This window comes from Bombina bombina, chromosome 11, assembly GCF_027579735.1.
Source record: "Bombina bombina isolate aBomBom1 chromosome 11, aBomBom1.pri, whole genome shotgun sequence".
NCBI classification, from domain to species: Eukaryota; Metazoa; Chordata; class Amphibia; order Anura; family Bombinatoridae; genus Bombina; species Bombina bombina.
The window spans coordinates 46,985,068-47,056,532 of record NC_069509.1 but is presented as its reverse complement, the minus strand read 5'-3'; the positions used below and the strand labels follow the sequence as shown (position 1 = coordinate 47,056,532).

Below are 71,465 nucleotides of genomic sequence, written 5' to 3'. Positions count from 1 at the left end.
ATCCCCATTCAGCAGGGGCACAGCCAGCCAGTGCATGACACTGAGTACATGACACTACATTAAAGGGACAGACTACTCAATCATTTTTAATGTTTAAAAGGATAGATAATCCCTTAATTACCCATTCACCAGTTTTTTAGAACCAACACAGTTTTATTAATATACTTTTTACCTCTGTGATTACCTTATATCTAAGCCTTTGCAGATGGCCCCTTATTTCAGTTCTTTTGACAGACTTGCATTTTAGCCAATCAGTGCCCTCTCATAAATAACTCCACAGACGTGAGCACAATGTTATCTATATGGCACACATGAACTAATGTCCTCAAGCTGTAAAAAACTGTCAAATGCATAGATATATGAGGCGGCCTTCAAGGGCTTAGAAACTAGCATACGAACCTACCTAGGTTTAGCTTTAAACTAAGACTACCAACAGAACAACAAACAAACAAAATGTGATAATAAAAGTGAATTGGAAAGTTGTTTAAAATTGCATGCCCTATCTGCATTGTGAACGTTTAATTTTGACTAGACTGTCCCTTTAACAGTCTTGCCCCACAATGCTGCAGGATGGTGCAAGACTGCTAAACAGGTCCCCAAAAAGCCAGGGGCCCAGTCACAGTTGCAACCCCTTTGTTACGCTTCACAAAGTGATGAATGTGTTAAGCAGAAGTAAATAAAACAATATGTAACTTTACACCTAATGCTGGAAGGAATATTTAGCATTGCCTTATTTATCTCTGCCTGGTACAGAGTCAGACATCTATTTGCCGGGTGGGTAGCAGTGATCAATCATACACCCCTCCTCCTTAGACACTTGGGGTCCTTCACATTACACATATAGGGGTCTTTTTTATTATTGTGTGAGCGGACATGATCCGATATTGTCCACTGCACATCGATAAATGCCGACAGCATACGCTCTTTGCATTTAGCATTGCACCAGCAGTTCTTGTGAACTGATGGTGCAATACCGCCCCCTGCAGATTCACGGACAATCTTCCGCTAGCAGGGGATGTCAATCAACCCAATCGTATTTGATCGGGTTGATTTCTGTCCACGGCCTCAGAGCAGGCGGACAGGTTATGGAACAGTGTTTTTTTAGACCGCTGATTCATAACTTCTGTTTCCGGCGAGCCTGAAGGCTTGCAGGAAACAAGGGGCATCAAGCTACAAACGTAGCTTGATAAATATGCCCCATAGAGCGCTCCACTCATCAGCAGCAGTGAGGGAGCCAGAAAGACCAAATGAAATGTAAAATACAGATTCCGTCTTGGCATACTCAGGTATGCTGGCACAGTTGTGGGTTTGGTGAGATACAGCGATATTCTCCCCCTCTGAAAAGACACAGCTTGTACTCTTTACCCCAGAGGGAACAAACACTTGTATATTTCCATTTGAAGTGGAGGTACGGCTGATATATTTAAAGATGAAACAGATGGAGGGATTTTAAATGAAAAAGCTAAATCAGAAAAATAGCCACTTTAATTCTTGCTGTAGTTAAATAATAGCACTGTTCTCACTCTGAAACAAATGAGAAACTAGTGGAGTGATAGTAATATATTTATCGACCCAGAAAGGATTTAAATGGGAGCTGTGCGCTTGTCACCTTTGCAGAAAATGCTTTATATTCCTAAATACACAAACAGATGCATCAACCAAAGAAATTTTTTTGTTGGTAATGCAACAAAAAAGCAAAATCTCTATCGCAAGTTATTTATTGTATTACCAAGATAACTTCAACTAGAACAAGAACAGTCTGTCTTGTCTGGATATCTACCTGTCAGACTAAGCAAAGAGCTAAGCAAATAGTTATACAGCAGTAGTGATCTTGCGAACCTAAAATTTTGCGTTCGCGAACGGCGGATGTGAACTTCCACAACTGTTAGCGAACGGGCGAACCGGGCGAACCGCCATAGACTTCAATAGGCAGGCGAATTTTAAAACCCACAGGGACTCTTTCTGGCCACAATAGTGATGGAAAAGTTGTTTCAAGGGTACTAACACCTGGACTGTGGCATGCCGGAGGGGGATCCATGGCAAAACTCCCATGGAAAATTACATAGTTGATGTTTGGAACAACGTGCTTTAAAACATCAGGTATGATGTTGTATCGATCAGGTAGTGTAAGGGTTACGCCCGCTTCACAGTCACAGACCAAACCCCCCATTTAAAGGGACAGTCTACACCAGAATTTTTATTGTTTTAAAAGATAGATAATCCCTTTATTACCCATTTACTAGTTTTGCATAACTAACACATTTATAATAATATACTTTTAACCTCTGTGATTATGTTGTATCTAAGCCTCTGCAAACTGCCCCTTTTTTAAATTCTTTTGACAGACTTGCAGTCTAGCCAATCAGTGCCTGCTCCCAGATAACTTCTCGTGCACGAGCACAGTGTTATCTATATGAAATACGTGAACTAACACCCTCTAGTGGTGAAAAACTGTTAAAATGCAATCTGAAAGAGGTGGGCTTCAAGGTCTAAGAAATTAGCATATGAACCTCCTAGGTTAAGCTTTCAACTAAGAATACCAAGAGAACAAAGCAAAATTGGTGATAAAAGTAAATTGGAAAATTATTTAAAATGACATGCTCTATCTGAATCATGAAAGTTTATTTTGGCCTAGACTGTCCCTTTAACGCACCGCAAACAACTGCAAACAGTCCATTTGCACAACCGCAAACTCCCCATTTGCACAAGGTTGGATACCAAGCTAGCCATGTCCCGTTCCTTGTCCTCACTGATGTCATTGAAGGTCTCTTCCTCCACCCAGCCACGTACAACACCAAGGGTCACCGAAAGGTGACAACAAGCCCCCTGGGACGCCTGCTGTGTTTGGTCTTCCACCTCCTCAAAGCCACCTTCCTCCTCTGACTCCTCTTCTTCAGACTCCTCTCTCTACGTTGCCTCTCTCTGCGTTATTATAAGGTGTGTTAAGTAGTACTATTCCTATCAGTTTAATCCCTGTCACGTCCCCTATCAGGGGACGTGTATATGGCATCGATTTTAGGAACCGGGATATGGAAAAAGATGCTTGGTCGGTCCTCCTACTTCAAATTTGGGGCACTGCGTGTGCAATCTAATATGCCACCATATAGGAGTGGTGTGTTAAGTAATACTATTCTTATCAGTTTAATCCCTGTTACGTCCCCTATCAGGGGATGTGTATATGGCATCGATTTTAGGAACCAGGAGATGGAAAAGATGCTTGGTTGGTCTTCCTACTTCAAATTTGGGGCACTGCGCGTGCAATCTAATGTGCCACCAGATAGGAGTCGTGTGTTAAGTAGTACTATTCTTATCAGTTTAATCCCTGTTACGTCCCCTATCAGGGGACGTGTATATGGCATCGATTTTAGGAACCGGGAGATGGAAAAAGATGCTTGGTCTGTCCTCCTACTTCAAATTTGGGGCACTGCGTGTGCAATCTAATATGCCACCAGATAGGAGTGGTGTGTTAAGTAGTTCTATTATCAGTTTAATCCCTGTTACGTCCCCTATCAGGGGATGTGCATATGGCATCGATTTTAGGTACCGGGAGATGGAAAAAGATGCTTGGTCGGACCTCCTACTTCAAATTTGGGGCACTGAGCGTGCAATCTAATGTGCCATCAGATAGGAGTGGTGTGTTAAGTAGTACTATTCCTATCAGTTTAATCCCTGTTATGTGCCTTTTTTTTTGGTTTGGTTTTTGAAGCCACAGTGCAGCACCAGAGGCCAGAAAAATTAGGCATGTACACATGCCTGAAAAATCTGGTATTGTTGCAGCCGCTGCTGTAGCAGCGGCCAGAAAAATTGATGTTTGTTTCCCAGGCAGAAAGTGCCCTAAAACATTGCGGCTTGAACCCTAGTTGGTGGCGTATAAGTCACGCAAGTCATCCGGCATTCAGAGATAAAATACAGCAGCATGTGGACCATTTTAATCCCAAGGCAGCTCATCTCATCAGGCCTTTTTTAGTTGAATGTATTGCCCACTGTCAGTCCCTTCGGGATCCATCCCTCATTCATCTTAATAAAGGTGAGGTAATCTAGACTTTTTTGACCTAGGCGACTTCTCTTCTCAGTGACAATACCTCCTGCTGCACTGAAGGTCCTTTCTGACAGGACACTTGAAGTGGGGCAGGCCAGTAGTTCTATCACAAATTGGGATAGCTCAGGCCACAGGTCAAGCCTGCACACCCAGTAGTCAAGGGGTTCATCGCTCCTCAGAGTGTCAATATCTGCAGGTAAGACGAGGTAGTCTGCTACCTGTCGGTCGAGTCGTTCTCTGAGGGTGGACCCCGAAGGGCTGTGGCAATTAGTAGGACTTAAAAAGCTCTGCATGTCCTCCATCAACAACACGTCTGTACAGCATCCTGTCCTTGCCGGCGTGGTCGTGGAAGGAGGAGGATTACTTTCACCTCTTCCCCTGTTAGATTCAAGTTGTGCTGTGACATCACCCTTATACGCTGTGTAAAGTATACTTTTTAATTTATTTTGGAACTGCTGCATCCTTTCCGACTTGCGGGAATTCGGTAACATTTCAGTCACTTTATGCTTATACCGGGGGTCTAGTAGCGTGGACACCCAGTACAGGTCGTTCTCCTTCAGCCTTTTTATACGAGGGTCCCTCAACAGGCACGACAGCATGAAAGACCCCATTTGCACAAGGTTGGATGCCGAGCTACTCATGTCCCGTTCCTCGTCCTCAGTGATCTCACTGAAGGTATCTTCTTCCCCCCAGCCACGTACAACACCACGGGTACCAGATAGGTGACAACGAGCACCCTGGGATGCCTGTTGTGGTTGGTCTTCCTCCTCCTCCTCAAAGCCACATTCCTCCTCTGACTCCTCTTCCTCACAATCCTCTTCCAGCATTGCCGCAGGTCCAGCAAGCGATGCTGATAAGGCTGTTTCTGGTGGTGATGGTGACCACAACTCTTCCTCTTCACGCTCATCTACGGCCTGATCCAGCACTCTTTGCAGGGCACGCTCCAGGAAGAAAACAAATGGTATGATGTCGCTGATGGTGCCTTCGGTGCGACTGACTAGGTTTGTCACCTCCTCAAAAGGACGCATGAGCCTACAGGCATTGCGCATGAGCGTCCAGTAACGTGGCAAAAAAATTCCCAGCTCCGCAGAGGCTATCCTAGCACCCCGGTCATACAAATAGTCGTTAACGGCTTTTTCTTGTTGGATCAGGCGGTCGAACATTAGGAGTGTTGAATTCCAATGTGTTGGGCTGTCGCAAATCAAGCGCCTCACTGGTATGTTGTTTTGACGCTGGATATCTGAAAGTGCGCCATGGCCGTGTAGGAACGCCTGAAATGGCCACACACCTTCCTGGCCTGCTTCAGGATGTCCTGTAAGCCTGGGTACTTATGCACAAAGAGTTGTACGATCAGATTACACACATGTGCCATGCACGGTACATGTGTCAACTTGCCCAATTTCAATGCTGCCAGCAAATTTCTTACGTTGTCACTAACCACTTTGCCGATCTCCAGTTGGTGCGGAGTCAGCCACTGATCCACCTGTGCGTTCAGGGTGGACAGGAGTGCTGGTCCGGTGTGACTCTCTGCTTTCAGGCAAGTCAACCCCAAGACGTTGTGACACTGCCGTTTCCGGGATGTGGAATAGTACCTGGGGAGCTGGGGGGGTGCCGTTGATGTGGAGCAAGATGCAGCAGCAGAAGAGGACTCAGCCGAGGAGGTTATGGAAGAGGATGGAGTAGGAGGAGTAGAGGAGGTGGCAGCAGGCCTGCCTGCAAGTCGTGGCAGTGTCACCAACTCCTCTGCAGAGCCACGCATTCCATGCTTATCAGCCATCAGCAGGTTTACCCAATGCGCAGTGTAGGTGATATACCTGCCCTGACCATGCTTTGCAGACCAGGTATCAGTGGTCAGATGGACCCTTGCCCCAACACTGTGTGCCAGGCATGCCATTACTTCCTTTTGCACAATTGAGTACAGGTTGGGGATTGCCTTTTGTGCAAAGAAATTTCGGCCGGGTACCTTCCACTGCGGTGTCCCAATAGCTACAAATTTTTGGAACGCCTCAGACTCCACCAGCTTGTATGGTAAAAGCTGGCGGGCTAAGAGCTCAGACAAGCCAGCTGTCAGATGCTGGGCAAGGGGGTGACTTTGTGACATTGGCTTCTAATGCTCAAACATGTCCTTGACAGACACCTGACTGTGGGCAGATGAGCAGCAACTGCTAAAGGCGAGACACGGAGTGGCGAATGGTTGAGAGGGGCAAGGAGGACAGCAGTGGTTGACGTGGCTGAAGATGCTGCACCAAGAGGAGGATGGCGGCTTTGAGTTTGTGTGCTGCTTGTACTCATGTGTTGATCCCATAGGCGTTTGTGATGTGCCTTCGCAAAGCAGTTGTACCTAGGTGGGTGTTGGACTTCCCACGATTCAGTTTCTTTTGGCACAGGTTGCAAATGGCATCACTGTTGTCAGAGGCATACACACAAAAAAAATGCCACACTGCTGAGCTCTGCGATGACGGCATTCTGGTGGTGGCAACAGCATGCCTTGATTGGCGTGCTGTCTGGCTGACCCCGGGTGCCGATGCATGCTGTCTGACTGTGCCACTAGCTCCTTGCGACCACCTCCCCCTCCTTCCAAGTCGTCTCCTCCTCCTCCTCTCTGTCTCCCCATCTGAACTTTCCCTGTTTCTTCTTCTCTTCTAGCGAGCACCCACGTGACATCCACGGACGCATCGTCATCATCAACCGCTTCACTTGTATCTGACAAGTCAACAAAGGAAGCAGCAACGGGTACAACATCATCATCATCCACCGTACGCCCATGTGTGTAATGCTGCCTGACTGAGACATATCCCTGTTATCTACATCCTCTGGCAATAATGGTTGCGCCTCACTATCACTCATTTCTTCCAACTGATGTGTAAATAACTCCTCTGACAGATCAAGTGAAGCGGATGTGGTGCTAGTGTTGGTGGTGGCTGCAGGCGGGCGAGTGGTAACTTGAGAGGTGGCTGAAGCTAAGCTGGAGGAGGATGGTGCATCAAGGTTCCGAGTGGAAGCTGTAGAAGATTGGGAATCCTGTGCTAGCCAGTCAACTATGTCCTCAGAGTCAGAAATGTTCGAGTTCGGGGTACGTGGCCTCTGAACACTGGGCATTATTCTAGGGCCAAAGGGAATCACAGCACCACGAACACGACGGCCCCTGCGGGGTGGCCTGCTTCTGCCTGTCATTTTTTTTCGATTAGTGGTACTATGCATGCAAGCTACTGTGACAACAGATATGAGTGGCACTGTGTACTGGCAGAAGTTGGCAGAGTAGACGCTGTAGGCCTGACACACACGCTTGCAGACAACTAACTGCTATTCAATCTATTACAGTCAAAATTGTATTTTTTTTTTTAAATGTACACTACTGTTACACCAGATATGAGTTGCACTGGTGTGACACTGTGCCCTGGGAGGCACTGAAACGCACACGTGTGAAGGAAACTGACTGCTATTATTTAACACAGTCAAAAAAGTGTTGTTTTTATTAAATCTACACTACTGTTACACCACATATGAGTTGCACTGGGGTGACACTGTGCCCTGGCAGGCAGGCACTTAAACGCACACGTGTGAAGGAAACTGACTGCTATTATTTAACACAGTCAAAAAAGTGTCGTTTTTTTTTTAAATCTACACTACTGTTACACCAGATATGAGTTGCACTGGGGTGAAACTGTGCCCTGGCAGGCAGGCACTTAAACGCACACGTGTGAAGGAAACTGACTGCTATTATTTAACACAGTCAAAAAAGTGTTGTTGTTTTTAAATCTACACTAGTGTTACACCAGATATGAGTGGTGGCACTGGGCAAGTGGGCACAGTATACGCTGTGAGCCTGACACACACACTGGCAGGCAGGCAACTGCAATTAGATTACACAGGAAAAGAAAAAAAAAGCAGACTGATGTTCTAGCCCTAAAAATGGCTTTTTGGGGTGCTGTCCTTACAGCAGAGATCAGATGAGTCCTTCAGGACTGTAGTGGACACTGAATACACTAGCCTAGCTATCGATTTCCCTACTAAATCAGCAGCAGCTACACTATCCCTCCTAACAATGCAGCTTCCGAATGAATCTAAAATGGATGATGTCCAGGAGTTAGGAGGGTCTGGGAGGGAGGGTCTGCTGCTGATTGGCTAGAATGTGCCTGCTGACTGTGAGGTACAGGGTCAAAGTATTACTCAATGATGACGAATAGGGGGCGGATCGAACATTGCATATGTTCGCCCGCCGTGGCGAACGCGAACATGCTATGTTCGCCGGGAACTATTTGCCGGCGAACAATTCGGGACATCACTATACAGGAGACAATAAATGGGGAAAAACAGGGCACATTTTAAAGTCATCTTAAAGTCTTACCTTAGAATGGTAAAAGAGTTATTTTAAAATTACTATTGTTTCTGGTCGCTTTGAAATGGCTGCCAAGCTCCACCCACTGATGACATCACGATCTGGGCTGCAGTAAAGGCTCTCTACTTACAAAAGACTCACTAGTTGGATTCGACAGACTGTCAATGCTATTCCGTATAGTGCATAGATGCAGCCCAGATGTTGATGTCATCAGTGGGTGGAGCTTGGCAGCCATTTCAAAGTGGACAGAAACTATTTAAAAATAACTTTTTTTACCATTCCTGCTGCATGATATAAAGGGGTGCATGAATATATTTGCAGCCTACTCTAAGCTAAGACTTTAAGATGAGTAAGGTGTAGACTCTCCGTTTAAGTTTATTTTTAGTACCAGATTATTCTGGGTTAATCAGAGGGTGAGTGCAAGTTATTCTAGGGGGGGGGGGAGTCTTGGACAGAGATTGATTTTTAGTCACAATTTGGTTTCACTATTATTTTCACATCTCACTCCTCCTTGTTACTTTTTGCTCCCTATTTTATTTTCCTTTTATTTTCTACATACTCACTTTATCCCTCCCTTAGTCCATGTGTTTCCTTGGGCATCCACAAAGAAAATTGCCCCAAACAAAATGACTTCTGTGGCAACTTGTGTCATAGGAGAGACAGGAGAAGAGTTCCTCATGAGCATAAAAACGCTAGAATATGAAGAGCAACATTCCGTAGGGGAGGGGCATGTCTGTCCATGTGTGATTCCATATTTCTATCTCTTTGTGTTTCCTTTTCTCTCTCTTCTATCTCTCTTCTCTCTCTGTCGTCCTTCCAATCCTCATCCTTAATTAATTAATAATTAACTGAATAATTTTAAAAACACAAATTTTAGCTTGAGGGCTGTTTATTTAGCTCTGTATCTGAAGGAAAGACCCCTATGTAAAAATGTAATGCTCAAGAAAAGTCTCCGAAGATTTTTCGTATTTTCTCTCCATGCTGGAGAGTTTTTGATCATCAGTTCCTAAGTCTTTATTATAATGAATAGATCCTATTTTCCAAAATTGCACTGCAGCACCTGCGTTTGAGAAAGAGAGCCCTTACATATTCAAATTGTATGGTTTACTAGCAGATAAACAATTAGTAAAAAATGTCCCCAATAACAGTGTCAGAGGGAGTGCAGAAGGTAAGTTGCTGGGGGTGACACCCCAATAGAATTAAAAACATACTGTAAATCCTTGTGCTTTGTGGATCAATTGCTGTCTTGTAGGGTATTAAACATCTTACAATTATAATAATAAATGTTTACTAATGGGCAGTAAACAACTTTACAATATACTTTAATTATAATTTTGCCCCATTTCTTGTAATTTAACTGTAAGTGCACACGGCAGACTTCACAAGCCTAACCATATATGTACCTAATTGGCCTCAGGATAGGAAGTTCACAGTGGCAAACCTTGTCTATTCCAGTCTGGACTGGCTCCTCTAAATAAGGCAACTGGAAGAGTTTGACATTGAAAAACAACTGCAGCAAACAAAGTTTTTTTTTTAATGTTTTCACTTGACTAATGTTATTCTATAGTAAGAAAGCATAAATGTCTTGTAATTACTAAGGGCTAGATTATAAGTGGCACGTTAACTGTTGCGCGCAATTTATTGCGGATGTTTGCTCATGTCAGAAGTAGTGCGTGTATTACAAGTATGAAAGTAAACATGTTTGCTCGAGCACAATTGATTTTAACATGTGACGACGAGTTAGCGCAAGCTCAGAGCTCTGGTTAACTGTTACGCTTGAATAAAAAGTTGCACAAAACACATCAAAATGACATTAAAAAGTACAGTTACACTCATAATAACACTGTCTAATAAACATTATTTTAAAAAAATTGCACAAAGAAGGCTCAAAGATATGAGATCTCTGGTGTTAAAAAAAGGCTGCAAAGAAACACTTAGAGATACATACATGCACATGTCTGAATATGAATATATATTTATGCATATATGTATTTATGTATTTATATGTATATATGTATTTATGTATTTATATGTGTATATATGTATTTATGTATTTATATGTATATATGTATTTATGTATTTATATGTATATATGTATTTATGTATTTATATGTATATATGTATTTATGTATTTATATGTATATATGTATTTATGTATTTATATGTATATATGTATTTATGTATTTATATGTATATATGTATTTATGTATTTATATGTATATATGTATTTATGTATTTATATGTGTATATGTATTTATGTATTTATATGTATATATGTATTTATGTATTTATATGTGTATATATGTATTTATGTATTTATATGTATATATGTATTTATGTATTTATATGTATATATGTATTTATGTATTTATATGTATATATGTATTTATGTATTTATATGTATATATGTATTTATGTATTTATATGTATATATGTATTTATGTATTTATATGTGTGTATATGCGGCCGCGTTATTGTAACTTCAGCTTTTTGGGAGCATTGAGTTTGCATGCAAGCGAAAACATTTTACATTCATCTTGTAATACACATGGTACCCAACTTGCGCAAAAAGCCGAAGTTGAGCACAGTTAATGAGAGCAGGAGCGATAAATAGCGTTCCACTTGTAATATAGCCCTTAATGTTTAGCATTAATGTTTAGCATCCCTTTAATTTTACTGTGCTGCTAAGTGTAATAAACTAAACAACCATAGTGGACAAGCAGAATCTACAGGTATCCTTGTCCCATATAATAATGAATGGGGAACCTTATATCATTGTTTAAGAATAAAATTAGTACCAATCCTAAAACCAGACATACCAATGAAGTAAGGTATTTAGTTGCATCGATTGCAGATTTATTTTGCCTACTGTTCCTGTCATTTAATTATGCATTTTTTTTTCCACAGCACCCAAAGAGGTTGTAGTTCAAGCTGCAGAATTATGAATATTCACCCTGTGACATGATACACAGTGATTGCACACACCCAATGGGTTTTCAAGAAGCATTTGAACAATGCAAATGTTATTTACAAAATTAGAGTTTTTTTAAAAGATTTATTTTCTATGCACATCTTTTGGCATACAGTGCCAAATTGCTGATATACTGTATATACTATGCATATATAAAAATATTGACGTTAATATCCCGTTAATGAGCAAATAATGTATCATTTATACTGTACAGCAGAAGGTATTAAAAAAATGTAAAACAAAAAATGAGAGGGATTCTGAATACAGTATGTATATAAAAAAGTGTGTTAATTATACCATACTGTCATTTTAGTCTCTTGGCCTCTGTGTTGGCCTAAGATATAATACTATGCAATATAACCCATATGGTCAGGCCAAGATGAGAAAAATGTGCCAAAAAGTGGCACAATGGTAAAGCATGTCAGTTTGTCCAATTGTAAGTCAAAGAAAATAATGTTCAGTGTTGTACAAGAGCCCCCCTCAGGTCTTTGACTGCTCACAGCAGGACTCCTGTGGTGAGAGAAGAGGCAATGTCCCCTCCTTGTCACTTGCAGGGTCCTCAACATGTCCCTGTAAACCGTTCATGCCAGGATGGCTGTTATTGCAGTTAGGAGGCCGATATCCCTCATTCCAGGTCCTCGTGGCTAACTGAGAAAGTTCATGTCCAGAATATAACGGAGAAGACTCAGGGTAGCACCTATCTTCTGACAGAGGTCCTGGATGTGCCCATAGGTCAGGAGGGAGACTCTTTTCCTCACGTCACTTTAAAAAGAGTCGGATTTTGTTGTCCCCCAGTAAAAGCCTTCAAAATAAATTGAGAATGTTACAAAATGTTTAAATTTACAAATTAGTCATTACTCTTTAGGTTTGTAAAAACTAACAGGTATTGGTGAAGAGTTCAACTCTTTTGGTGCTTGTAAAAATAAATTTCTTAAGAAAAGTCACACTTCCCATTAAACTTGTTACTTGTTCTTGTAGACCCAGAAAACTTTATAGTAACTAGGTCAATGACTCAAACAATAGCGGACTAAACATGAACTGCAAAATACGTGTGAGAAAACATATCATAACTGGAGGAAACGATATACAGTATCTCACAAAAGTGAGTACACCCCTCACATTTTTGTAAATATTTTATTATATCTTTTCATGTGACAACACTGAAGAAATGACACTTTGCTACAGTGTAAAGTAGTGAGTGTAAAGCCTGTATAACAGTGTAAATTTGCTGTCCCCTCAAAATAACTCAACACACAGCCATTAATGTCTAAAGTTATTTTGAGGGGACAGCAAATTTACACTGTTATACGGGCTGTACACTCACTACTTTATATTGTAGCAAAGTGTAATTTCTTCGGTGTTGTCACATGAAAATATATAATAAAATATTTACAAAAATTTGAGGGGTGTACTCACTTTTGTGAGATACTGTATCTGTATATACTGTTTTTGTCTGGTATTGGCATGTAAAACATTACAAAAATACAAAGCGTATCCCTAACTGATGGATAGAACATGGACAGACCATTACATCCCTAACTGATGGATAGAAAGTGGTAGACCATTACATCCCTAACTGATGGATAAAACATGGACAGACCATTACATCCCTAACTGATGGATAGAACATGGACAGACCATTACATCCCTAACTGATGGATAAAACATGGACAGACCATTACATCCCTAACTGATGGATAGAACATGGACAGACCATTACATCCCTAACTGATGGATAGAATGTGGACAGACCATTACATCCCTAACTGATGGATAAAACATGGACAGACCATTACATCCCTAACTGATGGATAGAACATGGACAGACCATTACATCCCTAACTGATGGATAGAACATGGACAGACAATTACATTCCTAACTGATGGATAAAACATGGACAGACCATTACATCCCTAACTGATGGATAGAACGTGAACAGACCATTACATCCCTAACTGATGGATAAAACATGGACAGACCATTACATCCCTAACTGATGGATAGAACATGGACAGACCATTACATCCCTAACTGATGGCTAAAACATGGACAGATCATTATATCCCTAACTGATGGATAGAACATTGACAGACCATTACATCCCTAACTGATGGATAAAACATTGACAGACCGGGGGGGCGGAGCCAACTGCCGAGCTAAGCAGACGTGTTAGTCATTAGCTCCTCACTACACTCTTCTTTAAACTTATTTTTTATATACTTTATGCGACTCAGCTTATCCCTAACTACCTAACGAGAAGGGGTTAAGGTGAGGACACACTCTACTTGGAGATTTCTCCCTCACAGTGCAGTTTTCCACTATACTAAAACCTGCAGCCAACAAGGAAGAGGAGGCGAGAAATAGGCCGAGACATCCAGCATCTGGTAATTGTTTGCCCTCTGGCCTCCCACTGTACTAACCGCTTACCGGAGGAGCGGCAATCCGCTCCGGGGTTGTCTATACGGCCAAAGACAAAACGCTGCTCTAAGTACGACAGACGGGCCTCCTTGGGATTGTTCCAGAGCGGAAGTGCCCGGCCTCTGTAAATAACGGTATCCAGACAACCCATACATATTACCGGCTGGCTTGCCGCATAGGGGACACAGAGGCTGCTTTGAAAGACGGCGGTGGCTCTGAGTACCCGCCGGTACTCTCCTGGTTGACATCGGTCCCTGAACTGCGCAAACACGGTTGTGGCGCGAACAGCCGCCATCTTTAGCAGGCCCACCTAGACAGACAAGGCAGCCGGACAGCTTGCATCAGAGGTATCCGATGAGTGGGTAAGCTTGCTCTAGCGCTATACTAGCCTTTTCCACTGGTCACATTTGCTCCCCGGACGACCTTAAAGGGGGACTAGGGGCTATCCCCTGGCACAGTGAACAACGGAAAAGTTGATTCCAGCAACATATTACACGGCTTGCTTATAGGCCCACCTGGTTGCTACACTTCACAGAGATCACAGTGTAATAGAGATCGCTGCACACCCTATGTCTGAGTAACAAGATACATCTGCAGCAACCCTGCCTTAGGGACAGCTGGGCTTGCCAAGCGAACAAGGCGTTCTGAGGCCTTGACCACTGAGAAAACTAGAGGTCTTATACTGAGCAGATGTGGCCTATGTGGTAATAGGCGATAAGAGGCCTCTTCCTCCTACCCCAGGCCTGAAACGACACTTGGCTGAAGTACAACTCATCTAGATCTACAACTCCCAGAACCGGGTAAGATCCTGTCAGTTTAACTAACTTTTTATTCAACACCTTCAGTCCCAGGATACTGAACAGTACATTGTTCACTTTTGAGCCCTGCATAAACTGACACTTAGACCCTCATAGACATAACCTCCTCACTCCCTTACCTAACTGGAAATTAAGAGGAGAACTTAACAATACCTCTGCAGCACAGTTTGTAAGATTAAGCCACAATAGGAGACCAACATTTCAGAATCACTTAAAATATCTGGGCCACATATACAGGATATACACCAACTGGAGTAGTAGCCCCAACTTACTGAGGCTGATCACTGACCCCATTCTACCTGGAACTCTCAACAAATCCTGCAGTGACAATACACAGTAAAACTAGGTGTCATCAACACCAGTGGAGTCTACTTAACTTGCTTTACCTCCCTAACCGGGGCCCAAGTGATTGAAACATACTCATACCCTAGACCCTGAGAACTGGGCACTACAATCACATTTTGCAGCGAAGTGTGCACACCGTATCCTTTGTTACTTAACACAACCTTATTTTCTTTTTGAGGAGTGAGACTTTACACACCCCATGCTACTGAGACATTCTCACATTAATCTTTTTCTTATCTATGCCAGCTGCTGCGACAGCTTCATTGTCCTCAGGTTCATAGCCTGAGGTGGAGTGTGATTTTATATTGCTGCCTTAATCATACATCTTTCTCCCACAGGTTTTTGGGTGTTTCACGATAAGTACTAGTGTAAATTTTCTCTTGCAGGAGGTGCTAACAGTGAGGCTAAGAAAAACTGGTCCCTCACAAAAGGCTCTCGTGACCTAACCTGACATATATATTTACCTAAACCTACCAAGTAGTTCCACCAACACTTACTTCCTGAGGCGCATACACATAGACATACATATAGACACGTCCCCCTAGCCACACACACACTGACACGTTGCTGCACCCACACTCACTACACATAGCCTGATCTTCCCACATAGTACCACCCCTACTGAAACACACCTTTTGAAACCCTATATCTTGAAGAACATCATCTATACCTGCACTCCTGACCCAACAACTTAAGGTCTTAATAGCAGGGTATCTTAAACACCCCTATTCAGTATTCTGCTGAGTCACACTGTCTGTTAATCCTCTCTGGCACCTCTCCCTTTCCGACCCAGCCAGTCTGGGTTGGTCACTTCCCTTTTCCTTTTTCCCTTCTACACAGTCGTATCCCATCACTCCCTGGGGTGCCAGTGACACATCTATTTACATTTGCATGTTGGGACCGAAAGGTTCAATCTCCACCCATTATGTGATGCTGTAACAAAATGTCATAAATATCGAAGGTGTTATTGACCCCTGCTCCGCAGTCTAGCAATACAGGTCAGAATTAGTAAACTTTACTATACGGTGCTTTATGCTTTTTAGATTGTTTTCAGAGTGCTTTATAATAGAAGGTTGGTGTTAATTTTTAATTTACAGGCATACCTAACAGTCTTAACAAAATGCCCCATGGGTCCAGACGACAGGGGAAACCCTCCACTAACACTCAGAAGACTGTTTATGATCATTTTACTCAATCAGGAAAGGAACCTAACCCTATCACCAATGAGGAGATGAGCGACCCTGAATCGATAGATGCTGAATCTCAATCTAGTGTGCGCTCAGAAGCGCCATCACATCACTACATTACTAAAGCTACCCTACAACATATGTTGGCCAGTCAAACACGCTCTATCACCCAGGAAATTCAACGGTCCTCTGCGGAACTGAAGAAGGAAATTTCAGAGATTGGAGAAAGGGTCGAAGCGCTAGAGCGGAAACAGGATGACCTAGCAGTAGACCAATCAAACCTGCTCAATTACTCTGAAACCCTAGCAGATCAGATGACTCAACTTGAGTTTAAAATGGCAGACATTGAAGACAGATCTCGCAGAAACAACATCCGGTTTAGGGGCATCCCAGAAACTATAGAGAATGCCCAACTCCAACCCTATCTAAAGGAGTTATTTACAGAACTCGTGGGCACCTCAGATGGACACACTGATACAATGGAAAGAGCCCATAGAGCCTTAAGATCACGACTTACTCCCGCCGACAAACCAAGGGATGTAATTGTCTGCTTTCACAGCTACATATATAAAGATAAACTTATACAAGCAGCCTTCAAAAGGCCGCCTATGCCTGAAAAATTCAAGGATGTTCAACTCCTGCCTGACCTTTCAACTCATACACTACAGTACCGTAAAACCTTTCAACAAATCACTCTGACACTCAGGAAGGCTAATATTAAGTACAGGTGGGGCCATCCTACAAATCTAGTAGTCACCAGAAATAACCAGAGCCACACAATCAACTCCATACCTCAAGGTATGGCTCTCCTGGCCACATGGGGATTACACCAGGAACAACCTCCACCGGTACAGCCGACCTACCCAAAACTGAGAGCTTCGGCTCCCGAATGGACTATCAAAGAGCAAAGAGCTAAGAAACCTAAAACTAACCCACCGTAAACACACGTCTGGTAACCTTTCATGGAACTTATCTAGACTTCATTTAATCCGGAAGTTTGACCTGTCTTCAACAGATCATAACTGAGATTGAGTTAAAGTTTAAAAAGTTTACTATTAGATAGTACAATTAAGTTATGTGTTTGATTGTTATTTTAAGGTTGTTGTCTTAATCTAAGTATTGCTCATATGTAATAGCAAGTTAATCTACAATGTTTACTGCGGAGCAGGGTCCACCTCAAAGACCCCTGTTTCTGTTCGCTTCTCGCCCCCCCCACAGGCAGCCCACACTAGGGCTCCACCATAGCGAACTATTTTCGCTAACTCTCCCTCACTTTATCTGTTGCCTATTCCCCTCCCCGTATCCTCCCCACCTACACTGACTCTTATTATTAAAAGACTTGAACTACTCCCCACACCTCCCTATGCCACCCCTCAAAATACTAACCCATAATGTAAGAGGCCTAAATTCCCCACATAAGCGCAGCCTTTTAGCTAGATCACTCAAGTTCCATAATCCTGACGTAGCATTCCTTCAGGAGACACATTGGTCATCAGACAACCCTCCCTACACAATATCTAAAGATTACACTGTCCTCGAACACACCTCTTTTTCAAAAAAAGCCAGAGGTACGGCAATTTTAATCCATAAAAGAATAGCCTATGAACCAATCCAAGTCCTAAAAGATCCCCAATCTAGATTTCTCATTCTAACATGTAAGCTAGACCACACTGATCATACCTTAGTCTCTATCTACCTACCTAACTCACATCAGCCAAGATACCTCAAGCGGATCCTACACACAGTCGACCGGATAAAAATAGGCAGAGTCTTACTAGCTGGGGACTTCAATATGACTTGGGACCCAATACTAGACAGAAAAAGAACTTCCTGGACAAAACACACTACCCCTCCTGCTCAACTCTCCCAAAAGTTCAGACAAATCATTACTCACTTCGGCTACTTCGATGTATGGCGTTCACTTCACGCTAGGGATAGAGACTACACTCACTTCTCATTTCCTCATAAAACATACTCCAGACTCGACTATGTTTTTTGCTCAGCAGAAACCCTTGACCAAGTCAAACACTCTACCATCTCCCTATGCCCATGGTCTGATCACGACCTAGTCACAGTAACCCTCCGCTCAGCGGAACGACATAATGTTAAGCCTTCATGGCGCCTCCCGCATGACATCTTACAGGATGCTGCATTTAAGGAAACCCTGAGAAAAGACATAGCCTTCTACTGCCAAACTAATGACAATAATCAGGTCAGAGATGACACACTATGGGGAGCGGCAAAGGCCACCTTTAGGGGTCTCATAATTAAAAAACAAGCTCATCTCAAAAAACTATCTGGCCTACCCCTTTCCAAATCTCATATTGAATTACGTCGTCTAGAACTCCTAAACAGAAATACTCCCTCAGATGAAAACACAGCTCAAATTATACAGATTAAAAATCATATTAACCAACTAGAGCTAAAACGCACTCAGGCTAATTTATTTAAACTGAAACAGATTACTTATCACAAGAGTAACAAAGCAGATACACTATTAGCAAATAAACTTAAAAATAGGACGAGCACCTCAAGAATACATCAGATTCAATTTGAGAACCAGACATACCGCAAACCCTTAGACATCGGTACTTGCTTTGAGAGATTTTACTCAAACCTATACAATCTAGAAAAAAATGCAAGCGACAAACTAACTCCTGCTGACAAGATTAGCTCTTTCCTTCGCAACTTAAATCTTCCCTCATTGTCGCCTGACGACCAAGAAACACTCTCATCCCCCTTCACCTCTAAGGAAATCAAATACGTAATAAAACATCTAAAACCTTTCAAAACTCCGGGCCCAGATGGCTACTCGGCTGCCTTTTACAAGACATACACAAACGAACTAACCCCACTACTCTTAAGATTTTTTAACTATGCTAGAGAACAGGGTAGGTTTAGTCAGGAATTCCTGGAAGCAACGGTGATTACTATTCCTAAGCCCCAAAAAGACCCATCTTTATGCTCCAATTACAGGCCAATCTCCCTAATTAATTTAGACGTTAAAATTTACGCTAAATTATTTGCTACACGCATATCCAAATTACTCCCGAAACTCATAAACCTAGACCAAGTAGGATTTATCCCCCATCGCGAAGGGCCAGACAATACTAGACGTCTCTTAAACATCTGCACTGAATCCACCAGACTAAATAGGCCATTCTCTGTAATCTCATTAGATGCAGAGAAGGCTTTCGACCGTGTTAGATGGTCCTACTTATGGGAAACCCTTAAAATCTTTGGTTTCCCAGATCAAATTATCAAAGCGATACAGGCCCTTTACTCCACTCCCACAGCAGTAGTTAGAGGCCTAGGCTTTGCCTCACCCCCCTTCCCAATATCTAATGGCACCAGACAAGGGTGTCCACTCTCACCCCTTCTTTTTGCCCTGGCAATCGAACCACTAGCAGAACAAATCAGACAAGATATAAAAATTGACGGCATCCGCCTACATGGCACTATCCACAAAATTGCACTCTTTGCAGACGTCATCACAATATTCTCATCAGACCCCCTATCTTCATTCCCAAGACTGATAGAAATCTTAGACTCCTTTGGAGATATGTCACATTACAAGTTAAATCTAGATAAAACAGAAATCTTTACTTGGGGAATTCCACAGAACACAGTTGACACCCTCAGAGTCCGATATAGAGTCCACTGCGTCAATAATTTTATCTCCCATTTAGGCGTTAAGATATCGAATAATATCCCTCAGATGATCAAAGACAACTACCTGCCCCTTTTAACCGAACTGCGCACCCTGAAAGACAAATGGGACTACACTTATATTTCATGGATAGGTAGGCTAACAGCCCTTAAAATGTCTTTTCTACCTAAAATCACTTATTTATTTAGATGTCTACCTCTCCGTATCCCGGGATATCTCCTTCGCCAATTTCAGAGTGAATTTACAAAATATATATGGCAACACAAACCCCCCAGAGTGGCGCACAAAATCCTTCAAAGCCCCCTTAGCAGAGGAGGTATAGCCTCCCCATCAATAACTAGGTACTATGAAGGAGCCATGCTCACCCATATTTCGCAATGGGGTGCGAAAGATTCCCCTAGCAAATGGAAAACCATAGAACAAGCCTCCCTCCCAAGCCATATATTTTTACCCGATTTAATTTGGATCCCTGCCCATCTAAGACGTACCACAGACATTAGCAATAACATAATACGAGAATGCCTCACCATATGGGATAAACTAAGACACTACCCACACATCGCCCCACATCCTTCACCTATTACCCCCTTGACAGGTCTCCTACGAGGCTTACCTGACTCTCATCCTAACACTTGGACACGAATGGGAATACAAACAGTAGCTGACCTCTGGGTTACTTCACCTTCCCCACACTTCGTGACACTCTCAGACATAAAAGCTAGCTCCAACTTACCCAGGTTCATGACATATGAATACACAAGACTAAAGAGCTTTCTTATTAGCTGGGGATTTCGACCTGAGTTACACCGACCCCGTACACTTTGGGAAACGACTTGGCAACAAGGTAACAAACTTCACAGACCATTGTCAATGCATTACACCTTAATAGGAAACACAGACTCTGAGAATAAACTTCCTCACTTGCTCGCATGGGAATCAGTGCTGAACTTGACCCTATCCCCACAATTATGGCATCATGTAATGTCCCTCACTAAAAAAGCACTACACTGTGTCACACTCTTCGAAACATATTATAAACTCTTAACGAACTGGTACCTTACCCCCGCGAGACTTAACAAAATGTTCATCTCTACCTCTCCCTTATGCTGGCGTAACTGTGGCAAAAAAGGAGACTCTCTACACATATGGTGGGAATGCCCCAAGTTAAAACCCTTATGGAGTACCTGCTTCCGTACGCTAGGGAGATTAGGCATAACACTCCCCATAACTCCTTCTAGCGCCCTCTTACACATAGGCATTACTAAACTACCTAAACATCAAGCATACCTAACAATCTATTTGCTAACAGCTACTAAAGCGACAATAGCCAAGGCTTGGAAAACCGAGATGCCCCCAAAATGGTCATGCATCCTAAACTATATGGCATACATCTACAATATGGAGAAACCTATCTTTTACTCTCTGAATAATTCAGACCTATTTGAACTAGTGTGGGCAGACTGGCAATCTAACCACTCCATTACTTGGACCCCAAACCCTAGAGTAAACGCACACTAGGCAACCTTCTACATGTACCTTCCGCATATGAACTAAACCTCTGCCTCTAATAACAACCCCTCCTTTCCTCCCTCCCCAGTCCTTCCCCCCACCCCAGTCAACTCACCTCATCTGACTCGAACCATACTGTGTTCATTTTCCTCATTCTATGAACACATTTTGACCTGGCACATTTTTAGTGTTTCATTTTTTCTGTTCATACTTTCTGTAGGAGCCTGCGAGCTCCAAATTGTTTATTACGTCACTATTGTATTTGAGAAATCTTTACTAATAAAATTTTTTTTGAAACTTAAAAAAAAAAAAAAAAAAAAAAAAAAAAACATTGACAGACCATTATATCCCTAACTGATGGATAGAACATTGACAGACCATTACATCCCTAACTGATGGATAGAACATTGACAGACCATTACATCCCTAACTGATGGATAGAGCATTGACAGACCATTACATCCCTAACTTATGGATAAAACATGGACAGACCCTTACATCCCTAACTGATGGATAAAACATGGACAGACCATTACATCCCTAACTGATGGATAGAACATGGACAGACCATTACATCCCTAATCGATGGATAGAACATGGTCAGACCATTACATCCCTAACTGATGGATAGAACATGGACAGACCATTACATCCCTAACTGATGGATAGAACATGGTCAGACCATTACATCCCTAACTGATGGATAGAACATGGACAGACCATTGCATCTCTAACTGATGGATAAAACATGGACAGACCATTACATCCCTAACTGATGGATAGAACGTGGACAGACCATTACATTTTGGGAACAATGAGCCTTGGGTAGAAGTGATGTCCTAAATACATATTCTGTCCTGTCCCAAATCTTCTATAATCTCTTACCTTATGATTCCACCAGCCAATAGACCAGCTGCCATGGGTCCTACCCAGTACACCCAGTGATAACTCCAGTAATTAGCAACCACAGCTGGACCGAAAGCTCGTGCAGGGTTCATGCAAGCTCCAGAGATAGCGCCACTGCAAGTAGACCATTATTTTTAATTAAATACACACAAATGCACCCAACCTTCATGTATCTTTCAATAACTGAGTTTAAGGGGATAGTCTAGTCAGAATGAAACTTTCATGATTCAGATAAAGCAGCAATTTTAAGCAACTTTCTAATTTACTCCTATTATCAATTTTTCTCCGTTCTCTTGTTATCTTTATTTAAAAGCAGTAATGTAAGCTTAGGAGCCGGCCCATTTTTATTTTAGCACCCTGGATAGCGCTTGCTTATTCTGAACCAAAAATGGGCCGTCTCATATGCTTACATTCTTGCTTTTTCAAATTAAGATACCAAGAGAATGAAAAAAAAATTGATAATAGGAGTAAATTAGAAAGTTGTTTAAAATTGCTGCTCTATCTGAATCCTGAAAATTTAATTTTGACTAGACTATCCCTTTAATTACACAATGTTAGTTTATAACAAATCAATGAATGAACAATGTCATCATAAGGTGAAAGCGAGGGTACTTTTTGTTTTCAATCATTAACAGGAAGAGGTCAACATAACTGCTACAAATGATAGCCTCTTTAAATTGGAACCTATTTCTGCTGACATAGCAGAAAGATAAATATGTCTCTCTCCATAGCCACACGCTGAACAGTATGCAGCTCCAGAGAGAAGCCGCTTTACCTCGGATGTTACACTCTCTGCATTTATGGGGGGGGGGGGGCCTTAACCCTATCATATGCCCCCACTACCAACAGGTAATTGCTAAAATCACAAACTCACCATTAAATTTGTTGTTGTTTAGTTTTTGGATTATCAAATCATGAGATGAACAACTAAGATAACTATTTTGTGTTATTTTCAGGAAGTAAAGATTTTGAGCTTCAGGAGTAATAACAGCAGAAGCATTTTAGTATAATGATAACTGGAAAACAAACTGACAATATTGATCGAAGTTCTGAAATCATTATCTCCTGAAAACAAGAGCAGGATGGTGATCAATGTCTTTGTCATTATGTTTGCGTATAATTCCCTTTTAGCACATAGTTATAGAAAAGCAATAGTTAAAGGGACATGCTATCCAAATGTTGAAGCACACAAAAGTGATGCAGTATAACTGTAAAAAGCTGACTAGAAAATATCACCTGAACATCTCTATGTAAAAAAGAAGTTAATTTACCTCAAATTTCCTAAGTATTCACACCCCACTGTAAAGGACTTTAAGCAGCCAGTCAGGATGCTTGTCCCAGGAGTGTGCATCTGTCATGTGCAGGCACAGTCATGTTATTTTCCTATTCAGTTTAAAGTGAAAGTAAATTTAGAGCCTCAACATTAATGCCATCCATTAATGTTCATTAGATAAGTACAGTCGCTAACTCTAAAAAAAAAAAAGTGTCTTTATTAGTAATTTATATCCTAAATAGCATACCTTTTGCCGTGCTTCCTCCACCCACCCGATCATTTCCTGATTTTTCTCCTTTACACGTAAGACCGGTCCCACCCGCTCTTACGTGCACATTCATGCGCGTTCTCGTGAGGCATATTCTTTTGCGCATGTGCAGAAAAAATGATCGATACTTAGAGCTACCTGTCAGCATTGAAGGCAGACTGCCGCTAGCTCCTCCTAAGTCATAAATGTCCTTAGTAACTTGTACTTATTGTCGGACTCACTCTGACTGTCACCTCACCCGGTCCCCAAGTCAGTAGTCAGTGGGTGGGATTGGAATGACTGACAGCCAGGAACAACGGGTCACCATCAGGAGCGGCATTGAAGGGTTTCCAATCCCAACCACTGACTACTGACTTGGGGACCGGGTGAGGTGACAGTCAGAGTGAGACCGACAATAAGTAAAAGTTACTACGGACATTTAGGATTTAGGAGTAGCGAGCAGCAGTCTGCCTTCAATGCTGACAGGTAGCTAGGTTGAAGCTTTAGCTTTTTAATAGAATAGAGAGCTTCATAGCATGCTCATATAACTTACATTACAACTGCTAATTCTAAGGTTAGCTCTCTCTAACATTGCAACAGGCGCATCTACACAATGATCTCCCCTACCAGCCCTCTTTAGTTGTCTGTCTATCGCCAATCCTCCCAAACAGAGAATGCACATGCGTGTCTCATGAACGCGCATATATTGCAGCCGTAAATTTCTTGAGATACGCATGTGTATTCAGGTTGGTGGGCGTAAAATTAGTCTGTTGGGACGCCAGTGGGGGACCAATCAAAATGGATTTCAACCAATTCGTCATTACAAAACAAAAAAAAAATTTAATAGCCGGGTAGAGTAACGGAGATAGAACCGAGCGATGTAAAAGGTACTTTTAATAACGATGCTATAAAATTGATGACTTAAACACACTAATTTTGGATTTACTACATAATTCTTTATAGCGATACGTGACAGTTAACTTTTCCTTTAATTAAGTTCTATGAAATCTCATGAGATCACAGCAAAGTCAAAGCATTACCTCAGCACTGCTGATACTGATTGGCTATTGTTTTTGGGGGTTTTTTCAACTTGCAGCTGGACAGCAGCTGAAGTATAACAGTTTACATAGCACTTACTCTGATGAGCTGAAGACATTTTGAGGTAAAATATCTTCCTTTTTTACCTAGAGATGCTCAGGTGATATTTTCCTGTCAGCTTTTTACAGTTATACTGCATCTCTTTTAAGGGATTTAGCATATGAGTATTATGTTCTTTTAAATAAAATACTGTAAAGCATTAGACTGTTTTCTAAAAGCAGCTTTATATCCATTTGTTTACAGTCTTTTTATATACACACTTTCTGAAGCACCAGATCCTACTGATCAAGTGCAAAAATTCACAGTATATATGTATATGAGTTTGTGATTGGCTGATAGCTGTCACATGATACAGGTGGCGGCAAATTAAAGTAAACTTTTACATTTGTCAGAAAAAATATCTGCTTATTTAAAAGTGCTATTGCATTGTCTTTTTATTGTGCACTAGTTGAGTATGCAATCGTATTAAATGGTCCTTTAAAGGGACACTAAATAAATGCTAGATAGAATTATGCATTCAAAGAAAAGATTAGTCTGAGAATAACATCTAGATGTGTTTTTTAAACTTTCTTTAGCTGTTTAAATATTGGCAAAATAAGTGCAAAATTTTAGTGTCTATAAAACAATGGGAGCTGCCATGTTGTAATTGTGTTACCTTCTCTAGTGTGGCCAATTAGGGACAGTTATAAATAGGTCACTAGAGTGTGCAGCCAATGGCTGTGTGGAATATAACAGTGTTCTGCACTTCCATTTCTAACAGGAACTGAAAAGCTCACAATTTCAGAATGGAATTACAGGAAAAGAGGACAAAATAAATAATGAAAGTATATTGCAGAGTTTTTTTATATATACGATTTATCATATTATATTAGCATCTCAAAGTGTTCCTTTAAGGTTGAAAAATAAAAAATATTTTCAGTGATACACAGTGTGTAAAGTGACATATATAGATAACAGCATTGTTATTCTATCTCATTGCATTACAATACTGACAAATAAAACATAAATTACAACACAAAGGAAGTCCCAGATCTGGATCATTCCTTACCCAGCTAAGATATCCACAGTCACAGTGAAACCGATACAAAATGGCGCCAGTGGAGTTCGGGTCTTCTCATTGATAGCTCCCATGCAAACCGCCATCACCAGGTAGAATGTCATGATTATCTCAGCTCCAATGGCCCTTGGGAGTTGCTCATCAGTGAACATAGTTGTAAAGGCCGCTCCGGTGGAGTTTTGGTAGTTATCCTCTACAGTCATAGCCTGGAACCCAGAGAGATAGCCAATTACAGGAATTTGTATTTGCAGAGACAGAGCGCTCATCACTTGTCAGAGCAAGGGGTTAGTCTTTATAAAGAGTTTGTTAAGCCCTATATGCTCTATATGTAAAATGTTGTTACAAACATTGTGGCTGCGCTGTGCCCTATAATGATATGCATGCTCCTGAGCCTACCTCAGTAGGCTCCCATGGAAAGGATCTTAAAAGGAATAATACCAAGAGCTAAAATTGATAATAGAAGTAAATTATTTTTTTTAATTCTATGCTCTAAATCATGAAAGTTTAATTTTAACTTCTATGTCCCTTTTAACGTATGTTTAACATCCAAATATTTACTTGCAATTATAAATGAATGTTCTGATATCCATATTTAAGTTGATATCACATTTTTTATTGCAAAGTGGGATTTGATCAATATCATTTTTGTAAACTAAAAACATTTTTTTTGCTAAAACACTTTAGACAAAAGATGTGTAAACAGCCAAGGTCTGCATTCATAACCGGTCAAAATGAGTTTTTAAGAGGACATGTTTATTCCTGAAAAAAAAGCTTCTGGAATATCTAGAATTGTCCCCTTCTAATGTATAGTGGTATTATCATGGTTTTAAAAAAAAAAAATGATTGCAAATTTTTCTAATTGATTATTTTTGCTTCGAAAATGTAAATATTTTGAAAAGCCATTCCACCCACTTTAGTTTAATGGATTGGAGTAGACCCTTTATAAATAATTATAATATATGTTTAAAAAAATATGAAATAAATGTATAAAATATATTTAGCACTCTTTGAATGGATCAATCATTAATGTAATATGAAAAGGCTGTATTTATTAAAGGGAAAGTCAAGTCCAAAATAAACTTTCATGATTCAGATAGGGCATGTAATTTTAAACAACTTTACAATTTTACTTTTATTACCAATTTTGCTTTGTTCTCTTGGAATTCTTAGTTGAAAGCATAACCTAAATAGGCTCATATGCTCATATGCTAATTTCTTAAACCTTGAAGGCCCCCTCTAACCTCAATGCATTTTGACAGTTTTTCACCACTATAGGGCATTAGTAAATGTGTGTCATATAGATAAAATTGTGCTCACGCCCGTGGAGTTACCTAGGAGTAGCACTAATTGGCTAAAATGAAAGTCTGTCAAAAGAACTGAACAAAAGGGGGCAGTTTGCAGAGGCTTAGATACAAGGTAATTACAGAGTTAAAACATGTATTATTATAACTGTGTTCATTATACAAAACTGGGGAATGGGTAATAAAGGAATTATCTATCTTTTTAAACAATAACAATTCTGGTGTTGACTGTCCCTTTAACTTTGCAATTCTATCATATAAGCTTGAAAAACGTGTAGAATAAAAGAATTATGGACTACATTTGTCTATTAAAATGTACTGAAAACATCCTAACACCCCAGGGCAACACTTTTAAGACATTTCTATAACTTAAAAGCCCAAGATCAATATTGTACCGGTATCAGAGAAAGCCATGTTGGATATAGTTAGTGTTTTTTTTAATGTTTAGTAAGAACATTCTTAATTGATTAATTAAACTCTTACAACACCACAAAGGCTCTGTAAGACAGCTTTGTAAGCTCACTTCATCAATAAAATCCTTCCATGATATCCTATTAAACAGTATTAGAATGGTCTGCAATTATTTAAACTAAGAGTTTACTAAATACAGCTAATGACAGGGAGTAAGGGTAATTGATTGGTCCAGAGCAGAAACTGCTGATGATCCAATCAGTAGCGCTAGTTAAACAGCTGGGTCATGTGACTAGCCCTGCTGATTGCATGAGTGGCAAATTCCACTTGGGACTAGCAGTGCTCTGCGTGCCCCGAGCAGTACTTCTACTGTGTGTTTAAGCCCTTTGTGGTGCAGGGTTTATAGTCTTTTTAATGGAACTTTTTTTTTTGGTACAATGCCTTTTTAATTTACAAAAAAAGCTGAACTTCTGTGTAAAAGGCATGGAAAATATATTCCAATCGATTTATTTCTAATTAGATTTATTTCATGTTAGAATAAATAATAAATACTTGTGGTGCTTATTATATCAGACACACAAATATGAAATGCTGAGCTTGCCCCTGCGGGTATTTGAACCTAGTACATTAATGGTGGAAAAAAGAACTACGCTGGACTAAGTAACCTACTGACACATCTGATTCTTTGCATACAAAGAGAGAAGCGCTCTACCAGGAACGAACAACAGCTCAGTGGCTTGTTCTATGGCGATTTACCACCCGGAAGCAGCCTCTTTTAGACCAGTGTGCTTTTCACAGAAGAAAACTTTCCTGAAGTATATCAGTCTGATCCTGCCAAGTAAGGTCAGTCCAGCCCCGAAATACCAGGCAATTCTCCTCTGAACAAGGAACATGACAACCCCAGACGATCGTTTCGGCCTCCTATGGGCCTCGTCAGTGAGGTGCAGCCACATTCCTCTAAGCACACTGGGCAAGGAGTCCACGTCTGGTTTCCCCCATCACCCATAGGGAGACTTCCCCAGGGTCATAATAATTTGCATACAAAGAGAGAAGCGCTCTACCAGGAACGAACAACAGCTCAGTGGCTTGTTCTATGGCGATTTACCACCCGGAAGCAGCCTCTTTTAGACCAGTGTGCTTTTCACAGAAGAAAACTTTCCTGAAGTATATCAGTCTGATCCTGCCAAGTAAGGTCAGTCCAGCCCCGAAATACCAGGCAATTCTCCTCTGAACAAGGAACATGACAACCCCAGACAATCGTTTCGGCCTCCTATGGGCCTCGTCAGTGAGGTGCAGCCACATTCCTCTAAGCACACTGGGCAAGGAGTCCACGTCTGGTTTCCCCCATCACCCATAGGGAGACTTCCCCAGGGTCATAATAATTTGCATACAAAGAGAGAAGCGCTCTACCAGGAACGAACAACAGCTCAGTGGCTTGTTCTATGGCGATTTACCACCCGGAAGCAGCCTCTTTTAGACCAGTGTGCTTTTCACAGAAGAAAACTTTCCTGAAGTATATCAGTCTGATCCTGCCAAGTAAGGTCAGTCCAGCGCCGAAATACCAGGCAATTCTCCTCTGAACAAGGAACATGACAACCCCAGACGATCGTTTCGGCCTCCTATGGGCCTCGTCAGTGAGGTGCAGCCACATTCTGATTCTTTGTCATCTAAAACACAAACAATAATAATGTTTAATGAATGTATGATATGTTTTGAACATTGTCCCTTAAAGGGATACTAAACACACATTTTTTCTTTAATGATTTAGATAGAGCATGCAGTTTTAAGCAACTTTCTAATTTATTCCTATTATCATGTTCTCTTTGTTCTTTTGGTATCTTTATTTAAAAAGTAGGAATGTAAAACTTAGCAGCTGGTCCATTTTAGGTTCAGCACCCTGGATAGTGCTTGCTTACTGGTGGCTATATTTAGCACCAATAAGCAAGCATAATCCAGGTTCTGAACCTAAAATGGGCTGCCTCCTAAGATTTACATTCCTGCTTTTTAAATAAAGATACCAAGAGAATAAAGAAAAATTGATAATAGGAGTAAATTAGAAAGTTACTTAAAATTGCATGCTCTATCTGAATCATGAAAGAAAAAAAATGGGTTTAGTGTCCCTTTAACTTGAGCTCTGTAGCAGGGAACATCATTTGTTTCTTCAAATCTGGATGACCGGTCAGTAGGTTTTTTTGCTTCTCACTAATGAGAAGATACTTGCTGCCACCCTAACCCATATAGGATGCCAACCTGTGCTTTTATTCAAGCATTTAATAACCTACTGGAACTACTTTCAGCGAGATTAGTAGCAGGGATGTTACCACTAGATGCCAGCAGTGAGTCCAGATGGTGATTGTGAGGCCTAATACTGTATATGGGTTTAAGTGACAATTTAAAGAGACTTTACGGTCATAGAATATATCAGCAATTAAGCATTGCACTGTGAACACTATTTAAAGCTTAAACATTACTAGGAGCTTGCTGAAGAGGCATATGTGTGTAGCCACCAATAACCAGCTAGCTCACAGTAGTTCATTGTTGCTCCTGATCCTACCTAGGTATGCTTCTTTAACAAAGGATACCCAGAGAAAAAAGTCAATTTGACAATAGAAATAAATGATAAAGTAATTTAATCATGAACGTTTAGTTTCGTGTCCCTTTAAAGGGACATAAAACCCCCAATTTTTTGTTTGTGATTCAATGAGAACATACAATTTTAAACAACTTTCCAAAGTATATTGTCAAATTTTCTTTGTTTTCTTGTTATCCTTTGTTGTAAAGCGGGAAGGTAAGTTCAGGAGCGTGCACGTATCTTCAGCACTATATGACAGCAGTTTTGCAACAATGTTATACATTAGCAGGAACACTAGACGACAGCACTATTTCCTGTCATGTAGTGCTCCAGACGTGTGCACGCTGCCTATCTAGATATCTCTTCAACAAAGAATAATATGAGATTTTGGGTTTAACCCCTTTCCGGTCCTTTTAATTTTTACATAGTGCCCCAGCAGGTCTAATTTTTATTCTCATCTTACTTTTTTTTTTTATCTGAAAATAAAGCTGTCCCTTTGAGCACTACAAAAAGAAAAGCTTGAATAGAAAATGGCAACATGTTCTTTCAGATAAACAAAAACGTTAAAACAGTTACAGACCAGTATAGAAAAGTCTAAAGTGTAACGTTTTTGTATATCTGAACGTACAATGCTGCAATTCTCAAAAACGCCATGTAGGAGACACTGGCAGCATATTGTCATCCTCCCGGTGCTCAAGCCTCTGATAATGGGAGCGGAGAGTCCCAAGTAATGATTCTAGGAAGCACGCCTGTTTGGTTCCGGTAGCACCATCTTGCCACGCCGTCGCCATACTAATTGCACAGCTAAATAGCAAGTCCAGCAAGTAATCGCTAGATGTCGCTATTTAGCTGTGCAATTCAAAGCAAAAAGTCATGTCGGAATATATCCGTCATTGGACCGCAAGTGGTAAAACCCTTTGTCGGATATATTCCGACATGGGACCGGAAAGGGTTGATGCCCCTTTAAGGCCTTGTCCGGTAAAAAATGTAATTATTTCTTGGTGACGAGCACTGCTATATCCATATTCCTTGTGAGATCTTACCTTGGCCAGCGCAGCTGCAATCATTCCCCCGCACAGCTGGGAAACCCAGTACGGAAACACCAGAAATGTATTGAGGCCTCCAATGATCCAGGCAGCTAATGAAACCGCGGGGTTAAAGTGCCCACCACTGTAATACGCAAATGAAAAACAGACTATTAAATCATCTTCTCTTTTAAAAGATCACGCAGAATTTTACATCTGAACGTTACTTCATGTTCATACTGGATGCATCTTACTAAAAACATCCCTAGAATTATTAATTGTTTTTTTTGTCAAGCTAAAAAAGATTAAAGGGATAGTAAACATCAAAAATGTTATTGTTTAAAAAGATTGATAATCCCTTTATTTAACATTCCCCAGTTTTGCATAACCAACACTGTTATATAAATACACTTTTTACCTTGTATCTAAGCTTCTGCAGACTGCCTCCTTATCTCAGATTTTTTGACAGACTTGCATTTCAGGCAGTTAGTGCTGACTCTTAAATAACTTCAAGTGCATGTGCACAATGTTATCTATATGAAACACATGAACTAGCGCCCTCTAGCTGTGAAAAACTGTCAAATGCATCCAAATTAGAGGCGGCCTTCAAGCCAGGGCTTAGAAATTAGCATAAGAGCCTACCTAGCATTAGCCTTCAACTAAGAATAACAAGAGAACAAAGAAAATTAGAAAGTTTGGTTATTTGTTGCTTGTTGCACTTTGTATAGTGAATGTATTATTTATATAGCGCTATTCCCTATAAAGGGACTCGAACCGATTTAGCGCATGGGCCAAACAAAACAATATCAGCAGCTGATAAATAATGCGGTATGATTACCAAAATCTCAGCTGACTCAGCCAGGACTAGTATCTTCATCCTGAGGTTATAACAGATATTAGTGCTCACAGAATACTGGTCCTTATCAACAGTATTAAAGGGCCAAAATAGTAAAAAAGTTATATGTTATTTAATTTTAAGACTATTGACTCTAAACTACTGTGTATTTATTCTCCAACTCATGTGTGATAGGATCAGAGATGGTTTTTGCTTGGGACCAGCAGTTCTCCGCGGGCCCTAAGCAGCAGTCCTACTGTGTCACTAACTCTAACTCTGCTGTGGCTAAACACACAGTAGTGTAGGGTCGATAGTCTTAAAATTACATACTGTAACAAATTAGAGCATGTCATTATTTGACTTTTATGAGCCATTAATTGGTTTTGTTTAGTCTACGTATCTGTGATAATTGACCTTGAATCAGTGTCATACTGTACTACAAATATACATGCTCTGTGGAATTTATTGGCGCTTTCTGAATAATAATAATAGGACATAATTTCGGATTAAAAAGTATTTAGCAGCCCGGGGCTCAGCACTAAGTGGGAGGTTCTCTTACAGCAAATATGAAGCAATATACTTAGATTTCTTTCAATTTGCTGCAACTTGTTAGCAAGTATAACCAAAAAGAATTTGCATTGGGAGATATATGGCACTTTCTTAGCTATGACTGTGGTAAGTACCCATACTAGAGATAAGCTATTAGAGACAAGAGGGCAATGCGTACAGTATCCTGTGCCTAAGGACATATAAAGTGTTAATCTGAAATGAAGTGAGATAATATACGATACATAAATTCTATGATCTGCAGAAGGGTTGGTCTACTTTATATAACTGAAATGGATTTTCATTCAAGATGGTAGAGAAAAATATATAGGAAAGACAAAAGATCATTCCAAAAGTTATCTACTTTCAGGATTTCCATAGATTTCCACTGATATTTGGGGTTTTCTAACATCGGAATTTGTTATTTTATTACTAGATACAGAACCCGGTGCATTAACAAAAAGATCCAAAGGCTTTAGCTAATTCATGGTTTTGTTTAACCATTGCAGATTTATTTTAATGCATTAAAACCTGCCCTTGCTTCATCTGAAAGTACTGAAGTTAGCTCTGCCTCTGGTACTTTCCACTGCGCTCCAAATGGTCCCTCATCTTCTGGCTTACCTGTGTAAATAATATCTAAAATAATGTATACATTTAATCACTGCACCAGCACTTGGGAAGATATTGGATTTTGAAGTTCCAATCATAAATGATTTAGGGCTCCATGTACTAACAGCCTTTAGATTGTAAGATCCTTTGCTTAGTGGTTCGTTCCATTACTGTCCGCTGGCTATTCTTATCTCTACAGTGACATTTTCCATTTATTTGCTCTCTGTTGCCATCAGGAAAATAAATATTTATATATTTTTTATCCCTGAACATTGCATTTTGCACAAGTGGATTTTTTTGGCAAACTGTGCATTTTATATTTGCATTCAAAGTTCCTCCCTGCACTTGAATTATATGGTTATGACTATGACAATTATGCAACATTTGGAACTTGTTGCGTAACTTGAGTAGAAAACAGTACACACAAAAAATGTAACGATTAAACACAATGGGCCAATTTATGAATGGAGCGCAAAATATCACTTATGCGAACGTGATATTTGCACTCCACTCAGTAATACCAGTGCACACAAATGTGCGTTGGTATTACAAGTTAGGTGCAATGCAAACACGACCTCGTGTTAGCATTGCAAGGAAGCTTTGCGCTCACGAGAGCATGCTTCTTTAGACTCCAATGGGAGCTTTGTTCTCATGCCATCAGACATGGCTGAGAACCTAGCGCAGTGAAGGAGGTAAGTCGCGCAGTGATGGGCAGGACATTGTAAATATATATGTATATGAATATATACATGTATATTTATGTGTTTATATGTGTACATAGATATATTAACACATAAATATATATGTATAAAAGGATATACATATATATTTACAGGGAACACACTGTCCCCATAGACTGCTATGTAAAGGCACTTTCAGTGGCATTTTTATTTTAACTCCCCACATCCCCAAACTTTAATTTAAATTTAAAAAATAGAAGTAAATTAAAAGTTGTTAAAAATTGTATTCTCTATTTGAATCATGAAATCATTTTTTTTGGGTTTCATGTCCCTTTACTGTAAACTGAAAACACTTCAAGTAGATTTGTATTTGTTTTAAAAAAAACATAATAAAAAAAACCCATAATAGGTTCTCCTATATTGACCTCATTCTTCCTTGCAAGATTCTGCATTTTAGAGACCTTAATCAGTGAGGCAGCTTGCTGTAAACTCAGTTGAAATACAATGCCTGTGTTTCTGATGCTAAACACTAATAAGGGGGGGTGGATCAGACTACTCCAGACAGCATAGCTACGTAAGTATTTTTGCTTATTTTTGAAAATTATTTTAAAATACTTGCCAGTAATTTTTAAACAATGTTTTATGCAAACTATTTTTTACTTAATTAGCCCTTTTAGGATATGCACAGATCTCAACATGTTTTATGGCACTTTAAACAGCTAGCGAGATGTCACCCTGTGTAAATTCTTACCTTATTCCTCCCAGGATAGCGATGGTTAATCCTAGGGCGAGGCCGTGTGCTATTGCTGGCTGCAGTCTGCCGGTACTGTCTCCATTCTCAATAACCGACACACAACCAATAAACACAAATAACATAGTGCCCAGAAGCTCCGCAAGACACGGCTGCACGTATTGCTCGTACCAGTGAGGCTTAGGCGGCTTCTCCAAATAGTCCTCACTGTCTTTGAAGGACATTTGTACCATTTCTGTATCAGTCATTGGGACGACTACATAGAACAGAACACAACTTGTAAATATACTTTAATATTACAAAGCGCTAAAGGTGTAAAAAAAAGAAACCCCAATCTGATTCATATCTATTATTATTATAATTTATTTATAAAGCGCCAACATTTGACACAGCGCTATACAAAGGTATATTACAATCATAAAGGTACATTACAATAAATAACTTACAATGAGACATTATGTAAGACTATACACTGTACATTACTACACTTATATTAATAGACATAAACAAAAGGAGAGGAGCGCCCTGCCCTTAAAGGGACATTCCAGTCCACATTTAAATGCACAATGATGAATTACATCTTTGGATAGAAACATATTTGCAATACTGTACACATGTATTAGCAACCTTCTAGTAAAAGTTATCACTGTTTTAGTGATAGCATTTTTCTCTGCACGTGCATGTGAAACATAGCTAGATATTCTCATTGAACCAGCATTTTAAATACTGCAGCTGCTCAGAGCACCAGTGGGGCTTGTACTAAGTTAGCCATTAACAAATTGAGTCAATACCAGATGGTACAAGCACCTTAGGCTCTTTTCAGCAAGTGCTGTGTTTAAAATGCTGGTGCACGGTGCATACTTAAATACACTTTTGAATGAGCTATAGCTTTTATTAGAAGCATTTTTGATAATACATGTTTATTACACAAATACTTCTATTCAAAACTGAAATGCATCCATGTGAATTCCAATTTTTGCTGGAATTGTCCCTTTAAAGTAAGTTGCATGCGTCCTTGAACAGATGTGTTTTTAAGGAACACTTGAGGTTTTTGAGACAAGAGAAAAGTCTGACTGAGCGAAGCAAGGAGTTCCATATGATAGGTGCAGTTCTAGAGAAGTCTTGCAAACGAGAATGTGAGGAAGTAGTGAGAGATGAGGAGAGAAGGAGGTCTTGGACAGAGGTGAGAGGTCAGGTTGGGGATAATTTGCAGACAAGGGCAGAGATATAGGATGGTGCAGTGTTGGTGAGGGCTACTATCAGATTCTGGGCTAGATTACAAGTGGAGTGCAAATCATTTCATGAGGGTTTTTGTAATTGTTTGCGCTCCACTTCAATTACGTTCATATTACAAATTGAGCGAAATCACGATTTAAGCTTAAATCCTTAACCCATATCAAAAATACACTATAAAGTACAGTTACACTCATAATAACACCGTCTAATAAAAATTATTTAAAACAAATATTGCACACAAAAGTTATAAGGGCTCAAAGATATAAGGGCTCAGCCTCCAAAGGACTTTAACATTGAGATACATACATATACATGTCTAAATATCTATATGTGTATACAGTATATATATATGTCTATATATGTGTACATATGTATTTATTAATGTATTTATATGTGTATATATGTATTTACAGACATATATACACATATAAAAACATTAATATATATGTACACATAAGTGCATTAGAGCCTTTTGCCGTTAAGTAGATGAAAACATGTAAAAAAATATTTATGCAATATTCATATCCAATAAACTTTTTAGCTATGTATTTACTGTAAATATTTACCATTCCAATGTTCTGCACATAGCAGAAGTATTTTTAAATAGCTATTCCTATGTACATCTGTATATATCTATACCTATACATAATATATATATTTATGTATATGTATATATATATATATATATATATATATATATATACAGTATATATAGGAATAAATATATATTTGTTTAAAAAAACATCAGATATATGTAGAAATATTTATTTAAGAATAATTAGAACATATTCCATTACGTAAATAACATTAAAAAATGAAATATGTCGGGTTAGCGCTATTGCGAATATGTGATGGGGATGGTGTAATTTTCTGGCTCTTGAGGACTGACATTGGATACCCCGTTATAATGCAACACAATCTTTAATCATTGAAGATTAGATACAGCTGTTTATTACAGTGCTATTTTTGGATTTAAAGGTCAAAACAGATCTATAAAATCATTACAGGTGAGATAACCACCAGGGTTTGGAACTGCTAGATATTGATATTATTCTACTGAAAGGTTCTATCATGACCTTTTGGCGCACTCTGTAATAACGACTCCCTCTTTGATATTAAAAGGCTGATTAATAGTCCAGTCAGCAGTGTTCTCCCACTGCAGCTCTCCATTGCGCAACAGGCAGGGGTGGATTTGTATATTAGTATCTGTGCATATTATTCTTTATAGTAGTGTCTATTACATGCAGTTAAATGAAAATTGGTGTATACTGTCCCTTTAAGGTCTCTCGGTGAAAAACACTGTAATAGAGAAAGGCATTGCCCAGGCTTTTCCTGCTAAGCCCAGTACAAGTAACATGCACATTGCTAGCCGACCTATAGTTTCCTAGGATATATAGGAGAATGAAGATTACTGGACGTTATCTGTTACCCCAACATATGGCAATAGCAGGTAATACTACAATGTCTACTTCTGTTCTGGCATTGTGATGGTATGTAGGCTTTATTTTAATTAGCTGATTTGCAATATGTAGCCAGTATTACTTAGCAGCCGCTCAGCTGTACAACTCTGAAAGGGTTAATTGGGTAAGATATTAATGAGGCTACCCCTGTTCTCATTAGATTTTACATAGGTTGCAAATACATCCAAACTATATAAGCACAGTATAACTAGTTTTAAATACATCACATATATAACTATATTACAGTATAACTCAGCCACAGGATTTGCCTTGACATAGGCAGGTGAGCATAGATGTGTTAGCTAAAATATTGCACTAATAAAAAACTCTGGAATAGTACTCAGGTATTACTATTGATTATAACATATGGCTGAGTTCTACTACATTTGGAATTGTACAGGATTTATTTATTCCTTTGTATACTATGTATATTCTCACAACAAACTACATGAGTAATATTTTAGATCTCTTTTTGTAATTACATTCAGGTGAGTGGACCTGTTTACATACCATGTGTCCGCAATCCCATTCCAAAAATGGACCTTTGCTAAACAGCGAGAGTGACAACCCACTGGTGTGTACAATCATTCAACACCAGCATACGTGTATTCCTCTCTTACAGAAGCAATAAATGTCTATTTCCTATGTGAGGTGCCCCAGGTTTCAGATATGCAAAAGTGACTCATTAACAAAAAGTACTTGGCCCTGAGAATTTGTGTATTTTAAGTGAGCAGGTGCACCATTCTCAAGCTGTCATCCTGTCGAGCAAGCGCAGTAGGATACCGTCTGTTGTGTCACTCATGTCCTTGGTGAGAGGGTTAATGTTTTCTTAATCTGTTAATTATAAGTTGTAATTACTGAACTTTAATATTCTATTAAAATCACAACTCATTATCTAAATTATTATCCTAATATAAGTTTTATTGTTACAAAGATCAGGGTACATGTTTTGGACCATGTTTTTTATTTATCTATATTTTATTTTTCCCAGAACCTCCCATTACCCAGTAAACACTTTTTATTGCATATATTCAGAAACCTACTTGTTTATTTTAATAACAACTTGCTAAAGTGTTTGGATATCCTAGATGCACTTAAAAAATGAACACTCACTACATTTATATGATCTGGGCTCGAGTCTGTAGTTCTTGAGTTGTGAAATTCTCAGTGAAAAAACAAAATTCATTTAAATAAACTCAAGGTTGTGTTATGTCCAGCAAAACATTTGAAATATTCTGCAGGAGTTGTGTTGTTCTGGGGGCCTTAAACCCTCGTCCATTAAATAACCTTACCAAACCTTACAGGTGCCAATTGCCTTAAACTTGGATACCTCTGCCTTTTTTTTTTTTACTGTTCTACCTATTACAAGGGCTTTAAAAGGAAAGCATTGGCATTTGTAAATATGTTTGTAAGTGTAAAAAAACAGCCAATCTTCACAAAGAACATCACACTCTAATAACCCCCTTAAAGGGACATGAAAGCCAATTGTTTTCTTTCATGATTTACGAAAAGCATGTAATTTTAAACAACTTTCTAATTTACTTTTATTATCTAACTTGCTTCATTCTCTTGATATACTTTGCTGAAAAGCATATCTAGATAGGCTCAGTAGCTGCTGATTGGTTGCTGCACATAGATGCCTTGTGTGATTGGCTCACACATGTGCATTGCTATTTCTTCAACAAAGGATATCTAAATAATGAAGCAAATTAAGTAAATTGGAATGTTGTTTAAAATTGTATTCTCTACTTGAATCAGGATAGATTTTTTTGGGGTTTAGTGTCCCTTTAACTTCCAAAGAAGGCTCCAAACCATTGCAAAACTATGGTTCCTTTTTGGAAGCTAGGGGGTTAAAAGCTGCTGCACTGACGGTATTATGGGATGAAAAACAAACAGATGATTCATAATGCTGCATCCCCAATTGTAAATGTGCAATAAACATGTTACTTTCTATAGTGAAAGGACCAACACCGTCTATTTGAGATGGTAAAGATGCAGAACCACAACTTATTCCTTGGCGGATAGCAGGTTCAGGAGTAATTTATTTAAGCATTTCTTAAGACTCCCTGGGATTAGCGATGACGCTTTTTCTGGAAAAATAATTCCGGCCATGTTTACAAGCATAACATTGTGTAAATGATTACACAGCATAAATAAGGAGCTAACGCTGCGATCACTGACTTTATATGATCATTTGTTTGTAACTAGATTCCAACACACTTAGAAGAAATTTAACCACAATCTTTATTTCTATATTTAATCTTTATTTTCACATGTGACCCGAACCTCAAAAATACCGGCTATTTGGGTAAAATAGAGGCTAGACTGCCCTGAGAATCAATTAAATGGACAGTAAAGTCATAATTAGACATTCAGGCCCCAAGTTATCAAGGTTTGTCGGACCTGATCCGACAGTGCGGATCAGGTCCGACAGACCTCGCTGAATACGGCAAGCAATACGCTCGCCGTATTCAGCATTGCACCAGCAGCTCACAAGAGCTGATGGTGCAACGCCGCCCCTGCTGACTCGCGGCCAATCGGCCACCAGCAGGGAGGTGTCAATCAACCCGATTGTACTCAATCGGGTTGCTTTCCAGCGATGTCTGTCTGCCTGCTCAGAGCAGACGGACAGGTTATGGAGCAGCAGTCTTTGTGACCGCTGCTTCATAACTGCAGGCTCGCCAGAAACACGGGGCATCAAGCTCCATTCGGAGCTTGATAAATATGCCCCTCAGGATTCAGACAGAACATAAAATTTGAAACAACTATCCACTTTACTTTTATTTAATTTGTTTACTTCTCTTGTTATCCTTTGTTGAAGGATATAGTCAGGAGATCTAGCTGCTGATTGGTGGCTGCATATATATACAGATTGTCATTGGCTCACCTCATGTGTTTAGTTAGCTTCCAGTTGTGCATTGCTGCTCCTTCAACAAATAATACCAAGAGAATGAAGCAAATTTGATAATAGAAATCAAATGGAAAGTTGTCTAAAATTCTATGTTCTACCTAAATCATGAAAGAACATTTTTGGGTTTTCATGTTCTTTTAAGCTTAAAATTCGGAAAGAAATAATGTGGACATAATGGGTGTTTCTGCCATTAAAATCTGTGTCTCTATGTTTTTATAACGTGTCCTCACTATTCATTAAAGGGACAGTATACACTCATTTTCATATAACTGCAGGTAATATACACTACAATAAAGAATAAGATGCACAGATACTGATATAAAAATCCAGTATAAAACCGTTTAAAAAATTACTTAGAGGCTCCCAGTTTAGCTCTGTTAAAAAGATTAGCTGGAACACCCACTGAAAGGGCTTCAATAGCAAAAAATGCAGACACTCCCCACTCCCCGTTCCTCCTCATATGAAAAGACCCTTTACACAAACAGGAGCAAGCTGGAGTAGCGTAGGTATACCTCGGTACTCTCCTAAAACTTTGGGGCTTGGTTAGGAGTCTGAAAATCAGCGCAATGTTATTTAAGAATAAGCAAAACTATAAAAAAATAATAATCTGCATAGGCTATATAAATGGATCATCTACAAAACATTTATGCAATGAAAAAAATGAGTGTATAATGTCCCTTTAAAGGGACTGGAAGCACACAATTTTCTTTAAAGATTCAGATAGTGCATACAATGTTAAAAACCTTTCCAATTTAGTTTTATTATCAATTTTACCTCATTCTCATGGTATTCTTTGTTGAAGAGAATACCTTGGTAGGCAGTGCCAGGAGCACTATTTTGCAGCAATTTTGCAAGCATGCTTTTTAACACTAGATGACAGCAGTGTTTTCACACTGTTTAAAGCATTTGTGCCAAACTGCTGCCATATGGTGCTTTAGACTACTGCACACTTCTAAGCTTACACCTGCCAGTTTTTCAACAAAGGATATCAAGAGAATAAATTAATAACATAAAACTATTTTTTTTACCTGGTGCAATATCTGAATCATGAAAGGAAAAAATGTCTTTCATGTCCCTTTTATTATATAGTTAATGGAGAATTTAAAGAATTACTCAGGGTCTGCCAGCCATGTATATTACTTTAATATGTCCCTCTGACCATTATATTGTCAATAGCTTTAATTGTCTATATGATAAATGACTGTAATATCTGTAATAATAAACTGCTATTATTATAATACTATATACAATTGTCAATTAAAAGTTCAAAGCCTCAGATATTTCTGTCTGTTTGACCTTTGGACAATAACGTTTTACATTTTACTGTACTTCAGTAGCAGAATATAATGCAGATGGCTAAAAGCAAATAATAATTTAGTGCGCGATGCTCTGGACAAAATAAAAGTATTGATTTCTGCGCTGATCTAGCAGGAGAAAAACTACCAGAGGTGATCTCTTTGACAGTTCTTCATAACTTTTAAATTAGTTAATTTAACGAAATCTATCAACTTCAGGGTTTGAGAATCTGTGTTATATTATGGTCTAGATCACAATCTGTTTGTAAATTTAGCAACTGGCAATGTACACACATAAATAAGTGTGCTGATAATACCAGTTGTTAAATAGACAATAAAAGCGACATTCCGGTTAAAATTTAAATGCACATAGATGAATTACTTCTTTGAATAGAAACATAATTGCAATATACATGTATTGGCAAAATGCTTCTGGTAAAAGTTACCACTGTTTTAGTGTTAGCATATTTCTCTGCACGTGCACATGAAGCATAGCTGGATATTCTCAGTGCACCAGCATTTTAAATACAGCAGCTGCTCAGAGCGCCAGTGGGGTTTGTATCATGTCAGTAATTAACAAATTGAGTCATTACCAGATAGAGCAAACACCTTAGGCTCTCTGAGCAAGAGCTGTGTTTAGAATGCTGGTGCATGGTGCATACTTAAATACACTTTTGAAACAGCTATAGCTTTTATTAGAAGCATTTGTGCTAATGCATGTATATTACAATTATGCTTCTATTCAAAACTGAAATGTACCCATGCGGATTCCAATTTTGGCTGTAATATCCCTTTAAAGGCAAAATTGAAATGTGCATGTGTGTATTTAACATATGAATAGACTCATTTGTGCAATATACCTGCATATGCATTAGCAACAATGCTTCTAGTGAAAAAGAAACTGTTTAGCTGCATATTCACGTATGCTGTGTGTGCCCATTGCACTCACAGTCTAACAATAAGCCTGTTGCTTTGTATAACTTAAAATTGCACAGCATATGTGCATATGCTACTGGAACAGGGATACGAGTATATTACAAAAAATACTGCTATTCAAAATGTAAATACTCTCATACTCTTTCAATTCTTTATATTATGTGCCTTTACGTGTTCAACTGGAATACGATTTGGCACCATCATTTCAATACATACTTAATAATCAGTCAATTATCCTATATTTCCATTAACACCTTTATTTAGATTAGATTTTCAGTCTATTTTTAGCCGTTAGGTGTTAAGATCTGAGACATATTATTTATGAATAATGTTGACATATATCTGCTGATATCTACAAGTACAACCAAACGTAATTTTAATAAAAAGCACAACATTTAAGCATATGGCATTGGTAATAGATATAATATGACTTTCCAATAAACCCAACTCATTAAATATATATAAATACATTTAGTTCAAATCTGCAGATCTATTCTCTCATCTCCTCAGTTTCAGTGTTTGTATTTTAAATGAGACAATCATTACATGCACCCCCAAAACGCATATTGAAAAGCACATTTTTTAAAAAAGATCAAAGTTTGATTATAAGTATCTATTTAAATAAAAATTAAATCATAATGATTGCAGATTAATTAAATTAAAAGTTAAATAAACTTTAAACTAGACCATAACTCTAGATTACAGCTAGACACAGTATAACGATAAAAAAATATTACTGATATACTCACAGGGCTGGTAAATATCAGTATAACAGGTGTGTCACAATTCCATAAATTCTACTTAATCTCAAGTGCTTACAGTGCTACAGAGAGACTGAAAGAGGGAAAGTCCTTTCAAGTACTGTATATTCTTTAAAAAAAACTGCTATAAAAAGTAATCTTGTAGGTGTCACTGACCAATCAGAATGCTCTGAGCTGCTATCTCAAAAAATGTATCCCTGCCAAAGAGGTGAATGAGAAGCCACTCCTTCTTTATTAGACTTGGAACACAAGCAGTTCTGGAATTTTGAAATCTTATGATGTTCAATTTATTCAAGGCTGTTCGCACATGGACTTATGACCTGGGACAAAAGAGTAAAAATCAATTTTTTTGTTAACACAGAGATAATCCATTTTACATCTCTGTATCAACATTATGCTATCTCTGGGCATAAAATACCATTATGATGTTCTGCATAAATTTTGAGAGCAGGTGAATAAAGCAGCTGCAGCTACTGTCTATTTTACTATCTATCTCAATTAGCCTTACACATTTCCTAGGCATTATAGACCATTATAATAAAAAAATGTATCTAAATCTAATTTGTTAGAACACATCATTTTAAGACTAGCGATCCTGCGCCTATGTGTTTAACCCACTTGCTGTGCCTTCGTTTGTTCTACTTAAAGGGACACTGTACCCAATTTGTTTCTTTCATGATTCAGATAGAGCATGTAATTTTAAGCAACTTTCTAATTTACTTCTATTATCAATTTTTCTTCATTCTCTTAAATCTTTATTTGAAAAGAAGGCATCTCAGCTAAGGAGCCAGCAAATTGTGGGTTCAGAACCATGGAAAGCACTTGTTTAAAGGTGCTGTCAAATCAGCAAGGACAACCCAGGTTGTTCACCTAAAATGGGCCGGCATCTAAACTTACATTCTTGCTTTTCAAATAAACATACCAAGAAAATGAAGACAATTTGATAATAGGAGTAAATTAGAAAGTTGCTTAAAATTGCATGCTCTATCTGAATCACAAAAGAAATTTTTTGGCTACAGTGTCCCTTTAATAGAAGGAGAAAAGTACAAATGGGAAAGGAAGATTTAAATGAAGAAAGCAGGAATATCTATTAATTTTTTTTTTTTATACTACCCAAGAGAAGCAGAAAGGTACAAAAGGAAGGGCGATTTACCTAAGAAAAGTAGGAATATCTAGTAGAACATTCTTTGTACTACCAAGAGATGGATAAATGTACAAAGGGAAAGGAAGATTTAAATAAGAAAAGTAGGTGAGAATGGTACAAAAAGAAAAGGAGATTTAAATACAAATAGTAGGAATATCTAGTAGAACGTTTCTTTGTACTACCCAAGAGACGGAGAAATGTTCCGGTGGAGGAGCTAGCAGTTTACCGTGCTAGCGAGGCATTCACAAAGAACACGCTGTTCATGCTGCCCACGACGCTGATTCCTTGACAACAGAGTTACGGTTGGCATGGAAGCTTGTGTGTACCCCGCACGAGTTATTGTGTCCAAGGAGCTCCTGTAATTGGTTTACGGCCCACTTACCAGGGCACTCTGTGTTGAGGAGCAACGCCAGTGAAAGCCCACTTCAGACCTAATATTCACCACGAAGAGCTCCTGGAGCAACAGAACACCGCACGTCTGTCAGGATTTTTTCCCTGTTTTGTTTGCCATGTGCTGCTGGCAGCCATTTTACTCACCTCCCTTGCTATTTTTGTCTCGGTTTAATTATGTGGTCTCCTACCTGCCTGGTAGTAAGAATGATAGGGCTGATGCCCTCTCTTGACAATTTTCGCCTCTGTCCAAGGAGGAGTCTGTACCTACTCCTGTTATACCTCCTGACCATATTTCCATATTTTTGCTACCATACGTACTAATTTGACTTCTCCATTGGGGGAGGAGATCCTGGCTGCACAAACCAATGCACCTCCTGAGAAACCTAGTGGTAAGTGTTTTGTTCCTGAGAATCTTCAAACTAAACTTTTGCACACTTACCACTATCCTAAAGCCGCAGGTCACCCAGGCAAGAACCAAATGTTTTGGTCTGTCACTAGACAATTCTGGTGGCCAGGTCTTTGTTCTGATGTTGCTGCGTATGTTGCCTCCTGCTCAGTTTGAGCACAGAATAAGACTCCTCAACGTCTTCCTGTGGGTCTTCTTCAACCTATTGCTAATGGTGAGCGTCCTTGGACACATCTTTCCATGGACTTCATTGTCGAGCTCCCTGTTTCCAATGGCAATACTGTTATCCTTATGGTGGTTGACCGTTTTTCTAAAATGTCACATTGCATTCCCTTGATGAAGCTGCCTACCGCTCAGGAGCTTGCTTCAATTTTTGCCCGGGTAGGTCTTCCGTTTACATGGGTTACCCAAGGAGATAGTGTCAGACCGGGGTAGCCAGTTTTTCTCCAGATTTTGGCGTTCCTTTTGTGCTCAAATGGGGATCCAGCTTTCCTTCTCCTCTGCATATCACCCTCAATCCAGTGGGGCTGTGGAACGGTCTAATCAAGCTCTGGAACAGTTCCTCCATTGCTATGTCTTAGATCAACACAATAATTGGTCTGAACTGTTACCTTAGGCAGAGTTTGCTCGTAATAGTGCTATTAATGCTTCCTCCAAGTTATCCCTGTTCATGGCAAATTATGGGTTTCAACCATCCTTGTTGCCCGATTCATTCATATCTCAGGGTATTTCGGCTTTGGAGGAGCATCTCCGGCAACTCTGTTCCACGTGGGTGCAGATTCAGGATTGCCTTCATCGTTCTATGCAGTGCCAAAAGTTCCAGGCTGATCGTAGCTGTCTGCCCGCACCTTCCTACCAGGTTGGTGAGAGAGTTTGGCTGTCCTTCCGCAACTTGAACCTTCATGTGCCTTCCAATAAATTGGCTCCCCATTGTTTTGGTCCTTTTTGAATACTCCGACGGGTTAATCCTGTGGCCTACTCTCTTGACCTTTCTCCTGGTATGCGCATCGCCAATGTTTTTCATGTCTCCCTCTTGAAACCATTGGTTTGTAATCGGTTTACCACTGTGTTGCCTCGTCCCCGTCCTATCTTTGTTGACAACCATGAGGAGTATGAGGTCAGCAGCATTTTTGACTCTCGTATGTCCAGGGGCCGTGTACAGTATTTGGTTCACTGGAGGGGCTACGGTCCAGAGATGCATTCTTGGGTTCCCTCCTCTGATGTTCATGCTCCTGCCCCCCTCCGTGCCTTCCATGCCCGATTCCCCAATAAGCCTTTTGTGCTCCCGCAGGGGAGGGGTCGTTGAGGGGAAGTACTGTCGGGGTTTTTCCCTGTTTTGTTTGCCATGTGCTGCTGGCAGCCATTTTACTCACCTCTCTTGCTGACTATGGTGCATTGTGGGGGATGCTGCTCATTTTCTGCACTTCCTTTTATGGCCAGACTGGTGTACATCATCCGTGTGAGACAGGATGCAGTCTCAGAATTGTGATGTCATCACGTATTATTTAAAGGGCCTCTGTTCAGTATGCTTTGCCTTTGCGTTGTCTCAGACCTGTTTGTTAGAGTTCCTGTGTATTACCTGGCTGCCTGATGTCCTTCCTGGTTCCTGATCCCTGGCTTGTTCCTGACTCTGCTGTTTTCCTTGTTCCTGATTCCGGCTCGTCTGACTATTCGCTTTGGCTCCTGACTCGGCTCGTATGACTACCTGCTCTGGTTTTGACTCCTGGCTTGGTATTTGACTTGTGGTCTTTTTATTATTTTTGTTATTATTAAAGGTGTGATTATTTTTCACTTCTCGTCTCAGTCTGATTCCTGGCACCCTGACCGCTGCACCCATGGGCTATAAAGTAGTCTGTCTACAGATTTCAGCTAAACGCAAGTATCTTTGAAAAGAGGGGCTAAGATATGTTGTTGTACCTGCTGGAAGTGGTGTAGAAGATTCTGATAGTGGGGCTGAACTTATATTGTGCTTTGGCGATCTGGATTTATAAGACCGCTCTATTATTTTTTTTAAACTATCCCTTTCTCTATATTCGTATCTCTGCATACAAGGGGAAAGAGAAAAACTGCTTGAGCTTTATCCAGGTCTGGCAACCTAATGTGGTACTTACTGCAGAGTTGTTGGTGTTGAACAACGGGCTAACAAAAAATTAAATATCTGCTGGACAATAATTGTGCTAGATAAGGATAATAGAAAATGAGAACTCTCCTGCCCAGCTAAAGGGTCTTTGGGACACTACCTATTGAAAGAGATGACTTTGAAGCTGTTATAAATACAGAAAAAAGTAAAGAGGGTCATCAAGAGCAATTATAGAACTAGCACTTTATAAGATGGACTTTCCAGTTGTGGTCAATACAATACCAACACAGCTAAAGATTTGCCAGTACTACTAGCTTTTGTATTCTTTTAGGTTTTTATTGTTCTCTCTTTTATTTTTTTCCCCCTATGTTGGGCTTCAAAAAGGATGGTTTTGTTAATCATAAATGCTGAAGAGAGAGAGGTGATAGTCTAGATAAAGTGTTATATGACTAAATACACTGCTGAAATTTTAGGTTGGAAAGTTTTCAGAAAATTGGGCAGACTAGTAGGCCGAATGGTTCCTATCTGCCAACATATTCTATGTTTCTATAACTCAGGAGAGCGACACTTTGTTGTCAAATGGGCTGCACGTTGGACGCCCCTGGTCTAGTTCCACAAGTACAAATTAGTCATCTAATCAAAGAAGTTTAAAATAACATTTATATAAAGACTGCTTGTGGTATTACCTTTTATTTTATTTTTTGGTTATATTGAGAGTCTGCAACTCCTGACCAAACCCACCCACCTTGATGTTAATTGCATGATCATCATGGTTGGTTACTTACTTGGTTACGTAAGGTTTGCCAGAGTAGGCAGCGGTCTTCTACACACAGACACCAGCACCACGCTGCCGCACAGATCAAGGAATTGGGATGGGTCATGACTCATGGTTAGTTGACTGCAGGCAGCTTGCTTCTTCCCTCACTTTCCCGCTATTAAACGTGGCACCGCTTGGGTCAAGAAGGAGTGAGGACATCTGTCCTACTCCTCCCTCCCATCTGCAAAATGGGTGGCGGACAATGCAAGGGTCAGTCACGAACACCAGTGTCCGTGTACGGACACCTTGCCTATCCCTGGTTGCCCCCTAACATCTCTTCTTTTCAATATTGCATTAGAACCTTTTGCAATTCTTTTACAACAGGAGATGGCGGGCATTCTTGTCGGACAATATAAATCGGTATTGACTCTCTTCACAGATTACCTCCTCCTATTTTTGAGTAATACAAAATATTCTATTAACCAGTTACTAGAGCTAGCAGATCTATTTGGATCTTTCTCTGACTATAAAATTAGCTCATCTAAATCAGAGATCTTGTGGATTACACCTCCTAAATTAAGAGATTTGATGTACCCTTTCAAAAGTGTAGAGGTAATAAATTATCTTGGCATCAAGATCTGTAGAAACCCAGATAGATGGTACAGCTTAAATTTTTCCCCTCTCTTCCTTAAACTAAATGAGGATTTAAAAAGATGGATAGGTCTGATAATCTCCTTAACAGCCAGAATAGTACTAAACTTCTTTTCCCTCAACTGCTATATCTCCTTTAAAATCTTCTATTTGCTATTCATACTAAAGATATCTTATTTTTTAATAGAATAGCTGCTAAATTCATACGGCATCAGAAAATTTTTAGTCTACATAATTCTGTTGGCGGTCTATCTCTCTCTAACTTAAAATATTACAATTTGGCAGCTCTAGTGAAGTTTGTATTGGATTGGATCACTGGGAAATAATATGTGACCAATCCAGAACGTAAGTCAGAAATAGTGGCACAATTTTCTCTGAATGCGATTATTCATTGTATCAATGCCACAATCCCAGAATATATGACTAAAATGTATATATTTAATTCTGGCATAAAATTAATTATTGGCTAAACAGGGCCCTGGATGGGGAATTCTCTATTGATATGAAAAACTATCTTTTTTCTTTGTTCATCAGAAAAACATAGAAATTATAAGTTTATTAATTCACTTATCCTGCTAGGATGAAATCTCATTTTAGCAAATTGGAAAGCTTAACAGGCCTCTCCTTTCTAGAGGTTTACAAGTGAAATCATAAATCTCATAATCATGGAACAACACCATGGCCTCTAGTTATCAACGTGTCTACTTTACCTGCCTTCAACGTGTCTACTTTACCTGCCTTCGCCGGGCCAATACGCCCGCCTAAGCTCGCCTACCATCGCCGCCGTGGACCTGAAAAATCTCGCCAAAGTTATCAATAAAGCTGTCAAAAAGCCGCGCACCAAGTACGGGCCGATGAGCAGCGGACTGTGATAGTTATCACTCATCCGATCTCGCTGCTCTTCGGCTTTTTTACAGCTTTATTGACAAGCTGTCACTAAGCACCCACACTAACTATACTGTTCTACCCCCTATACCCGCGCCCCCGGAGCCCCCCGCAACTAAATAAAGTTATTAACCCCTAAACCTCCGCTCTTAGACCCCGCCGCAACTCTTATAAATGTATTAACACCTAAACTGCCACTCCCGGAGCCCACCACCACTCTAATAAACTGATTAACCCCTAAATCGCCGCTCCCGGACCCCGCCGCCACCTACATAATACCTATTAACCCCTATCCTGCCCCCCCTATACCGCTGCCACCTATAACAAATGTATTAACCCCTATCCTGCCGATCCCGTACCCCGCCACAACTAAATTGTTTAACCCCTAAACCGCCGCTCCCGGACCCCGCCGCCACCTATATTAAACGTATTAATCCCTAATCTGCCCCCCCCTACACCGTCGCCACCTATAATAAATTTATTAACCCCTATCCTGCCCCCCCTACACCGCCGCAACTATAATAAAATTATTGACCCCTAAACCTAAGTCTAACCCTAACACCCCCCTAACTTAAATATTTATTAAATACATCTAAATAAATATTATTCTTATTAACTAAATTAATCCTATTTAAAACTAAATACTTACCTTTAAAATAAACCCTAATATAGCTACAATATAAATAATAATTATATTGTAGCTATTTTAGGATTTATTTTTATTTTACAGGCAAATTTCAATTTATTTTAACTACTACAATAGCTATTAAATAGTTATTAACAGTGACCGGCTCAAAATTTGTTAGAGTGGTGCTTGGACACATGAGAAGATATCATTGTTGTACTTTGAGATAAATCATTATTGTAATAACACATGTTTGATTATGCTGTATCTTACTATTTAATCCTTAATAAAAAAAAGATAAATAATAAAAAGAAAGATAAAGAAGCACGTATATGTACACAATATGATAAAATGATGAAATCCGATTATACCTACAAGCTCAACTCATTTTATTAGGTTGTGGCTTCAAAACACAAAATCAGTTAATTCATATACACAAATAAACCTTAAAAAGCAAATCTCATACATTTTATACTCTACTTATGGTAAAAAAAGTAATTGGAAACACATTAAGGGAACAACAATTTTATAGTATACTGTCCCTTTAAAAAATAAGAGGGTGAATAGAACCCAATTGAAAAGAATACACTATATAGCACTCAATAGTTTGTTGACACCTATATAAGGCTCAAATTATTTTATGTACTCATAATCAACTAAGTCATTGGGGTGAGAACCCATTAAAAGAGAAATCAATAAAATTAGGAAAAATATGGCTTTTGAAAACACACAAAGGAAAAACTAATAGTGTATATAAATATGAGAGACTTAATATTAAGCTCAATCTCTTAAAGGGAACCGCATCCTTGGAAAATTAGTCAGAACTCTGCTGTCCATCATTTTTTAGGGAAAGGTCAAAGGTCATTACAAGAAAGCCCGTTGCCACAAAGAAATATAAGAAAAAGAAGGGCCTCAGAAAAAGAGGAAACAGAGGAGGAACAAAACGGCCATAAAAAAAATAAAGAATTGGGATTAAATAAAACTATTTTAAATAAAACTGTTTTAAACTAAACCAAGCCAATGAGGATATTTTGAGTAAAGGTCTCACATTTGCGCACACTAGTAAGTTATGAAAAAAGTCCCTAATAACCTATAGGGAAGGTGGGAAAACTGTAGTTAATACTCCTAAACCCCTCTCCAAGTAAGCCTATGTATCAGAGGAGGTAGTGCCTAATGCCAAATATAAGTTTAGTTTACCAAAAGAGAAAGAACAGAAGCATTATTGGGCACACTTAGAAGGTATATTACCAGGTTACAATAGGGTGGAGTGTATTGATAGTGTGTATTAGTTAATTAAAACATAACATTTATTTACAAATTTATTAAAAAGTAATATGTTGTGGACCATGCCACCATTTAAAGGGCCACTGTAAGTAAATATTTTCTATGCCTGTTACTAACTAACTACCCCAAATACGCTTTTTATCAATAGCATTTCATTAACATATCTCTACCGTATATCAGAAATCTTGCCTGCAAATTTAATTGTTTTCCAAACCCACTCTGTGGGTATCCTTTGCTCTGTACCAATCCGTTTACAATACCTAGGTTTCAAAATGGCGCTTTAAACACAAAGTTATTGGTTTAAGTATTTTGAACATGCAGTGCTGAAAATAGTGGGCAGGATAACGTGACATCTTCGGCGAATAAAAGATATAACTTTTAGAACGTTATGAAACTTCTTTTTGGAGAAAATATAAGTCAGTAGGTTTTAATTAATGTTTATTAACTTTAATATGTTAGTTGCTTAGCTTAAAAATTATAACAGAAAGTAATCCTTTAAACTAAAGTAGGACACAATTGTTAAATTTTTTTATAAAAAATATATATATTGAAAGCACTGCAAACTCTCCTATTAGGGAGTATTCTCCAAATAACCAATTACTGGTGAATCTATACTGTATATATTATGCAGAGGTAACTCTAAAAATTCCCATAAGCAGATATAGTATAGGGATAGAAGCGGTCTGAAAAGTTCAAGTAATAGAGCTAAGTGGCGTTGATACTGTGAGCATAAACTCATATACAGGATCGCCTTAAATTTTAAGCTATTATCAGAATACCACCGCACCCATATTAAGGACCGCTATCAGATTCCCATAAAGTTATAATATCTAATGCCCAAAATATGGGCTAACAATTAACAAGTTACCAGCTGTATATTTTTAAACAAACAATAAGAGGAGAGAAGCAGTGCGAACACCTGACACGCGTTTCGCATCTGCTTTATCAAATTTTTAACAATTGTGTCCTACTTTAGTTTAAATGGTGGCATGGTCCACAACATATTACTTTTTAATAAATTTGTAAATAAATGTTATGTTTTAATTGACTAATACACACTATCAATACACTCCACCCTATTGTAACCTGGTAATATACCTTCTAAGTGTGCCCAATAATGCTTCTGTTCTTTCTCTTTTGGTAAACCCCACTAGTAAGTTAGACAAGTTCTGCACATTCATAGATGCCCATAATTTAATTAACTGTGAAAAGATGGTTCACCAAAACCGAAATTGAAAAGAAAGCACAAGCCACACTTGTAGATCAAAAAGGATATATACATTCGAACTTAAGAAATAAATCAACATTTTACCCAAAACATGATAAGGGCCATGCCATTGAAACATTCAAAAGGCTAGTAACCAAAGATATTGAAAATATAAAGGATTAAAAATCATTAGACAATTAGAAAGGAATGAAAACAAAGTGCTGAAGCCAGCCGACAAGGGGGGTGGGATAGTAATTTTAAATTCTGAAGATTATAATAAAATGTGTGAAGATATTCTGAGGGATACCCACACTTATAGTAAGATATCAAAAGATCCAACTATACAATTTTATCTACAGTTGAAAGCAAGTGAAGAAGGGATAATAAACAAAAAAAGAAAACGAATATCTTGCACTAAAAACACTGAAAATTCCTTTACTATATTGTCTTCCGAAGATCAATAAATCTTTGGTTTCACCACCAGGAAGGCCAATAGTATCAGGGATCAACTCAATTACATCTAATATTTCTGAATACATTTATATTTATCTACAGAAATATGTTAAAGACCTACCATCCTTTCTAAAAGATTTGACGTAAGTGTTAAAAATATTGGAGAATATAAAATGGAAAGACAATTATTGGTTCGCAACTTGTGATGTGACCTCACTGTATACGTGCATTTCACATAAAGATGGAATAGAGGCAGTAAAACACTTCTTAGATAAAGATAATATTATTAAACCATTATAGAAATCCTTTATATTAGAAGGTATAACTTTTATATTAACTCACAATTATTTTAGTTATAATGATGAATTCTATATACAGAATTGTGGAATGGCTATGGGGACCAGATTTGCCCCAAGTTATGCAAATCTTTTCATGGGCTTATGGAAGAAGGAATTCCTGGCATCCAGCATACTTGCGGCAAATCTGGTCCTGTATAGATGCTATATCGATGATATAGTACTCATTTGGAAAAGAAGTAATTTGTAATGTGAACATTTTATATCAGAAATAAATAATAATAATAAAAATTTGAAATTCACCAGTGAAATAAGTAATGAAAAAATTAGCTTCCTAGATTTAGAAATTTATATTTCAAATAATACCATTAATACCAGAACTCACTTTAAGTCCGTAGATGCAAATAACTACATACATCAGACTAGTTGCCACCATCAGAAGTGGAAGAAAAATATTCATAAAGGACAGTTATTGCGCATTAGAAAGAATTGTAATAATGACAATGATTATGATACACAAGCAGAAATTCTAAAATATTTTTTTTTAGCTAGAGGATATAATGAAACAGAAATTGTAGCAATCAAGGAAGAATAAAAAATAAGAGATAGAAAGGAGTTAATGACAAAAAAGAATGTAACTCATACAATAACAAATAGTAAGGAACTCTTTATCCCATTTATCACTAAATATAGCTAATATAATCATTTAATAGAAAGGATTATAAGGAAGCATTGGCCAATACGTCAATTGCGTATCCTATCTTTTCAATGGGATCTGCCTAACGCTGGTATTTAGAGTCTTGGCTGAAGTGAGCGTTAGAACTCTAACGACAAGACTCCAGCCGCAGAAAAAAGTCAGGAGTTAAGAGCTTTATGGGCTAACGCCGGTTCACAAAGCTCTTAACTACTGTGCTCTAAAGTACACTAACACCCATAAACTACCTATGTACCCCTAAACCGAGGCCCCCCACATCGCTGCCACTCTAATAAAAATTTTTAACCCCTAATCTGCCGACCGCACACAGCCACAACCTACATTATCCCTATGTACCCCTAATCTGCTGCCCCTAACATCATCGACACCTACATAATATTTATTAACCCCTAATCTGCCCCCCCAACGTCACCGCTACCTTACCTACACTTATTAACCCCTAATCTGCCGACCGGACCTCGCCGCTACTCTAATAAATGTATTAACCCCTAAAGCTAAGTCTAACCCTAACACTAACACCCCCCTAACTTAAATATAATTTAAATCTAACGAAATAAATTAACTCTTATTAAATAAATTAATTCTATTTAAAGCTAAATACTTACCTGTAAAATAAACCCTAATATAGCTACAATATAATGAATAATTATATTGTAGCTATTTTAGGATTTATTTTTATTTTACAGGCAACTTTGTATTTATTTTAACTCGGTACAATAGCTATTAAATAGTTAATAACTATTTAATAGCTACCTAGTTAAAATAAGTACAAAATTACCTGGAAAATAAATCCTAACCTAAGTTACAATTAAACCTAACACTACACTATCAATAAATTAATTAAATAAACTATCTACAATTATCTACAATTAAATCAACTAAACTAAATTACAAAAAAAACAAACACTAAATTACAAAAAATAAAAAAAGATTACAAGAATTTTAAACTAATTACACCTACTCTAAGCCCCCTAAAAAAATAACAAAGCCCCCCAAAATAAAAAAAATGCCCTACCCTATTCTACAATAAAAAGTTAACAGCTCTTTTACCTTACCAGCCCTTAAAAGGGCCTTTTGCGGGGCATGCCCCAAAGAAAACAGCTCTTTTGCATTTAAAAAAAACATACAATACCCCCCCAACATTACAACCCACCACCCACATACCCCTAATCTAAGTCAGTCCACAAAAGAGAAAGAAAGAAATGCAGGCTGTACCAATATTAGATAGTATAAAATCCAAAAAAATTATTTAGAATTGATTAAAAACTTCAATCAATGAAAGGCACACATTACTATTCTCTTACAACCTCAGCACACAGGTGCTGCATCCGACGCGTTTCCTGCTTTAGAACAAGCACTTCATCAGGGATTACCCCTGATACCCCTAACCTGAAGATCTCCCTACCTTATCTTCACCACGCCGGGTATCACTGATCCGTCAAGAAGAGGGTCCGAAGTCTTTATCCTATCCGGCAAGAAGAGGTCCAGAAGAGAGTCCAAAGTCTTCATACTATCAGCCAATTGGAATTAAGGTAGGAAAAATCAGCCAATCGGATTGAACTTGAATCTGATTGGCTGATTCAATCAGCCAATCAGATTGAGCTCGCATTCTATTGGCTGATCGGAACAGCCAATAGAATGCGAGCTCAATCTGATTGGCTGATTGGATCAGCCAATCGGATTGAACTTGAATCTGATTGGCTGATTCAATCAGCCAATCAGATTTTTCCTACCTTAATTCCTATTGGCTGATAGAATCCTATCAGCCAATCGGAATTCGAGGGACGCCATCTTGGATGACGTCACTTAAAGGAACCTTCATTCGTCGGTAGTCGCCGGAAGAAGAGGATGGATCCGCGTCGGCTGCTTCAAGATGGTCCCGCTCCGTGCCGGATGGATGAAGATAGAAGACGCCGCCTGGATGAACATGTTTACCGGTCCGGATGTCCTCTTCTTGCCGGATAGGATGAAGACTCGTGTTAGGTTTAATTGTAACTTAGGTTAGGATTTAGTTTACGGGTAATTTTGTAATTATTTTAACTAGGTAGCTATTAAATAGTTATTAACTATTTAATAGCTATTGTACCTAGTTAAAATAAATACAAAGTTGCCTGTAAAATAAATATAAATGCTAAAATAGCTACAATATAATTATTTGTTATATTGTAGCTATATTAGGGTTTATTTTACAGGTAAGTATTTAGCTTTAAATAGGATTAATTTATTTAATAAGATTTATTTTATTTAGTTAGATTAAAATTATATTTAACTTAGGGGGGTGTTAGGGTTAGGGTTAGACTTAGCTTTAGGGGTTAATACATTTATTAGAGTAGCGGCGAGGTCCGGTCGGCAGATTAGGGGTTAATAAGTGTAGGTAGGTAGCGGCGACGTTGGGGGGGGGGCAGATTAGGGGGTAATAAATATAATATAGGGGTCAGCGATGTTAGGGGAAGCAGATTAGGGGTACATAGCTATAATGTAGGTTGCGGCGGTGTACGGAGCGGCAGATTAGGGGTTAATAATAATATGCAGGGGTCAGCGATAGCGGGGTCGGCAGATTAGGGGTTAATAAGTGTAAGGTTAGGGGTGTTTAGACTCGGGGTTCATGTTAGGGTGTTAGGTGCAGACTTAGGAAGTGTTTCCCCATAGGAAACAATGGGGCTGCGTTAGGAGATGAACGCTGATTTTTTGCAGGTGTTAGGTTTTTTTCAGCTCAAAATGCCCCATTGTTTCCTATGGGGATATCGTGCACGAGCACGTTTTTGGAGCTGGCCGCGTCCGTAAGCAACGCTGGTATTTAGAGTTGCAGTGGCGGTAAATTATGCTCTACGCTCCCTTTTTGGAGCCTAACGCAGCCCTTCAGAGAACTCTAAATACCAGCGTTGTTTTAAAGGTGCAGGGGAAAAAAACACGCGTAGCTAACGCAAAACTCTAAATCTAGGTGATTATGCTCCCAACCCAAAGATATTCCTAAAAAACATTTTTAATTATAATGATAATATCTTTAAAATTAAACTTTATGAGTTTTAAAAATTATACGATTCTTTGTGCATTTTTATAAATTGTGTATTTATTTTGTATAAATTATGTTGCTCATTTGATTGTAAACGTTTGCAACCAATATTTTCTAAAGGGACATTATAGCATATCGGGTACTTTAGGAATTTGGTAATTTGCTATTAAATATTAAATCATTATATTAAATCAAAATTCGAGTGAAATTAATATAACCTATAAAGTTGAAAGTTAATAACTATCCATATTGATTAATTACATTTGCCTGTGAATATCTCTATAAAAGGCTTGAGGTTGTGAATGGAAGGTGGAGCTTGACAAAGGCATAACAGCCGAAATGCGTTGCCCACGGTTTTGATCCTTCTGAGGATCCGTACTTGAAATTTCATCACTCTGCAACATACAGACGCTAAATGGCGCATTGTAGTTTGCCATTTTTTTGCTTCTGATCAGATTGAAGGAGATCCGCTGTGAATCCTATCTAAAAAGACTTCCAGCCTGGAACCTAACCTTTATCCAACCCAGAGAGTCGTCAGACACCATCCAGTGTAAGTAATACATTAACACCTTACATTTGGAACTGTATTTGCTGGTGACAAATCCTCTTGTCTCTCTTTCTCCTATACAGGAAATTCAAATTTTAAGGAGATTGAGAAGAGACTTTTTTGTATGGAGAAACTCTCTGATATCCGTATTTCTGTAAACTTACAGAGTGGTGCTGTTTTGTTTGTTTACTACGCTGAACTCAGTAACCCTCGTTAGGGTACCTACGTGGTGTATGCTGCTTTTATGTAATTTCTCTGTCTCAAATTGATTTTATTAAGTTTGGTGTGTAATGTTTGTTGTGCAGAAATCACTACATAGACTGTATATTTATTGTGCTGTTTTTTATACTATTTAAGCTTGCTTTTTTATGTGTTTTTCATTTTAGTGCACAGTCTGTATTTTAACAAATAAGACTGTTATTAAATGGATTTTAATACCCTTTTATCCCACCTTATAAAATAAGTGAATATTATTATCTATAGCCGTACTAGTTTATATTAAGCTATCTGAAGCGCCACAGATTTTAGTTTGTATTAGCTCTCTCTGTTAGAATGAATACCCTCTAATTATTTTCCCTAATACATTTGTAAGGTGCTTTGGAGAAATCACCTGTATCTGTAGGCATTATAAACTTCTTTGTGAGCACAGATCATTCCTTGTATAATTAATTTAATTTCCACAATGTGAAGGTAATGTCTTGTATTATATGGTTCAGCTAGCGACTATGCGTTTAGAGGACAAACCAGGAAGCAAAAACCCCCTGGGTAAGATTACACTTAATAGCACTCATGAGTTTAGAGAACATATTATTACAAATGGGATGAGTATTTATTTAGCAATAGTTCGCAAGGGGGGGTGGTGTGCTGGAGACAATTAAAACATAACTTTTATTGCAACCACAAATAAAAGAAAACAGGTAAATGAAATCTTAACATTTAAAAACACTCATAGTAGGGGCTGTGGAACGCCCACAAAGTAATGTGTGGATTTGCGGTCACTGTATAGTTAGAACGCAATATCTGAACCTCTATGTCAATAATCCAAGAGAGTCTTTAACATTATGCTCACTTGGAACAAAAGTATAGTAACACACAATATAGAACAAATTATGCCGGTTATAAGGACATGGTTCACTAAGTGAAGGGGTTAATAGCATCCTTAACTCACAGTAATATGACACTTCTATAAGCCTAGCTGCTACTAGACACAAACATATCCAATTGAATTGCTGAATGCTCTCTTGAAAATAGTACAACTAGTAAATGTAACCAAATGCTGTAATGTAGCAGTGTATATAGTAAAACCGCAGGCTCAAGTTACAGATAACTAGGCAGAGTATACTGCAAATGTTAACCTGCGCTATTATACTCAAACTGAAGTAGTCATATGCTGGAGTGTAATTAACGTTCACACTAAATTAGGTCATATCGAGTGACTAGCACAATCCACAACATTAGCATTTAGAGCCAGTGCAAACTTGTGGGCATAAGTAACCCAGACCCATCATATGGCAATTAAAACCCAGGAGTTACTATTGACTCCTCACCAGTTCCCTAACTAAAAATGCCCAACATGTCACTGTTGCCGGCTTTCTCAAAGGGTAAGCACGTCGCTCCTTAAGTCGCATTTTATAGCGTGTGTATTCCAGACACGCCCCCTAAGCCTGACGTCAGCTGGCAGCTTCAATCCGTTACTGATCTTATGCATCCTTATTCACACACATGATTAGATGGGTTACTACCTTCTAAAGTGTATCAAATCGCTTGGTAAATATTTATTTGAATAGGTACTCATAATAATGATGGTGGTTGGAAATCAAATATTAAACTTGTGTATTGGAGTGTAGGTGTCATATAGAACTCATAAAGCTTCTATACGGGTACGACCTTAGATATGTGAGATTTAAACTATATATTATGGCTTCAGACCTATGAAGAAAATATTATTTTAAGCATACCTAAATATGATGGAACGTGAATAATGTGTAACTGAAAAAATGGTGATAAATGAATGTGAATGAAAAATTAGTGTAAGTTAGATTCTGGGGTAATGATGCCCAACTACTCCAAAAAGCGAGATTGATGAATAATATTAAATTCCAGGCTTAAAGATGTGAATTCTCACTGTTGGTGAACTCGTGAAACTTATAAATAAAGAGGGTTAATACAAGTACTTATGGATAAAAAAAATTGAGAGTGACCTTTATGTGTGTATGATATAAATTATATATACACATAGGACATGTAGTGTTACATGAGTGCCATTGCGTGAATGTGATAAGATTAATGAATAACTATAGCAGCTATAGGTTAGCTGTGTCATAAGCCACACAGAACTAATTATTCTTTGAAAATATAGGATGCTACAATATAGTAAGACCCCGATATGTAAATTGTTGGTACTGTGACTCCATACAATAATTATAATGTAATTGACCCATAGAACTCTAAATGATGGTACTACAGTAAGTACTTGGTCTTCTTTCTTAATATCACATACTATGAGGATTTTAAAGAAAAGAGGCAAAATTGTTTTGATTTTTTCATTTAAGCCAAAGGACTGGACTGAATTCAGAAGAAAATCCATCTGCTTTCTGCACTCATTAAAGAGTTTTCCAAGTCTCCTCTAATTCCCAGATCTATTTTTTTGAATTCCCATACATTTAAAATCTGATTGTCAGGAATTGTGAGAAAACAGAAAATGTCTGGCCACAGATGTCATTATTTTGCCATCTTGATGATCTTTGGATGCATTTTTGATGTTCCTTAAGTGTTCTTGTAGTCTAGTTCTTATTTTCCTCATTGTCATGCCAACATAGACTTTATTACATTTGCATTTTAATGCATAGATCACTCATTCCGTATGGAAGTTGATGTGCATTGTTTTTTTTACTTTTACTGAACCTTTCTGTGATTGTTTTTTTACCATAACAACTGCACATGCTACAAGAGCCACATTTAAAGGAACCATTCTTATAAGTGCCAACCGTTTTCATACCCTGAAAGTGACTAGGGCTGATTATGTCCTTGAGATTTTTTGCTCTTATGTACATTGTTTGTACCTTTTCCCTTAAAATTTGGGATAGTATTGGGTCTGATTTTAGAATTTTCCAATTCTGTTGCAAGATATTACAGATGTCTCTTTATTGCGGGTTGTAGGTTGAGATAAACCTTACCTGTTGTTGATTATTTTTACTTTTTTTCTTTAATAATTCAGGTCTAGGTGTTAGTCTTGCTTGGTATTCAGTTTTTTTCATCGATGGGTCTGTCTTTCAGTTCTTCTGCTCTTGCTTTATAGTTATAGACCTCATCAGAGATCACAAGCCCTTTCTCACAGATGAGAATGAAACTCTAAGAATCATTAATCTGTCAACCAAAGTGTTGACTGATAACCATACACAAGTGCTCTCTAAGGGCTTATCCTTCTGCCCCACACCACTCCAAGACAGATTTGAAACTATTAAAGACGTTCAATTATTCCTTAGGAAAATTGCATTGAAAATATTTTATCATTATAATAAAAATAATGAAGATCCCAATATCCATATTTGGTCAGAAGAAATACTCTTTAAACATTGGAAGCACTATTAAGTGAAAATTAACCCCCAAAAGAGGCAAACTGGAGGGATAAAGTTAAAAACAAATCTTAATTTATGCCTAAAATCACTCAATGTCCCCAACTAGAAGTCTTTAATGGGGTGGTATGTGAACAAATATTAAACTTACAAAGCACTCACACTAAACATAATCTGTCAAAACTAGAACAAGGGACTCTTAAAGAAATAAAAAGATGGAAGGATGTTATCATAAGAACCTCGGACAAAGGAGGAAACATAGTCCTATGGCAAACTAATATGTATCTTAAAGAAACAGACAAAGAGGCCCATTTATCAAGCTCTGTATGGAGCTTGTGGGCCCATGTTTCTGGCGAGTCTTCAGACTCACTAGAAACAACAGTTATGAAGCAGCGGTCTAAAGAACGCTGCTCCATAACACTGTGCGCCTGCTCTGAGCAGGCGGACAGGAATCGCCACAATTCAACCCAATCGAGTACGATCGGGTTGATTGACACCTCCCTACTGGCGGCCCATTGGCCATGAGTCTGCAGGGGGCGGCGTTGCACCAGCAGCTCTTGTGAGCTGCTGGTGAAATGCTAAATACGGAGAGCGTATTGCTCTCCACATTCAGCAAGGTCTTGCGAACCTGATCCGCACTGTCGGATCTGGTCCGCAAGACCTTTAATACATAGGCCCCAAACAGTTGAGTGATATCTCTTGTTATAAAAAAATTGGGATTACAACCCATCAAGAGAATATCTACAAAAATACACTCATATTATCAATGTAGCCAAGGACAACCATATAATAACATCCAAAGAATACCGCTTTTTACAAGTCTCTAATCCCACAACAGCAACCTTCTACTTGATCCTTAAAATTCACAAAAACAAAAATAATCCATTAGGCCATCCGATTGTATCAGGCATACACAGCCTCACTGAAAAAGCCAGTCAATATGTGGACTTCAGACTGAGAGAATATCTTCTACAAATGTCCTCATATGTACAGGACACCACAGATGTATTGGAACAACTTGATAAAATTTGTGTAGAATCATCCACCTGGCTGGTTACTGCAGATGTAGAGTCCCTATATACGAGCATCAGTAAAAAGCTTTCTTAATATGGGATCTGTAAAAGAGAGTTTATTCTTCAATTACTGAGTTTTGTACTTACTCACAATTTCTTTACTTTCAATCATGGCTTTTACCTCCAAATTCGAGGTACAGCAATGGGGACAGCATGCACCCTTACGTACGCAAACCTATTTTTAGGTTGGTGGAAGCAGTATTATGTTTTCTCTGATACATACTCTGAATTTGTGAAAAAGATACCTCTCTGGCTACGTTATATAGATGACGTGCTTTTCCTATGGGAAGGCACTAAAGATGATTTGAATTGGATATATTTCTTTCACATCTCAACACTAATAATATGAACATCAAACTCACATCTGAAGCCAACAGATGATAACATTTTTGGACCTCAAAATCATGAAAAATGCATAGGGACTATTAGATACAGATGTATATAGGAAAAAGACAGCAATGAACAGCATCCTGCATAACTCAAGTGCCCATACCCCAAATACAATAAAGCTTTACCGGTGAATTCCTTTGTATAAAAATAAATTGCTCCACAGAGAATAACTATAAAGCAAGAGCAGAAGAACTGAAAGACAGACTCATCTTGAGAGGGTATAGTAAGAAATTGATCAAAAAAGCTGAATACTGAGCAAGACTAACACCTAGACCTGAATTATTAAAGAAAAAAAGTAAAAATAATCAAGAACAGGTCAGGTTTATCTCAACCTACAACCTGCAATCAAGAGACATCTGAAATATCTTGCAACAGAAGTGGAAAATTCTAAAATAAGACCCAATACTATCCAAATTTTAGGGGATAAGGTACAAACAGGGTACAGAAGAGCAAAAAAACTCAAGGATCTAATCAACCCTAGTCACTTTCAGGGTATGAAAACAGTTGGCACTTATAAGAAGGGTTCCTTTAAATGTGGCGCTTGTAGCACATGCAGTTTCATGGTATAAAACCAAACAATCACAAGAACACTTAAGGAACATCAAAAATGCATCCAAAGATCTTCAAGATGACAAAGAATTACATCTGTGGCCAGACATTTTCTGTTTTCTTACAATTCCCGACAATCAGATCTTAAATGTACGGCAGTTCAAAAAATAGATCTGGGAATAAGAGCAGAAAGCACTGATTTTTCTCACATACCATTTATGCCTGTATTTCAATTCCAAAATATTTACAAGGTAATAGTGTGGTTTCAGTTATATAAAGCAACCTGTAATTCAAAATATGCCGGATCGTTTTTTCACCAGCTTTGTATTACGTCTCCCAATGGACTGCTGGAATCCTTTGTTATATATATTTGAACATATTAGATATGTATATAAGTACTGCTCATATTAACTACTGTAGTTTAGTTTTTCCAATGGCTAGTTAAAACACAGGAATTCCTATGACTCCTCACCAAGTCCCTACCAGAAACCCTAACATGTTTCGCCATTACCAGATTTTGCAAAGGGCATGCTGCAGGAACTCTTTGCCGGTGACCTTGTAGATGAACTTGTGTATTGCTGTGTTTTTAATTCAGTGAGTAGCTGCCCTTTGGTCATTCAGGGTGTCTTGTGGGAAAATGGAGATTGAATCTCGTGGTAAGTTTAGCTCCGATAAAAAAAAAAAAAACAGAGGCATTGGAAACGACCCCTATGTGTTTAACCCATAAACACAAAGTTAAAGTTGGGCTCACAATTCATTGCCACTCCTGAGCTGGACACAGTTGATGAGCCAATCAGGAGTGGCATATGCACATAGCAACCAACCACTTGTCTGTATCATACCTGGGGATGGAATGAGAGCGTGTCTGATGAAGAAATGTAATTATAAGGTTAACCCATTTGCAGGTTTTACGTGCAAAGTAATGTAAATTTGTTTAATAACAAAATATCTGGACAAATTAGACCAGTTTATGACCATTTAAGTCCATAGGTTCATATTTATAAAGCTCAGTATTTATAAAGCTCCGATTTATAAAGCTCTGTATGGTCTAAAGACCGCTGCTCCTTAACTTGTCCGCCTGCTCTGAGGCCGCAGACAGAAATCAACCAGATTGAATACTATCGGGTTGATTGACACACCCCTGCTAGCGGCTGATTGGCTGCAAATCTGCAGGGGGCGGCATTGCACCAGCAGTTCACAGTAATGTGATGTGCAGTGGACATGATATGCTACATCGTATCATGTCCACTCGCACTATGTTAAATATACCCCATAGTATTTATTGCTTTTTTTGCAACAGGCCCCTCTGTTGAATAGGTCCGCTACTGCCAGGTTCCAGTATTCATCTGGTCAATCCAGTATTTTAACAGGTTGTTCAGTAAACTTTTCACAAAAATACCGGACACTTAAACGTCCATTTGTTTGAAGCTTATAGACTTGATTTATCAAATGTCGAGCGGTCATGATTGAATATAGCAAATAATGTCCGCTGGACACTGCTGCATACGCTGATTTATCATTGCATAAGCATTTGACCAGAAATGGTTGTGCAATGCTGCCCCCTGCTTACTGGTGGACAATCGGCTGCTAGCAGAGGCTTTCAATCAGATCGGATCGGGATGACTTCAATCTGTCACCTTTCAGAGAGGTTAGGGAGCAGAGGTCTTACAAGCAGAGGTCTTCAGGCTCGTCTGAAATGATAGGCCTCTGAAACAGCATCCGCTGCTTGATAAATGGAGCCCAAAGGTGGTAAACGTATAATTCCACCTATGTCTCAAAGCATTACAAATATGCAGCACAATAAATTATGTCAAGGGTGTCAAATCTCCACTTTTTAAATGTGTCACTGGCAACCAAAGAGGTACAATTATTTATATGTTACTGGCAGCCAAGGGGTAAAATGACTGCCTAGTTGTGAAAAAAATATATATGGTAGTATTAAGAGTGAGGTCTAAGGTAGAGATTTAGTGTGGGGTCAATGTGTGACTCCACTGACCATCATGCCCAGTGACCTACAGATTGTCCAGTGATTTTATGTAGAACAGCTGGCAACCCTACTGGACAGCATGATACAGGTTTCTCTGCCCCCACCCTGCAACATGTGTAACTCATAAGTGTTCAGGAAAACATGTCCGAGCTGTGATCTTGATAGCTGATGAAGAGGCCACAGAGTACTTAGCTAGGGCCCTGTCTGCAGATAGTCGTTTAAATCAAATAAATGCCACTTCAGATGATTGCTTCTATGGGTAACGGAGATATTTCTGCACCAGACTGGTTGCATTTTTTAAATTCTTTTCCATTGTTTCACAGTTTTAGGTGTATGGATTTATTCCAGACTAATAAATGCGCAGACACTACAAAATGTTTATGATTATTTCACAATCGGATGAAGCAAGTACACATACAGGATATAGTGAAAAAGCACATGGTAAAAATTCACAAACTGTTCACTGGAGAATGACACAGCATTCAGAAACATGAAGAATAATGCAATAATGCTATTTAATTGGCATACCCAAAGCATGTAGGTTATAGGGTCATGAGATCAGGTCCAATTTTAAGGGATATTTAAGGGACAGTAAACACTTTGAGATTGTTAAATAAAATGTTTTATTATGTCTTGTTAAATAACTTTCGCAATATACTTTCATCATTTATTCAGCTACCTGTGCCTGTAATATAACTCTAAAAATAAAAGCAACATAAAAAAAAGAAAAGCTCATCACAGACTTCTCAAACCTAATCCTTCTATCCATAATTTGATATCTTCAGATGTTATCAGATACTAATAAACAGGGGAACAATACAGGTTTTGTTAACAAAATGACAGTTACTAGCTGGGTCTATACCATAAACAACTCTGGGTTGGCTGCTCCAAATAAAGCAAGTGCTGAGCGGTGTTTGATTATTGGAAGACAATTGCAGATCTATGTACAGAAAGAGAAGCGTCCACTCAGGAACAAACAACAGCTCACTAGCTTGTTCTATGGCGATTACCACCTGGGAGCAGTTTCTTTTAGCACAATAGCGCTTTACACAGAGTAAAACTTTCCTGAATTATCTCAGTCTGATTCCCGCCTAACAAGGTCAGCCCATCCCCGAAATACCAGGCAATTGCTCTCTGAAAAAGCAACATGGCAACCCCAGATGTTGTTTTGTATATATTATATATAATGTGTTTTTTAATTTTAACTAATTAATCATATCTATCCATATAGCCTCTCTTAACGTTTGTAGTATAAGGAGGAAAGCCATTCTTGATGTACTGTCTAATATTAATACTGATATCTTCTGTTTGCAGGAATGCCATTTAGACGCTCCATTTACAGAGGTAGTGTGGTCACTGGAAGAATCTACATGGTCTTAGTCTATAGAACGTTATTGGGGTGTCAGAGTTTTGTTTAGAGGGTGGGCCTATAAAGTGCTATAGGTGGAACATATTATTATTGGAAGGCTTCTTATGGTTTTGTTTCTTTTTTGGGAGTTGCTTATCGTTTAATTAATGTGCATGCTCCTGCAGATAAAATATTGGATATATTTTAGGGTGGGGGGGGGTTATTTTTTTGGTTAGAAATTGTAATTGTGTTTTTGGACAGATCTAGCAAAGATTTATGTGATTTGGTTAGTATTTTTGATCTGAAGAAAACTTTTAAAGCTACAAACACACCGGGTAAGGGGTTTACTTTTTTTTAGTGAGAGCGGTAAAGTGTTTTTGTTTTACTTCCAGGAATGTGAACATCAAAAAATACGGTGCATATGTTTTTTCACAGATCATGTATGTATTGTATGTGAAGTGAATACTAAGGTGAGAGTTGGGTGTGGAAGTTAAATGTAAGTTTGTTGGAGGATGAAAGGATTGTTGAGCATTTTGTGAAGAAGTATAAATGGATACAGAGGAGAAAGTAGGAGTTTGATTCTGTGAGTGACTGGGTAAAGTGTGAATGTCATTTGTTTCTTTACACAGTAAAACGCATTACAAAATATTATTATAGAATTATACACACACACACACACATATATATATATATACAGTATATATATACATACAAAGAGAGAAGTGCTCTACCAGGCACAAACAGCCGCTCAATAGCTTGTTCTATGGCAAGTTACCACCCAGGAGGAGACTCTTTTAGCCCGGCTGTACTTTTCCCAGAGGAAAACTTTCCTGAAGTACATAATCCCGCTGAGTAAAGTCAATTCAGTCCGAAATACCAGGCAATTCTCCTCTGAACAAGGGAACTGGCAACCCCAGAGAATAGATGCAACTGCCCGTCACTGATGAGGCTGAAACATACATCTGGGGTTTGTTGTTTTCTCTTGTTAAGAGAATTGTCTGATATTTCGGCACTGGGCTGTCATTGGGCAGGATCAAACTGATATGCTACAGGATATTTTTTCTCTGTGAAAGGCATAGGTGCCCATTTATCAAGCTCCGTACGGAGCTTGTGGGCCCGTGTTTCTGGCGAGTCTTCAGACACCTACTCTGTCTATACCTGCTTGTTCCTGCATTTTAAACGCTAATTGCACAATAAAGCTTTTGTTTTTACATACGGACTGTCCGCTCCTCTTGCTTCATTTTTGAGTCTTCAGACTCGCCAGAAACACCAGTTATGAAGCAGCGGTCTAAAGACCGCTGCTCCATAACCCTGTCCGCCTGCTCTGAGCAGGCAGACAGGAATCGCCGGAAATCAACCCGATCGAGTACGATCGGGTTGATTGACAGCTCCCTGCTGGCGGCCGATTGGCCGCGAGTCAGCAGGGGGCGGCGTTGCACCAGCAGCTCTTGTGAGCTGCTGGTGCAATGTTAAATGCGGAGAGCGTATGGCTCTCTGCATTTAGCGAGGTCTTGCGGACCTGATCCACATTGGCGGATCAGGTCCGCAAGACCTTTGATAAATAGGGGCCATTGTATGCTAAAATAGACGGCACCCAGAGTAACACTGTCCTTGTCAACAAGCATGGAAGTTTTCTATCTTTTGTTCTGTCTCAGTTGAGTGCTTCTCTTCTTTTTTATGGAAATTATTCTTGGGTCTCCCTAAGAGCGAAAGGGGAAAACAGACGTGGACTGTACTGTACTTTGTAATGTGTTTTTGATGCGTTTTGTGACACTTTTTTGTTTTGCGAAACAGTTAACCACAGTTCTGAGGATGCGCTAACCCAACGAGCGTTAACTTAAATTGCGCTCAAGCGATTGCGTTTACTTTCGACTTGTAATGCCAGCGCAATTTAACCTGCGTGCAAATGATTGTGTAAACGTTTGCACTCCACTAGTAATCTTTCCCAATATTAGTGCAGTTATATTTTTTTACTATGTGTAATTGAACATTTTATGAAGAATTAGATTTAGAGTTTTATGTCTTTACAATTCATAGCAAGAAGTTATTTTCATCTTTAGTGTAATTATTTAGTACAATCAGCTGCTTGAGTATCTATCAGCATCAAATTACTGCACAATATGGACATAGACTTCAAACTGTGTGTTGCAAAATCAGCCTCTGCTATTAAGCATTGTTTCCTTCTTTAATGAGCTCACAAATCCACTGTCACAGCAGTGAAGTGGTTAACACATTTCAAGAACAGTTAGCACAGTATAAAAAATAAATTGCACTTCAAGTGTTGTCCAATCTTTTTGGGAACAATAAAGTCTGTGTATTGCTTGATGATTTGATGACGCATGATGAGAAGTGCTTGCTATTACATGTAATAATGCAGCAGAGATACAGAGAGAATTTAATGTTAGACTGTTCAAGTCCTTAGCAATCAGCTAAAAAGGACCATCAGTTATCCTGGCATGAAATCCTTGCTCCTTGTGTTAAGTTATGGGTGACTTGCAGCCACGGGAGTTAACCTGTGTGTTGCCAGTACGGATCATAACAAAGAGTATCTATCTATCTATCTATCTATCTATCTATCTATCTATCTAGCTATCTATATACTGTATATATATATATATATATATATATATATATATATATATATATCAGTCTGCCTCTATCATCTATCTATCTATCTATCTATCTATCATCTATCTATCTATCTATAATATATACATATATATATATATATATATATATACTGTATATATATATATATATATATATATATATATATACAGTAGCTGTCTGCCTCTATCATCTATCTATCTATCTATCTATCTATCTATCAATCATCTATCTAGCTATTTCAAATGCCAATATTAAGGTAAAGGAACCATTTGTAAACAGCATGTAAACAGCATGTAAAATGGATCACTGGGAACAAATTAATGTGTATAAAAATGTAGAGTAAAATGTCCCTTTAAGGTTAAGCATTTAGACAGATTGACATACCAGAAGATAAAGCAGCTACCAGGGCTTATTAAATCTCCTATTTAGATAGAAAGTGAATTACGGTATGGAATGCACCCAAATAAGAGCTTTAGATATCTTCACTGTGGAACGATTTTGTAATGACTTGAGGACAATAAGGAGCAGACAAAGATAAATCATATGAATATGCAGATGTACAGAATAGACTTGACGAATATCATTTCTTTGCATCTCTGCATAATCTATACAGTTGGGTTCCTTCATTTGTGGTTGGTTTAGAGGACCTCACCCTGTACATATGAGAACTACAACTTTCTTTTTGGAGGTATTTGCTGAAGTTAAGCTGAGTTGTCATCTCTTTAGCGAAGACCTCTTTTAGCTCTTTTGATAATGATTGTTGAAGAATTGTGTGCTATGTTGAAGAGTTTTGACATTTCATGGGTTATAAAAAAAATGGCTGTCCTCAAGTTTGATTAATAATTTAACACCCAAGAGACGTACATAATCCCATATATTCTATGTTCTCTATTTTGTCTCTTATTGCATGAGCCTGTTCCTGGTCATTTAGAGTCATGTTTCAGAGAAGACTTTTGTCCTAGATAAGATCTGTTGTGATGGATGAACCTCAGATTATAATTTATAATGGTAGCATTTGTTGTGCCGTTGTCATGAAATATATACAGCTGTTTTGGTGTTAGATACCAGATATTGGTAATTACTACTGGGAAGATTCTATGTGGAAGACTCTGGATATCTTGGATAGAATATTTTTTAGGGAGTTTACCATACAGCTGTTGTGTTAAATGGATAGCTCTGTTAGAAATAGCCAAAAAATCACCACAGTAGTAATTTAAGAGCATTAGTAATTAAAGGGCACCGATATGAGAGGAATGTTGTTTATTCCCAGAGGTCTTGAAAGCATATGCTGCCATTTTGGAACAAAACCCACTGCTTACTTGAGCAGCTTTTCATAGATAGAAGAGTAGCCTAATGAATAAACTTGAATTACATTAACTGAGTGTATTGTTGATAGCCAAGGATTTGCCTCTGATACATCTGAAGGATTCAATGACAAAAACATTGAAGAGAAGCTCTATATTCGTTCTCTTGGTATTTTTATTTGAAAGGAAGAATTGTAGCGCTTGCTGGGTAGCGCTTGCTGATTGGTGGCTAAATGTAAGAAAAATTGATAACAGGAGTGAATTAGAAAGTTGCTTAAAATTGCATGTTCTACCTGAATCATGAAAGAAAAAAATTTGGATTTCATATCCCTTTTTAAATCACTAAAAGAGATGTGACTACTAGGAGTATTTGTACTCTTTTGGTATTAGTTACATTGTTGCCTTTACTGTTTTTAGTGTATTCTTTTTACCACTAAGATAATATGAGTGTTAAACGAGGTAAAAAACACCTGTAAAGAATCTGATGTCATAAATGAAAATAAATTTCGGAATTTCCATTACCCAGGGCCCAAGTGTTAGGGGAGCCATATGTGCCTATATGGTCATTGTGTATGTACAGATACTTATCATCATTATACTGCACAGTATATAGATACTCACATGATAATACAGCACTATTAGTGTATAGATATTCCGTCAATATACAGCACAGCATATGTATTAGAATATACATATACAGAGCAGTGTACTCATCACAGTACAATGTATATAAACTCACATCATTATACAGTATGGGGTGCTCTCTGTCACTGTGATAAATACTCAGTATCTTTATAAAGTACAACATGCTCATTATCAGTGGGGGGAGGGCAAAATGTCTGCACCCTGTCCCTGTGTTGAGTAGGTCTGTTACTATTAAATATATAAAGTAATAAAAAACTATTACATGGAGCTTGATGCCCCATGTCTCCGGCGAACCGTCAGGGCCTGAAGGCTCGCCGGAAA

General features: G+C 38.6%; 1 protein-coding gene across 1 annotated transcript; it reads right to left on the bottom strand.

Moving 5' to 3' along the window:
* Nucleotides 1-11,413: 11,413 nt before the first annotated feature.
* Nucleotides 11,414-43,295, bottom strand: AQP8 (aquaporin 8). The gene is made up of 6 exons (XM_053695078.1): nt 43,196-43,295; nt 34,609-34,864; nt 31,206-31,332; nt 25,870-26,084; nt 22,183-22,317; nt 11,414-12,151 (listed from the first exon to the last, which is right to left on the bottom strand). Exons 2-6 carry the CDS (start codon nt 34,854-34,856, stop codon nt 12,109-12,111), a joined length of 768 nt encoding a protein of 255 aa, XP_053551053.1. The 5' UTR covers nt 34,857-34,864; nt 43,196-43,295; the 3' UTR covers nt 11,414-12,108.
* Between the last annotated feature and the right edge of the window lie 28,170 nt (nt 43,296-71,465).

Excerpts from the sequence above, each read along its gene's own strand:
- AQP8 (XM_053695078.1), bottom strand. The coding sequence starts at position 34,856 with ATGACTGATACAGAAATGGTACAAATGTCCTTCAAAGACAGTGAGGAC. Across the intron at positions 31,333-34,608 it reads GCTATCCTGGGAGGAATAAG|TGGTGGGCACTTTAACCCCG; the intron begins GTAAGAATTTAC and ends TGCGTATTACAG. Across the intron at positions 22,318-25,869 it reads ACTGTGGATATCTTAGCTGG|TGGCGCTATCTCTGGAGCTT; the intron begins GTAAGGAATGAT and ends GTCTACTTGCAG.